The following is a 69,160-nucleotide window of genomic DNA, read 5'->3' as shown; positions in this document are numbered from 1 at the left end:
AATGAATACAGAGCTCCCTAAATTATTTGGAAGAGGCGAGAACACCAGCCTACCAGGCACAGAGCCATCTGACAACTGCACCTCCTGGCACATACTTTTATTTTGATCATTGGTTTGGAAATAACTTTAGCCGCTTAGATCAAAGGTTTTCACAAAGACAATCGGAGCAGGGACCCAAATCCTGAGGGGTGGGGAATTTACATAAACAACCCTTCTGTTAAATGGAAGAGGAAGGGATCTTTCCTCCCAGTGCTCTTGTTTACTGGGCCAGCCCAGCCAAGTGGCAAACAACGCCTAACACAGCGCACCCCCAGGAACCGAGTCAGCTTTGCGCTCCCCTGAGTTCTGTTGGAGATAAACAGACCAGAGAGCTTTATTAAGGATGCACTCTGGGGCGCAGGGCCGCCACAGGCTTCAGGCTCCGACCACAGGCCCGGTAGCCTGTTTCCCGCTTGCTCATGGCAGACAGAGCTATTTCCAAGTCCTTTCTGCTTCTGAAACTGCCCAGACACCCATGGCATTATTTTCATGGGTGGTCCAGACCTCCGTAAGAGAAAACAAAAACTATAAAGCCAGAATAGCAACTCCAATCCCAGCAACCTCAGGAGATGCTCGATAATTTCTATTAGAAAACTTAACAATTGCAACAAGCTGTAGGTCCCAAACTGGGAAATGGTTAAGATAAAAGCTCCTCTTCCTCCTGCTGTCAGTGGGCACGTGGCGGAAGAGCAGAGAAGGGGCACAACGAGGCCTAGGGAAGTCCCGTGGCAGCAGTGTGCTGAGCACTGGGCCGCTCCGCACCGATGGAGAATGCAACAACCCTGATCCCAGCGATCCCCGCCCGCCGGGAGACGGTCACTTCCAAGGCACTCAGGAAAGACTGGGGCTTAGTCATTCACAAACTGATACATTTTCTTGTGACTTTATTATTATAAGAGGCCTAGATTCCAGGGAGAGAAGAATAGGAAATTCCTTTTTTTGTTTTGTTTTTTTGTAAAATGAGCTCCCATGTATAATGTTGCACCCACATTCTGAGTGCATTATACATGGGATGATTATACCTATTATTATACCCCTGGTACGTAATCATTACACCCAACCTTATTTTTCCCTCAAAAATTTGGGCACAAAAAGTGCTTGTTATACATGGCAAAATACAGTACCTACCACTTGCCAGCACTTGAGCACCAGCACTTAAGCCTTGAGTTGAATCAATCCGCACAACAGCTCCGTGAAGTGGGTACCATGATCCCCTCTGCCATGAGGAAGTTCAATAACTTGTGGTAGTTCCCCAGCTAAAAGGAAGAGGAGTCAGGATTGAAACCCAAGTCCCCCTACTCCTCCTCTTTACTAACAGCAAATAAAGGTTCAAAGGAGTGTTTAAATGAGCAGCTACTACCCTTAGCCACAAGGGGAGGGGTAGAGAAATACACCTGAAGAGGAGAATATGCTTTTACCTTAAGTTCTACTCCTAATGACCAAAGGGCTCTCCGTGGCCCAGTTCTAGCTGGGATTCCTAGGAGAAAGCTTAACAAAAAGCTTCATTCTGTGAGCGCTTTGCCTCCCTGAGCCTCCACGGTCCACGGTGACTGGCCGTGAGCTTTACATGGTGGTGAGCTTTTCTGCTTTCCTCTCCAAACAGGGAGCATGGCTTCCCTGCTGTCCAACGCTCTTTTCTAGTGTCCAGGAAATGCCACGTTGCCTTCTTTGTTCACTGTCTTTTCTAGAGAAGTTCTCCAGCGCTGGACACGTGGCACTTGTCTGAGCCACCCAAACAAGAATGCACGACTTCCATTACCATCTATCGTGTGCTTTGGGGTCTTCCTGATAATAGCAGGTTGGAGCACCCTCGTCTGGTTTGCCCTTATTAAACTGTGGGGGTCACTTCTCTGCCAGGGACTGTATTCGGGGAGCCCTGGTTTCTGCTCCACAAGTGCGTCTCCTCCAGAGCCTTTTGCAATTATGGCTCGTTTCTCTAGGTTTCACATGGCAGGCGTCTGAACAGAATTAAAAGCACAAGCACGTGCAAAAATAATCCGCTTCCCAAGATAGCAAGTGCTGAGCAGTTCTATATTGGAACACACTGGGAGCGCTGACTGGCTGGGGCCTGATTAACCTAACAGGCTTAAAGTTCCACTTGCCGTCCACATCTGTCAGGAGGCAGACGACACGGGCCCCTGATCCGTGAGCCTGAGGTCCTTCGCCTTTGCGCCGTGGCCCGCTGACGGCAGAGGGTCCGAAGTCAGGGCGGCGGAGGACGGCGGGCACCACCCACCGCCCCTGCACGGCGGGGCCAGGGAAGTCAGAAAGCTCATGCGGTGCACAGGACGCAGCACCACGGACTTCAAAGGGCTCTGGCCTGGAAATGCCTGGATGGACTAGTAAGACCGCTTTTTGCTGCTCTTTCAAACACGATTCTGTGGAAATGATGAAGGTCGCGGGTGGGAGATGACTGCAGGCTGACGCCATGGGGTGTGCACCGTCCCACAGCGACATTGTTAACAGCGTGGCTAAGAGCAGTCTCCAGTTTTTTAAAAAGCCCAAAGCAGTTCTGCCAGGGGCAAGTCAGGGGGACAGGGAAACATGTTCCGTCCCTTTGCTGGCTCAAAGCTCCACCTGCTATGACTCTGGGGGCGACTTGTGCCAGGGACAAAAGCCAACAGAGGTGCAGCCGGGTCCCAGATGGACCCACACCATGGCTGAGGATACCACTGCAGGCAAAAAGAAAGATCTGGAAGGACTGATCTCAGAAACCAAAACTTCCCCATCCCAGCTGAACAAATCCCAAAGCCACATGGCTAGGGACATTCCATTCAAGACACAGAGCTCCCACAAGTCACAAGGGGCAGCCTTTTCTGAAGAAGAAAAGGCAGAAAGTGTTACCTGTGAGACCTCCCTACGGGAGGGGGAGCCAAAATGCCACAGGTCGGGGCCGCAGGGTCTTAGTTGCCAGGCCACCCCCCTTGCTCAGGGGTCGGAAGGCAAAGTGGACTTTCCTGAGCCCCTGGTGATGGCCCACCAGCACGCTTACGCCTATCTGCACTCCTGCCTCTCCAAGTACGAAGCCGTTCTGAGCCTCACCCGTCAGGCCACGCAGACCCAGGAGCTGCTGCAGCCCATGGTAAGCTTCCTGCTGCTGTGCTGCGATGAGGCCAACCAGCTCTTGGGGGAGATCTCCAAGGACGGAGAAGTGCTCCTCCGGGAGGTGAGGGGGGATCTGGCTTGGCCGTGGAAGAAAGGGGAGCCCTGGGAGCAGCCAGATCTCCTGCCGCAGCTTCTGCAGTACACAGTCAGCAGGCTGCAGGGGCTCGGCGGCACAGTGGCCTCACTCACCAGCGGCTTCCTGGAGGGCTCTGGCAGCTACCTGCAAGCCGCTGCAAGCCACTTGGGAAACACGCTGAGCACGAAGAAGGGGGTGGATGCGCACCTCCTGCAGGCTCTGGGGCAGCTGGAGAGCTTGGCGAGCGGCCACAGTGACCCTGGGGTGCAGGGTCTACCCCTGTGCTCTGAGGACAGTGGCATCGGTGCGGACAGTGAGTCTGTGCACCTGGTGGACAAGCTGGACAAGCAAGCCAGCTGGGACCTAACGCCGGAGCCTGCAGACTGGAAGTCAGGGACTTCACCCCCAGGGGAGGCCAGGCTGTTGGGACGTACCTGGCAGCAGAGCCCAGTCTGGATGGGCTTGGACAGACCCCAGGACTGCCCACTCTCAAGGCCTCTTCCGGCAAAGGTTCGGCCAGCAGCAGAGGGTGGAGCAGGGAGTCTAGGCCCCTCCTGCCCAGGCCCAGAAAATGCTGCCTCCAGGCCTCTGGGGGTAGGCAAAAGCAATTCCTGTGAGTCCTCTGGGGCCAGGACCTCGGTGGAAGCACGCCTTTCTAAAGGTTCCAGGTCACTGGGTGCTCCACCCTCCAGTGAAGAGGAAGGCGGGAGCACAGAGGAGGAGGAAGATGATTTCCATGCAAGGCCTCGGTCTTCTCCTCCTGGCCCATTTCAGCCGTACCCCAGGGGGCTTAGGAGCCTCCAAGCCCAGGAAATGGTTCTGAAGATGAAGGAAGCAATCAGTGAAAGGATCAAGTTTGTCCCTGTGTCCGCTGGGCACCAGGAGTGGGCTGAGGAGGAGGAGAGGACTGTGGTCCCACCGAGACCTAGCACAGTCAGTGGCAGCCGGAGAGCCCCTGTGAGACAGAGGAGGTCCCAGTCAGAGGGGAGTCTTAAGGGCCACGTGGAGGAGCCCACCCTCCAGGAGCTGCAGCGGGTCCAGAGAGACCTCAGCCAGAGGCTGGAGGTGTTCTCCTCCCTGGGCACCCGACGGCAGGGGCTGCGCAGGGAGCAGGTTCCGCAGCCCAGAGCAGCTTCTCTGAAGCCCGACAGCCACCGCAGGGCCACCCCGAGCAGCCCCATCAACAAACTGAAAGCATCCCTGACCAAGAACTTCAGCATTTTGCCAAGTCAGGACAAGAGCATTTTGCAGAAATGCAGTCCCCGCCCTGAGGGGGAACGGCCCTGGCAGGGGGGAGCTGAGGCGTTTCCAAATGCCGCCCCATCGGGACAGAGGGCCAGGGAGGCTCCCAGGGCTGAGGTCTGGGATGTCAGGGGCCATCCCCCCAGGACATCAGTCAAGAAACTCATTGAAACTTTCAGTTCCAGTGAGAATCTGCAGACACTGGCAGGGTCCAAAGACTCTGGGCCGAGCCCCTGCCTCAGGAAGTGGGGGGTCCCCATGATGCCCCCCAGATTTCCCATTTACAGGGGGCTTGCCCCTTTGTATCCAAAGCCCCGAATCTCTCCTGCGGTATGCAGAGGGGATCTCAGAGGGGGCCCAGGCTGCAGGCCCGGAGTCCCTGCCTCTCCCCCTCTGCAGGCAGCGGCCACGAGTGAGGAGCTCCATGGTGTAACACAGGGGGAGGACCCAGCGCACCTCCCTCCGCCACCTCTAGAAGTCCTGATGGACACATCATTCACCACTCTGGAGCCCCAAGAAGGCAGCAAGCCAGCAGGGAGCTCTCCTGACGGGCCCCACGTGCCTGGGCTGGCAGAGGCTGGCCCTGCCGGGAGAACATGGATGTCCCCAAAGCTAAGAGCCTCCGTGAGCCCCACTGACCTGCTGCCCAGCAGGAGCACTGCCACCCCCACCGGGCCCTGCGGCACAGGGCTGGGGAGCAGTGAGAGCGGCTGCAGTCCTGGAAAGCTGGCCTTGGACCTCAACCACCCCCCGGCAATGAGCCCAAACCCAGAGGAGGAGGCCAGGGAGGCTCAGAGCCGGGCACACGTGACCAGACCCGCAAGCCTCTCCAGGCAGCCCCGGAGGGCAGGTACCAGGCACCACCCCAGCCACATCGCTGGGCAGCACAGGGCCTGGGAGCCCAGCCTGCCCAGACCAACTCGGGGGCCACATTCATCTGAGGCCACAAGGAAGAGCCAAGAGAGAAGCTCGGCGCTGGTCAGGAAGGCCTCTCCTGTGAGGGCGCCCAGAGCAGACAAGAGGCACCCGAGCCTGCCCTCCTCTCACAGACCTGCTCAGCCAAGCGTCCCCTCTGTGCATGGGTCCCCCAGCCCAACAGTCAGCCCTCTGGCGAGCCCCAGGGCACTGAGCCCCCCAACAGTAAGGGAAGGGTCGTCCCCACCACCCCAGCACGACCTGCCCAGCCCTCCCGCTGAGAGCTCACCTGCTGGGCACAAGATCCCCAACCCCCCTGCCCAGCACACAGAAGCAAGCTCCCCTGCCTCTGGCCCCTCCCCATCCCCTCCGCTGTCCCCCACACAGGGCCAAAAGGAAGCAAGAGAGTCTGAGAATAGCTGGGCAGCCACAGCCAGAGCATCTCGGAACACACGGGCCCTTTTCTGCCCAGCCACCTCCCCTCTGTTTGAAGCCAAATCTCCACTCTCAACAGCCCACCCAGTCACCCCATTCCTGCCACCTGAAGCTGGGGGTCCTCGGGGGACCCCCACAGGGTGCTGGAGAGGCAGCTCAGGGCCACAGCCGAGGTGGGGCTCGCAGCGGGGAATGGCCCTGTGTGCCCTCAACCCTCAGCCCTTCATCAGACGGACCGCTTCTGACTGCCAGCCAGGTGCCCGCCTTCTCCTGCCTGTCCCAGGCGCCACCGGCAACGCTCGTGAACCCCAGCCGGGCCAGAGCAGGTAAGGGGAGTGTCCGGGCCCCCGCCTTCAGGTACTGGAACAGAGCCGATGGGCCCTTAGGACCATCTGGGTCTGCAGCTTTCACACTGTCCTCCAAGAGGAGAGGCCATTAGGGAAAAGGGTCTGGGAATGTCCAGCCTCCGCCCCCCCAGCCCCCCAAAACTCTGAGCCACTGGGCTTTCATTTGTCATTCATTTCAGGTTCTTAAGATTCTAGTTGAAAAGAGGTTCTGCTAGATGAAAAGTCTAAAATAATGAATTCCATCCAGCCCCACGCAGGTCTTTCTTGAATGGGCAGGGGCATTGGAGGGGGGGGCCTGAGATGAAGCTTTTGGCCTCCTGGTGGAGTCGTCACCATCACTCTGCCCAGAACCAGCAGCCTGATCGCTGCCATTTCTATCGTCTGCTTCTAGGTGGGGCGTTCTCAAACGTGCAGTCCGGGAACCCCTGGAGACTCTGAAAAATGGCTGAGAACCCAAGAGCCTTTGGGGGGTGGGGGGGCCTGGACCCATCTCTTTTTACTGTGCTAGAAACTGAAATGAAGAAATATCAGAAACGTTTATTAATTAATTTTTGGAAACCAACACGACCCCATTATGTGTTAGCATGAATAATACATTCTTATGAGAATTAACCGTATTCTCCACAACATAAAAACTCAGCGAGGCGTGGCCCTGTCCTACATTTTTGCAAATCTCCTGAGCGTGAGGCTTCACAGAAAGACGGCCAGATTCTCAGATCGGGTCCCGTGGTCACTCTGCTATGATATCACACATCATGTAGACAGGAAAACTCCACACGACACCCGTGGAAGAATGAGTGGAAAAGGCAAATAATGTCTCAGTATTACTACTGAAGTAGTGTTGACCTCATGGACCCCCTTACCAAGTGTCTCGGGGACACCCTGGGGACATGCCTTGAGGGGGCTGGTCCTGGAGACGTGCCATATAAAAGTTTAGCTTCCACCGCCCCCCAAAGACCTGCCCTCACTTCTCTTCCAATCCAGCCTCGTCTCCACACCCCCCTGCAGAAGTTTGGAGAGTAGGAACAAGACCCTTCTTTAGCCCTGAGCACCAGCACCCAGGAGAAGGGTCCCCATCCTTACCCTGGGCAGACTGAGTTTGTTTGTTTTTTTAATTGAATGATTTTGAGAGAGAGATGTTGATTTGTTTTTGCACTTATTTATGCATTCATTGGTTGCTTCTTGCATGTGCCCTGACCAGGGATTGAACCCTCAGCCTTGGTATATTGGGTAGATGCTCTAACCAACTGAGCTACCCGGCCGGGGCCTGTCACGGGCCAGGAGTCAGAGTATAGTCTGCCAGAGCATTGAACAGACTGGATGCTCAAATGGCGGTTTTGCAGACTATATGGAGAAATGTACCTCTTCAGACCTGTGGCGTGGTGGGGAACATGTAAATCTGAGGCCTGTTAGAGATGAACTCTTATCAGTGTGTCTGGAAAACAGATCAGACAAAGCTCCACCAGCACCAGCCCTCGCTATCTGCTCATTGCCCGCGAGTGTGTAAATCAGCAGTGAACTCCTGCCACGGTGGTACGTGCTAGAGACGTCACCATCTGTCAGGACATAAATGGTAATTTCTTATTTTTTTTTTACAAAGTACTCAGCAGTCAACTTTAAATAAAGATATTATCTAGGGAAAGTTGCACATTATTATAGTTATATACACCTCCCCAGCCACTTGAAAGAAATGAAGTATTGATTATATTTGCAAGAATCTTAATGCAACATTGCTCTTTTCTTAAATCTACAATGAGCTCCCGACAGCACAGCGCCTTCCATCCGAGAACCCCCGTAAATGTTAATGCGTTATCCCTCGCACTAGCCACTCATTCAGCTATTGGATTTCTAAAATGGCGCCCTTCAGGGGAAAAACTGGAAAAAGCATGGACAATAAAATGGCATTAATTAAAAATACTAACATTGTAAAGCACTGGGAGCAATAACAAAACAATGTAAAATTGTTCAGGAAGACAATAATGCCCTTGTCTCGGATTCTCCTCGGAAAAGGGCAGCCTGCACGGTTGTTTTATGTCCTGAGTCTCAGGACTTGGAGACGGCGGAGGGGTGCAGGGTGCAGTGCTTGTAGCTGGAAAGAGCGAGGAGGTGCATAAACAGGCACCTTCCCAGGCCACGTGGAAGGTCTCACAGTGGCTCACACCCACCCCCCTGTCTCCTGGTAAGACCACACCTCTGAGCTGTTCCCAGCTGTGCAGCTGCGCTGGGTGTGAAGGGAAAGTGCTCATTCCCCAGCCCCCGCCCCTGCTGAACCCCGGGGAGTTGGCATCTGGAGCAGAAGCACACCGGCTGCAAGAACACTGAGCGTTCTCCACTGCGTGGGGGACTAGCATTTGTTTTCCTGCCCTCCCGCCTGAGAGAACCTGTACCAGGAAACGGATCGTGCCGCAAGCCTGTGCCAGAGAGGCAGAAACCGCTCAGACCCGGCTGCTTCCCCCAGCGGGACGTGCAGGGACAGACACGGCCACACCTATGAGATCCCGCCGCCAAGGCAGGCTCGCCGGATGGACCAGCCCGCGGCTGGTGCTGACCGCTCTCAAGTCATCCCGTGCCAGGCGCCAGCCCCTCTTGTAGAAAAATGATGACATTCATATCTGCCCGACCGTGGGGCTCGGGCTTGGGAAGAGGCCCTGGAGGCGTACCCAGGCACCTCAGTTACTGAGCTCCAGCCGTCATTCATGGGTTGAATCCCCCAGTGGCGGTGCCAGTCCCTTGGTCTCTGCGCACTGGGGCACTGTGAACATCCAAGAAGGGTCCAGACGTTTTCCCCTCAAGGCGGTGCTCTTGGTCTTTGCCAAGACTGGACCCTCCAGGCAAGGTCTCTCTGCAGAAACCCCTGCCCCCGCCCTTCCTGGGCCAGGCTTCCTGGGCGGCCTGCCTAATAGAGCTCATGGGGGAGTCCAGAGCGAGCTGACAGGCAGAGAGAAGGGCCTTCTGCTCTGTGCGTGTGGGGAGCCAGGTCTGACCCTGGCCCCAAGGTGACTGATCGGGAGGCTCGGACCCTCAGGTGGTGCGACAGGGTGGTCCCAAGCATTCTAGGTGCGACTTCCCATTCATGCTACAAAGCAGCCCCAGGCTGACAGCTGGCCATTTACTGAGCACTTGTCACGGGCTGGTTAACATTCTAGGAGCTCTACACGCTTCACCCAACATTGACACCTTCGAGCGCCCTGTGAGATGGGCACTACTATCACCTTCACTTTACAAAGGAGAGAATCGAAGAGATTAATTAACACGCCACAGGTCGCACAGCTAGTCAGTGGAAGAGCCGGGACTTCAGCCCGGACAGCCAGCTTCCAGCCCCCACGCAGTGATGGGGAGGCCAGCGTGTCAGCACACGGTCCCTGTGGCTTTCTGAGCTGGCACCCTCCCGGCCCCAGCATGCTCCGTGCTTGTGACTACCCTCCATTCTGTGTCCCCAACACACGCTGGGTGTCCTTCCCCACTCAGAGCCCCTCTCACCGTAGCACTCAGCAGCCGGGAGGGTCTGTTCTAGCCACAGGCCAGCCCTGGTTACTCCAGTCAGGAAGCAGGGTGGGTTCGGGGTGGAGGGCTGGCTGTTATTGTTGGTATTGTTTGTTTTTTTCTTAATTGATTTTCCAGGGGGAAAGTGAGACATAGATTTGTTGTTCCACTTATTTATGCATTCATTGGTGGCTTCTTGTATTTGCCCTGATCAGGGATCAAACCCGAAACCTTGGCATATTGAGACAATGCTCCAACCAACTAAGCTACGCAGCCAGGGCGTAGGTGTTGTTTTTACCTCAACTAGCTGAGCCTAGCCCTTTACTAAGTTAGAAACGCTTCAAAAACAAACACAAAATAGAGGCCCGCTTCCAGAGCTCCTGTGGGAGTGGCTCTGCTCGGAGCAGCAGGATCCTGGGCGAGAGGAACAACAGGCCTCAGCCTGTCCGTCAAAACACCCCAGGGCCAGAGCCTGGCTTCCACGCTGCCCTGCCCGGCTGCAGTGGGCCGGCACCAGGCCGGCACCAGCCGGGCAGGCCTGACCCGGAGAGGCAGAAGCCAGGCACCAGGGCGCCCCCGGGCCTGTGGGAGGGACAGACAGACGGGGAGGGATAGAGAGGCAGAGTGGAGGGCAGGGGTGGGGACCAGAGGAACAACGGAGGACTCTCTGATCCACACCCGTCCTTTCTCTCGGCAGCAGCAGTGAGGCGAGCCCCAAGAGGGACACAGAGCCGTGGAGCAGCAGCCCCTGCGCCCTGGAACTGAGGGGCAGTGGCAGGGCCGCGTCTGTCCAGGAACTGTGTGTGCTGGGCCACGGGCTGCAGCGGGACACCAGCGCCGGCCACACCCAGGACAAGCCCCAGCAGAAGGAAGTGGCCTGACTGGCTAAGCATGACCGCCAAGTGTCAGCCTGCCCCACGGATGGCGGGCCAACCACCCTCCTCCTAAGGGGTCCTGGAAGGGCCTGGACAGTGCATTGCCCAGAGGTCTGCTGAACTATAAACATTCGCTGTTTTGGGTCCCAGCTCCTGGTTTGCCTTGAGGTCCAAAGGTTAACTATAACTTTGAATCCCACGGTGGCACCCTTAATCCTTCAAGTACTGGCCTTACTTTAGAGGAAACTTGAGTTTCTCGGATGCTTGATGGGCCGGGTGTTTTACCTGCGTCAGCCCCCTGAAATCCCTTCATCCCCACCACAATATGGGAGGCAGACAGCATTCTGTAACCAAAGCGCCCCCACCCAGTGACTTGTCTGAGGTTGCACTGCAAACATTTGAACCGGTGCAGGGGTGTAGAATCTGTTGTCTTCCATCATGTCTCACTACCCTTGAACATCCCATCACTCCATCTGCCTAAAACATACTGTTGTGCAAACGGTGGGAACGCTTTGTTTTTTTAAGGTTAAATATGGGCACAGCACACCAGTCCCCAAGATGAGCTTTGCTCAGAAGCTGGTTGCTCCAGCGATGAGAGCCCACCCACTTTCCTGCTTCTCCTCCTTCCACAGCCGAGCACCACAGCCCAAAAGGCCAAGTTCCCAGCCCACTCAAGCAGCCACGTCGCCACTCAAGCTGAGTGCATCTCACATGCCCTGCCCTGCGCGTCCACATGCCTTTCAGACTGAGTGGGTGCAGCCAAGCCTCCCGAACAAGGCAGCCGATTCTCCAAGTGCCTTGGGGGCTGGGGCTCAGAGGGTGTGTGTGGGTAAGGTCCCTTGTACACGGGCCATCTCCCCCAGAGGCTTCTGAGCCACGCTCATCTGGGCCACCTGCAGAACTTCTGCTGGAGTTGAAATTCAAGTGAAGAACGGTCGTTTGTGCCAAAAAAAAAAAATTGCTTCTGCCAACAATCTAGATATTTGCTGTAGATCTGGAAGTTTTCCATTGGAGGCTGTGGAGCACTTTCTATTCAGAAAAGAATTTGCAGTAATTGGGTGATTCAATGGGTTGTCACAAGACGAGAATTCTCGCTCATGGGCTAGAGCTAAGAGGCAACCCTCCAGATGCTGCAAAGCTGATTTTTCTCAGTTTGCAAAAATTATAGACATCAGGTCCTTTTTTGTGAAATAGGTCCTGACTCAAGAGCACATTAAACTGGGTCCTGGGGCCTAAGCGGCCCCCTCCGGGGTAAGCATGAGTCCAAGGGAATGAATCCCACCTCGATGTGTCCAGTTCTTAAAGCAGGGGCGACAGGGATCACTTTTCAAAGGCACCCAAGGAGGAGGGACTGAACTACCCGGAGGGGCCATGACTGACCCCCGTTGGGAAGTGTCTGTGTGCACCCCGCTGTGTGCTCCGTTTGCTTGGAGCCGCACTAATCCGCAGAGCAGAGCAGGGCTGGCTCTGGGGCCTGGCCACACCCGTCGGCCCGTGGGTGGGCCCTGGGAACCACCGGGGCTGCAGGAAATGGGAGGCGGTCCAGCTGCCCGGGCAGGGCAGGGCTGAGGGAGTTGTGTGAGAACATCTGGTTCAGGAAACCTGCTTGGTACAGAGCCGGGCAGCCTATCCACAGGGTTAGGCCTGTAGCGTGGGCAACGGGGCAGGGTTGGGGGCTGGGCGGGCTGGGCACGCAGGAAGCAAGCAGTGGGGAGCCAGCCTGGGGCTAGAGTTTAGGGGTGGGGTTCCGGGAGGTCCGAGGAAACGAAGCAGAGCCCCAGCTGCAGGGAGACTGGACAGGGACATGGTCAACAGACTGGGACACGACCCAGAGGTATAACCACAGGGCCAATAAAAACTCTAGTGACTAGAACCAGGATAGAAGTGGGAGCCAGATCCGCACACAGGCAAGGTGAGTCTCAGTGTCCAGCCCAGGCCCCCCGAATGGGCCTCGTCTTAGAGGTTGGGGCTGGCCCGAGTGCACAGGCGGGGGCCGAGTGCACCCGGCTGCAACAACGGGAGCTGTGGACGGGCAGCTGGGAGCCGGGCGGCGCATTGCATCGCGGAGGGTTCCGTGTCTGACAAACACCCCGGGAGAGTCTGGGGTGAGCCCCTGCTGGCCTCCCTGAGTGTGCCTGCCTGGTGGGACGCTCTCTGAGGTGAAGAGCAGCCCCACCCCCAGGCTGGACTGGTCGGCAGCGGCCAACACCCACACTCCGGAGCTGCAGGCTGGGGGCCTGCCATTGGCCGGAAGCAGTTCTCGCCTCCGAATCCCTCCACAGCGCTAAGCACCTACCTGTGCCAGGACAGTGCTGGGCCCTGCCATGTCTCCCCACGTGTGCTGTACCGAGAGCTCCCAGCAGCCCCCAGCAGCCCCCAGCCCCAGTCCCAGGAGCCCGCAGGCTCAGGCAACAGGGATGACAAGCTCCTGTGGACATCCTGTTGCCAAAGGACCCAAGGGCTTCAGGAATCCCAACTCGGCTTCCCTGGGGCAGATAGGGAGGGGTTGTGAAGGCTAAGGAGCTGGGAGGCAGTAAAGGTCAAAGGTGAACCAGGGCCAGGCGGGCCTTGAGCTGATGAGTCCAAGCTGTGCATTTTTGGCTACCATCCTAACTACCAGATTTGGCCCAAATTATTTGCAAATTAGGCTCTGTACAAAAGAAATTAAGTTTACCGCCATGGACCCCTTGGGTGGCATCAGCCCAATTTCAGGCCATCTGGAGACCTGGCCTTTCTTTCCTCTGACACTTGCCTTGGGGGGTGCACTGCCAGTGGCCATGGGGACAAGCCCAATTCCACAGCTTCTCAGCTGGGTCACTCGGACCCTCCCCTCAAGAACCTCGTCCCTGCCCAACCCAATCTGCTTCCGTGCTCAGGGGAGAAGGGAGGGCAGGTTTTTTGCTTTGTTTTGTCTCTTTAAATGAATTGAACCATGGACCCAACCCATGGAGCACTCAAGACCCTGTGCTTTTTCTCCACAGGGTCAGAACCCAAGGAGGAGTGTGGGGTAGAAAGACAGAAGGGAGCCCAGCACAGGAGATCCATTTAAAGGGCACCTAAAACACCCATATTTTTATTTGGGCCAACTCCCCTGGGGGCAGGCCTCCCTGCCTTCTTCCTCCACACCTACAGAGGACCCCCAACTGCAGGGTCGGGGGGGGGGGGGCTCAGCCAGCTCTTCCTCCAACACTTCAGCCACTTAGCAAAGAGTTCAGCCCCGGGGGAAACACAATTCTCCAGTTTCATCAAAAGGATTCGTGAAGGAAAAAAGCAACTATAATATTCTGGTGGAATAGTGATAGCTTTTTGCAAGTATAAATACAACCTCGAAGCTGAACTGTAACTTCCGTCCCAGCGTGGGTCTGGGCGCTTGTTTACTATAAACAGCATCTATTTTCCTTCCCCGCATCACATTCCCAGTTCGGAACCTAAAATAATCCCTGTGGAGACAGAACGCAGAGCAGACAGACCAAAGGACATTCCTTTCATTGTGAGCAGTGTCTCACCTGTGTTTGACAAGACTTGCCTCATAAACCCAATAACGGGAATGAGGGGGATTTTGAGAAATATATCCTTTTTTTGTAAAATAAACCCGTGATTTGCGTGTATCCGGGAGCCAGTGCAGTGAATTGTCTCAGCGTGTTTGTCAACTGATCATCCTGTTGATGGTTTCCAGGCTGCCAACGCCCACCCCATCTTCCCAAGGCCAAGTTTTCGAAGAGAATCTGTCCCTTAAGTAGCTCCACCACAAAGGCAGCGTGCTGAGCCTGTGTTGACAGAACAGGTCAGACTGCGCTGTGCGTTACTCCCTGCGCCCACCTGGAGCTGAAGTAGAGCTCCATCAATGCATCCAGACGGTTTGATGAACTGTCATTAAAGACACGTGACCCACGCAGAGGAGCGAACAGCTAATTTGCTCAGCACTCTAATTTTATGAAGGACCCTGGGCACTGCTGGCCTGATGACAGACACTCATGGACTTCAGAAAGTAGCTTGGCTGATAGTCTGTGGGCCCCGAGTCAGGTGACTGTAGAATCCAACGGATCTGGCAGCCCAGGTGTAGAATGCTGTGGCCCCGGCCACCCTGATGTCCAGCGCACCGCCAGCCATCTTCATCAGCTGGCGTACCAGCACTAGCAGGTCTTGGGGGTACCCCCAGACAGACTGGGTGAGCCTACACTGGAGGGGGGAGAAAGAAGCAAGGAGGAGGGGACAGAAGGAGTGCGGTGAATGGGACAGTCACCCTCAGGAGCCAAAGCTGACCACATCCCTCACGGTTGGAACAAGGACACCTTCATCACCCACTTGGGGACCCGACTTCATTCCCAAACCATCTTCCGAGACACCTCGGGGATCTGAACTCAGAGTCTCCCTGCCGTCGTTGTTTGCGACGTGCATCTCTGGCACTTGAAGATGGTGATCGAGAGAAGAACCCAGGGCCATTTTCTGCTCCTTCTAGATCTTTGCGTTGATCGTCGCCAGAAGTGAGAGGAAGCCCTGAAACTCAGCTAGCGTTGACTTCCATCTCCGAAGGGTGGAAAGACTCTAAAACATTTTGCTTCCATTCACAACTTGCATTACGTCAAATATACCAAACAGGGAGAAAATAAATTAAGCTTAAGAAGCTCCAATTCCTTGCCACACTGAGTCGCAGGTGATGCACCAATCAGACGGAAGAGATGACCTCAGTGCCTCTGACCAGCAGGTTTTACTGGGATGGGGCTGCGGCTAATAACCACAGCTTTGCTCTGTGGCAACACTACTTTTTCAAGACACAATTATCTACATTATTTTATTAGATCAGTTAAAAATCCCATGCTAAGAAAAGGCAAGTGTTTTTCAACACCTTTTACAAATTAAAACAGGCAAGAAAGGTCCCATGTCTTGCTCCCAGGACACAGTCCCAGCTCCTGGGAGCACAGGTCCCCCAGCCCAGGGGTGTCCAAGCTTCTGGCGTCTCTGAGCCACACTTGAAGAAGAGTTGTCTCGGGTGACACATTAAATACACTGTGACATGTAATCACAAAAAGTTCTCATGATGTTTTAAGTTAATCGATGATTTTGTGTCAGGCCACATTCACAGCCATCCTGGGCCGCATGCAGCCCACGGGCCGCTACCCCTGGCCAGTCGGGGCTCTCACACCCACTGCCGGCAGCGTTTCGTTACCCTCAGGGGTCCGCCCACAGACTTCATGGGGAGACGTTCTCAGTTTTCTGCAACATTTACAAATAGGGTATTATTTTTCACATCCAGCCCAAGTCCAGCTGTCCTTGCAGCCATTGCTACGAAAGCAGTTTGCGTGGAAGCTCACAACATAAAATATCCAAGAGAATTTAAGAAAACAATAATTCCCCTTCACACCAGACAGAATGGCCATCATAAACAAAGCTGCAAACAACAAGTGTTGGAGAGGTTGTGGAGAAAAGGGGACCCTAGTGCACTGCTGGTGGGACTGCAGACTGGTACAGCCACTATGGAAAGCAGTATGGAACTTCCTCAGAAAACTAAAAATGGATCTGCCTTTTGACCCTGCAATTCCACTGCTGGGACTCTATCCTAAGAACACTAAAACACCAATACAAAAGAACCTATGCATCCCAATGTTCATAGCAGCACAATTTACAATAGCTAGGTGCTGGAAGCAACCTAGATGCCCATCAGTAAATGAATGGATCAAAAAACTATGGTACATTTACACAATGGAATTCTATGCAGCAGAAAGAAAGAAGGAGCTCCTACCCTTTGCAACAGCGTGGATGGAGCTGGAAAACATTATGCTTAGCGAAACAAGCCAGGCAGTGAAAGACAAATACCACATGATCTCACCTTTAACAGGAACCTAAACAACAAAACAAAGAAACAAGCAAAATATAACCAAAGACACTGAAATAGAGGACAGGCTGACGGTGACTGGAGGGGAGAGAAGAGGGAATTTAAGGGGACAGTGGGAAGGGTTCATGGGAACAAACTTAAAGGACACATGGTCATAAACTAAGGGGAGGGTGGTAATGGGAGGGAAGTGGGGAGGGTGGGAGAGGGGACTGGATTGGGAGTAAAAAGGAGAAAACTGTATTTGAACAATGATTAAAATAAAAAATAATAAAATAAAAATAAAAAAATAATTAAAAAAAGAAAACAATAATTCCCTTTACACACTTGAACCACTCCCCATCCCTCCCACACACGTACATGTATAACATTTTTAAGAAAAAAAGTCAAGTCTTTTCCAAAAATATCTTTGTTTCTCATTGCCATGGACCCCAAAGTGGGCTTGCAGGTGGGATTCCCATGGGAGCAGATGGCGCAGGACACAGGGCTAACCCCTTCCTGCCGGGCCCCAAGGAGGTAACACCCAGTGGGTGAGACCAAAGGAGACACAGACCCGGGGAGACAAATCGCCTCCACAAAAATCATTTATCTATCTTATTTTATTTTTTCTCCTTTGGAAGGAGACAGGATTGCCTGTGTTTGTAACACCTGGTAACTTTTTAAAGCTATTGTTTAGTTAACAGCTTCTGACATCAGCCCAGGAGGGGCTGATCACTTTCCAGATATAAAAATTCTCAAGGAGAACCCAAGGACACGCTAATAACAGCTGTCAACCCACGCACAGGCAATTATAAAGCCATGATTAAAACAAAACAAAACCGTCCTCACTGAAATGCCAGGCGACAGGATACGGAGAAGCCATAACGCCCCCAGAACAAGCCTCAGAAATGATGAGGACCATACTGGGACCCCTGCCTGTCCCTGCCGCGGAAACACCCGCCCGTGAGCAACTCTGTGCACGGTGAGGCCGCTCTGCCTGCGAGCCCAGCTGGGACGGGCCGGGCACACGCCGCTTCTGCAGCCTGCCTGAGCTCCAGAATCACCGCCCCCACCTGCTTCATCACTGGCAGACTCCCGCGCACGTTGCTCCAGGGATGGATCTGCAGCTCAGACTAGGAATCTGGATTTGTAACCAGCACTTCTATCCCAGTCCCTCTCCCTCCTCCCCAAGCAATTGTTCTCATCAACCACACTGGGGCCACACTGGCTCGGGGACACTGGCTCCCAGTGGGGGCAGCCTGGGAGCCTAACCGCCACTGAGAGCACCGAGATCATGGCCAAGGCTCTCGACCTTGAGGGGAGGAAAGGCTGAGGGTGCCATTCCCGAGGTCCGCAGTGTGACCCAGGGCTGGGCTGCTGTCATCAGCAGCACACTGTGCCTGCACCTTCCCACCCGAACAGCCCCCATCACAGCTCACCTGCACCCCGCTCCCCTTCCCCACCGCGAAGCTTTTCTGCTCCGCTGCCTGCCCATGAGCCTCTGCCAACATGCAAGTGTCCACGGCCGACTCCTCTGCTGTGCACCACAAGCTCTGAATGAAGGCTTGGCTTTCCCTTCCCATGTGGCCGCTCTTCATTTATCCCCACAAATCCTATCTTGTCCAAACGTCCACGGCGTGCTCTGGTGACCAGCACAGACCAAGGCAACACTTTCTGCCCTCAGGTTTTATGGGTGAGACTCTGGGGCAAGACTAACTTCAGGAGACCATGAGGTTTCAACTGGTCCCCTCAAAGGGCTCAGACTGGCACCGTTTAAGGAGGTAAATATCCTGGAAGAACTTTGGAGTAAGACAGCCCTGAGTGCAGATCCAAGTCACTTCCTAGCTGTGTCTTAGGGCCTGGTCCCCATAATGCAGTCCCCACCAGACCAGTAGAATCAACGTCATCACCTGGGGCTTCTTGGAAATGCCAAAGCTTGCACCCCACACGAGACCTGCTGAATCAGAATCTGCATTTTCACAAGATGCCCAGACGTTCCCACTCACTGGCTGAGGTTGCCAAGCAAGCATCTGAGGCCCAGCTTCCTTCCCGGGAAATGGGGAAAACAGTGTCCTCCTCATGGGCGGCCCAGAAGGGTGACAGGCTGGGAGCATTGCAGCACCCAGCTGAGAGGTTGGCTCCTCCCCTCGTCTTTCCCTCCTGGGGCTCTGTTTCCTCCCTCTGTTACCAGGAGAACAGATCGTCCTCTTCACCCTCACCATTTCTCCCTTTCTGTCCTGAATAGCGGCTATAATAAAGGAAAATGCTGTCAGCAAGAAAGTGCTGTGCGATCCTCCAAACCATTCTGCCCCCAGCTGGGGAGGGGAGGGAGGGCACCTGCCTGGACAATAGCTACAGGATTTCACAGCTGAGGGTGGCTGTGCGGGGCATGCCAAGTGAGGCGCCAAGGATGGCAGCTGAGAGATGACGAGCCCCAACTCCAAGGGCAGCAGAAGCCACAAGACCCTGATCCTAGCTGCTCCCAAAGCTATGACCATCCCCCCCAAAAAACATAATAGCCTCCCAGGCTAGGATCAAACCAAGCTGTTCTCAAACCAAGTCTTTGGTCCTTGCTTCTCACACTGGAGAGAGAGAAAAAGGAAGGGGAGGGGAAGAGAGAGAGAGAGAGAGAGAGGTTTTCTGCTGTACTCCCACCCCAAAGAGCATCTTAGGTAAGTAGAGTTTCTGGCCACACACACTAGCAAGCAGAGAAGGGTGGCTCAGCTCAAAGCCACCTGGCTCCCAGGCCAGTCCTTAGTCCGCGCGGCCGGCCTCCATTAGGCCCGTTCTTGCCTGTACACCCTGCCAGGTTACTCGTGCCCTGACCTGGCCAGAACCCCCAGCCTGTCGCCCAGAGCCCAGGGTGCCTGGAACCAGATTAAAACCTGAAATAGTGAAGGAAAACAGAATCAGACAACGATGTATTCTTTGCTTTTCAGCTGTTTCCAGCTATTTAAAACACCTCCACCGTGGGGGTGAGTACAGACCCCAGGGGACGAGAAGCTTCCGGTTTGAAAATGGACTTGGAAGACAGGACAGGAACGCAGGGAGAGAAGACAATGACACAGAGCTTAATTTCAGCCTTCAAAATCCCTGCCAGACATCCCTGGGCTCCTGCAGTTCTAAAAAGGCCCTGAAATGTTCTGGTATGTTCTAGAATCTTGACAAGCAGAAAATTCAATCTCCTGACCAAACCCCAAAAGTTCGCTCGGACTCACAGCAAACAAAACCAACTCAATTGTGCAAAACTTAGCAAACATTGGAAATCAGCCTCTTGAGCATCTTCATGGCCCCCTGTCCAGCAGGCCTTCAACCTGGCTCAGACCGAATCAACAAGGGGCAGGGAGGCAGCCAGGAAGCAGCAGCTGCTGGGTCAGAGTCAGGTGAGAAGTGCTCACGCTGCGGCTAGAATTACCCAAAGTCACACTTAAGCTGCCTCTTAAAACCCAAATCCCAGGATGGCTGCGTGGTGCCCAAGCTCACCCCGGGGGCATCTGGGGGAGGGGGTGGCCTAGTTGCACCTGGCAACATGGGCAACATGGAAAAGGGGCCTCCCCTGTCGGGGGCACCCACGGGGTTTGGAAACACAGGGGTGAGTCAGCTCCAGGCTTCCTGGCCTGCTCTGGGCTAACTCCCCAGAAGAGGCCAGGACAGTGGCGCTGTGCTCTGGGGAAGTGACAGTGGAGAGAGAACTTGCTGTTCTTGCGAGGGGTGCAGGCGGGGGTGGAGCCCTCAGTACTTCGCCCTCGGGATCTGCCCCAGTGTGTTGCTGTGGCCTTGGGCTCCTTGGCTGGGACTGGGACTCAATCCCTCAGCCTTTACTTTACCCATGTGTCGGAGGCAATGACCTGCCCTCTAATTCTTCCTGGTCACACCAGTGTCAAGGCAGAGCCCTGGTCAAAGCAGGGCCGCTCCTACTGTGTGTGGAGCCCGGGCCCCAGCAGTCCCCCCTCGCTGCCAGGGGGCCGCTTCTCTGGCTGCCCCGCCCGTGGGCGGCACCTCCTCTCAGCTTCCTCGTGTCCCGGCCCAGCTGTGGTTGTCTGAGCAATCTCAGAGCTTCCGCGGAACGTCTGCATGCCATGCAGAGCTGTGTGCACCCCGGGTGCCTTCCGTCGTGGTGCTTCAAGTGCAACACCATCCAGTCCTCCTCAGAACTGGCCTGAGTGTCAGGAGGCTTTGTGGCCGGCGTGCACACAGACAGGAGTAGAGCCAGGACGGAGGGCCAGGTACGGAAGGTCACCAGGGCGGAAAGCCCCGGGTGCCTAGCAACGGGCAGAACTGGGAAAACAAGGACCTTGCCCCCAGGGTGACCGTTCCTCCCCAGCGTGCCTCAGGTCAGGTGGTTTAGACCCTCTGACCTTTCACATCGCTGGCCACGTGGTTCAGACCCTCCGCTGACCTTTCCTCCCTAAAGGGTAACATCTAGGCCTCAGCTGTGTGTCAGCTCTGGGCCCAGAAAAGAAGCAAAACCGGGCGGGTGATGCCAGGACCAGCTGCGTTGACCAATGACCGCCACCACCACCCACCCCGCACTGACCAATCAGCAGAGACCACGACCCTGAAAGAGCACACCTGGAAAACTGGTGCATATTCTGAATCCCTCCCCTGAGACCTCCCCTAAGACTCCCCCATGCAAGAGAGAGATGGAACCCCTCAAGATAAAGGATCCCCGGCTCGTTCTCCCTCTGGGAAGCACGCCCATGACTTCCGCGCCCCCCGTCTTCCCCCACAGGCGCACATCTCCTAAACTCTAAGGGGCCCCACGAGACTTGCAGACAGGGAAGCAAGAAGCGTCAGCATCTCATCCTGGGCCAACCCCCCGACCCTGTCTTAAGGCCCCCTTTTCTCTGACCTCCCAGTGAGCTAACACAGCCCCCTAGGCTCACTTCTCTCCTGTAACGTTTCTAGAGAACCAAAGCAGCCCAGCGTGGGCTCTCCTGTTGCTTCTGTTCTAAGCTCTTCCTGGTTTCACTGTCCCAGCTTCAGTCAACATACCCTCAGAGTCACCAGGACTCATGCTGTGACATCTCTCCCACAAGAAGTCAAGAACCCACACACTACCGGTTGGCCCTGGGCAGACCCGCTCAGGGCCAAGTCCCCAGTCCGGTAACGGCTTTCAGTAACACAGATGCCACCCTCCCCTTGCCTTTGGATACGCTGGGTAGATCTCATCAGAAGGTTTGCATGGGGCCAGTCGACACTGCACAGGAGACTAAGGCAGAAGCACAATGCCCCCAGAGTTGTTTGTGACACTTACCTCCAGTCGGACCAATGGCAAATGGCCCGGCCCAGAATGACCAACTCAGGGTCCCTAGGCTTTCGGGGTGGGGTTACAGCTGCTCAAAACGGGGAGCTTTACCTAAAACACGGCCTGCAGCATGTGAGTCCGTGCTACGCCTGTTCTCCCTGAGTCTTGGTCTCAGTATCACCTACAGCTGCTTTTGCTGAAGTTAAAGAAGTGGAAGATAAGGAAACCTTGGAAAAATAAGTCACTCTTTTATTTCTACTTCAAAATATATTATATACATCTGGAACTCTAAGGAAAAGGAGACCTGGAGATGAGGCCAATATAAAAATAAAATAAGATGAAAAAATAATGATTGCGCATTTCAGATCTGTCTCTAATCCAGCGGAAAGGGGCGTGGGCCGCCAGAGGCCTCGCTGCTGGGCGCCGTCGCTCTGCGGGCCACCCCGGGGCTGCCTCACCGGGATTCTGAGTCTAAGAGCTCCTGGAGCGCTCGGAGGACCTGCTTCGGCTGGCTGGCGGCCGCGTCCTGCAGCCGGGGGCCCATGTGCTCCTGGAGGCACCGGGACAGCCGGCACACCGCCGCGCGGAGGCTCCCGCTGCCGCCGCTGTGTCCAGGCAGGACGCTGCCGCTCCCCATCGTCGCGTTGCTCAGGAAGTGCCAGAGGACTGGGAGGACGTGGCGCTCCACGGCCTGGGGCCTCCGGGGGTACACCGAGGCCACCAGCGCTGCGGGGCGGGAAGAAGGAGGAAGAGTTACTTGAGTCAGGCTCTCTCTTCCTGGCTCACTGCTGTCGGCGGGACACCAACTCCGTCCCCAAAGGGCAGGCCCAGTACCTGGGTCTCGTGACCTGTTAGGGGGCCCACAGACATGTTTTAATTTCTTTTAAAATCAGAAGAAAATAGGAAGATAGGCAGCCTGGTTGATGTTTGTGTTTATGGTGACCAATCACAAAATACAATTTTTGATATTTTTTTAATGGAGGAAGGGGTAGGCAAAGGCAAAGCGCTCGGGGCCCAGGACAGACACACAGACACAGTGGGCCCTTCCCAGCGGCCCAGTGGAGGGGGAGGGGCAGACATAACCAGGCGGCAACCCCGCCTCTGCCACTCACCAGCTGCAGGAGCTCGAGAAAACCGCCCAACCTTTCTAAGCCTGTTCCCTAATCTGTGAAGATCGTAATCCTGAACCAAACACTGCAATCGTTAGAAATTAGACAATAAATGTCTGAGAAGCACCTAAGCAGGTAGGCAGGGACAAAGAGTAGCTAGCACTGGTGTTGCTTAAATCCACGTTACCACCGATGAGCCCTCACGCAAAGACAGGGAAAGCTTGTCCTGGAGAGGGAACTCAACCCTCTTTCCAAAGACATTCTGGAAAATGAGACAGCCAGCGGGTCGGACCGGCATGGCCTTCCCAACATCTGGAGGCCCAACCTCACCATAGACCAGCAACAATTCGGGAGGCCTGAACACGTGACCCCATTCACCCTAACCGCGTCCCGGGAAGCAGCATGCCGGTCCATTCACAGAGAAGGGGACCAGGACTCGGGGTTCAGACCTGGCCCAGTGCCATGCAGCTGACCAGGGCAGAGTGGAGACGGGAGGCCAGGCCTGCCTTGACTCCACAGTTCACGCTCTTTCCAGCCCTCATGCCCCCGAACCTCTGCAGGTTCTGTACTTCAGAGGCTGATCTGGAGTTTTATTTGCAATGAAACCACAATTCATCCTTTCTTCGTCAGCTTACCATCCCCCTACCCCCCAGATTGCCTTCCAGAAGGAGTCCCTCGGGGCCTGCTGACCTCGGAGCCAGCCTGGGACGAGGGGGAGCCAGGGGTGACCTGGGCCCCCTCAGCCCTGCCTCCACGCTTGCAGGGCCATTTCCCCTGGACTGTGGACACTGACTTTCAGGCCATGCACATCGGGGGGCTCCCAGGGCCTCCCCAGTGTCACAGAGCCCCCCGAAGTAAAGGTGATCTTCATTCCTGGGAAAGGCAGGCCCGCACCCAGTGAGTCCCCCGGCCGTGTCGGACTTCGCTAGGAAAGCCTCCCAGAGGGGCGGAGCCTCGAGCAGCTTCGTAAAGTGGGGTGAGTGGGAGCGTGGAACAGGCAGGGAAGGGAGGGCGCAGTTAACAGGAAAGCCACCCCAGTCAGCCGCAAGGGTCAGGGAGCAAGGGGGAAAGCCGAGCGGGGCATCACAAGGAACCAAAAGAAAATGCCCCTGGTTAGCTAGCTACTCTGAACACCTGTAACTCAAAGGTTTCCTGATCCTCTGCCTGCAAATGAAGGCGAGAACTTTCCCAAGAACCAGGCCCAGGCAGGGCTCCCTGCTTCCACCAAAGGGTGAGGGGCACATGTGCCCCCCATACAGCTCCCTTCCCTGTCCTGCCACAGCGGCCACACACACAGCGTGTGTGGACCCTCTGCCTCCCATAGTGGGGCATCAGCCCTGCCCACCTGTGAGCCACACGCCCCCGCGACAGGCAGGGGGAGGTTGCCTGGCTGATGGGTGGGTCTCTCAGGCTGGCACACACTGGCAGCAGCCCTTCTGGGCGTCGTCGTGAGGAAGAAAACCCATTAAACTTAAGCTTAAAAGGCAGCTGAAGTGTTTAGCCAAAGATTTACTCCTGGTAAGCCGTGCTATTATTAGTCCGCACCTTGTGTCAGTTGAAATTTTTTCTGTGTTCCTGGCTGACTGCTAGTTAACAGAAGAGCTACGCAGAAACAAACTCTTGCTTTAGGAGTCTCTTGGAAATAGGTGGAAATTACATACAGTACGTAGATACGCAGTCTAAAGTGAGGTACCCGCCCACCTTGGGCCTCACAAAGGACCTTCAGAAGCACAGGTAGGCTTTCCCCCAGAAAGTACTGATTGTGAGCAACAGAAAAGGCTCCTTGCCTGGTCCCCGGGTGGTCTCAGTTACTCAGCCCCCATCTCCCCGCAGTGCACTCACGGCGTGGCACCATGGCTGCATCGTGGCTCCAGCCTTGCCTCGCTTGCCTCACCTGCTTGGGGAAGGCCCGGCACCTGGACGGGAGGTGAGGGGCCACTCCAAGGTCACTGGGAGAACTGAACCGGGACAAGCGGCAAGGCCAGGAGCATGGGAAAGAGCAACGGAGGAGCTGGGATGATGCTCCCATCGGGCAGCAGGTGCTGGGCCCCCCCGAGGGCCCAGTGCTGTGGGCACCGGCTGGGCCAGCGCCATGGGGGATGTGCTCTTCAGAGGCACACAGAACCAGGCAGGAGGGTTGGGGAGGACGGAGGCAGAGGACGTGGCACCAGAACCAAGTGGGCATTGCCCAGAGGAAGGAGGAAGGGTGGAGAAGGGCCCTGCAGGCCAGGAGCCACACGTGGGCAGGCCGCAGGGGGGCACGGGAGGCCGGCCTCTGTGCGGAGGGCAGCGTGCCAGCACCTAGGAGGCACAGGCTGGGGCCGCCCGGGGACAGGGGGCAGAGCACTGAGGTTGAGGGCTTGGCTCTGCAGCCAGGTTCCTGGGGACAAAGACAGGATCACTCGCCCAGGGACCTTGGGCACTTAACCTTTCTTCTGAGCTCCACTTTCCTTATTTCTACTAAAGGGGTAATCATGGAACCCATGCTGTCCTTCTGGGGTCGTTGTGAGGGATTTGATCCAGGACCTATAATTGGGGCCTGAGGAAGGGGACAGAGTCTCAAAGGCCAGGCAGAGACAGGCGCTGTGGACCACTCCAGGGAGCCCCACAGACTGCTGGGGGGCCATGAAGGCCTCAAGAAGGGGGATGGCATGATCCATCCGCAGTTTAGGGGCCTCCGGAGTCCAGGGGACAGACTGCATTCCACCTCCTTTCTAGCTGGGACCTTCCTAGACGGGACCTTCCTAGATGGGACCTTCCTAGATGGGGCAGGAGGCTTTCGGCAGGCAAGACAGATGATAAAGCCAATGTGAGTAACCCGCCCTTAGGGCAGAGTTGGCAGGTGGCAAATGGGTCTGTCCCCCCCAACCGTGTTCTTTCCATGCTGCCATCTCAAGGACCATGGGTGAAGGTTTCAGCGCTGGAATGAAATCCCTAGAGGCCAGAGCTGCAAACTCAAAGCAGACATGAGTTCAGAGCCAGCTTTCCTCAGCTGAAGCTAGAACAGGGCAGAGCAGATCCAGGCTGAAGCCCCTCCTACAAGGAACACTGTCCCGGGCACCTGGCCAAGGGCTCTAGTGGGGCTGAAACCCAGCCCAGGCTCCGCTTGCCAGGACGCATGTGCCAAAGAGGCAGCTTCGTGGAACCGACACAGTGCTGCTGCTGACCGAGCTGTGGGACCCACAGGCGGTGTCTGCCCCGGAGGGGGAGGGCCGGGCGGAGCAGTGGCAGAGAGGAAGAAAGGCATCGGGTTTCTCAGGAATCACTTTGGTTTTGTACGAACCTACTTCGTCTGGAACAAAACCAAAGATCGTCTTCTGGCAGTGTGGGGATTTTGTCTTTGAAACCCAGAGTGTGAAAACTTCTCCGTGGTCTGGAACTACTGGCCAGTGGGGAAGAATAGAGGGGGCCCAGGGGGTGGGGGGAGGATGTAGTGCGGGGCACTCACCTGGCAGGCGGTCTGTGATGTCCAGCACCGCGCGGCCACTCAGGAAATGCACCCGCCCAGCGAACACGGGCAGGAGGCACAGGTTGTCTGAAAGAGACAGAATGTCCACGGCCGTGACGCTGTGGCCGCACAGTGATGCCAGCTCAGCTCCGGGCTCCCACAACGCCCATGCGGAGGGGAGAGGGCCTCTGGGGAGCCCCGGATCAGTGTCCCAGCTCACGGGGGGGCCACTTTGAAAAGCAAAGGTGCGGGGGTAGCGTGGGGCAGAGTGATGTAGCTGGGCGGCCCCAGACAGGCCTCACTTCCTCCCACAGACCTCCTTCAGCTTGCCAGTGCCCCCCCTGAAACTGCTGTGAGCTGTGGGGGCAGAGGGCACAGAGGTGGAGACTGAGATAAAGAGACAGACAGACAGACAGACAATAGGTTGGTAGACAGATGATACTCGACTGATGACAGGTGGATGACTGATTGAGAGATAACAGACAGATGATAAATAGGTAATTGATAGATGATTGATGACAGACAGATGCTAGATGATAGGTGATGGATGATAGAGACAGACAGACAGATGGACATAGATGTGGGCACATAGATATAGTTTTAGGGGAAACTGAGGCACTGAGCTGTGGTCACACCTAAGGGTAGATAGAGATAGATGATAGATAGATAATTGATAGATTGGCAGACTGTCATTTTGACTGTCATGGTCAAAGTGCATTTCTCAGGGCTACAGCTGTGGAGGCTGGGACATGAGGGGCGTCACCAGAGCGGCCCCAGCAAGTGCATCCTGGGGTCCCAGGAGCTGAGCCTCTCAAGGCCAGATTTCTCTCTGCAGGGCACAGCAACCAGGGGCCGGCCTGAGGGATCGTTTCTGGTGAGCTGCACCCTCGCCAAGTTCCTGCGCTCCTCAGCCTCCCCACGGCTGTGCCATCAAACTTTCTTTCACCACCAGGCAGTCATTCTAGCTCAGAGCTAATTCTGCCGCCCTTGCTCCCTCCCTGAGACCTGCAAGGTACACAGAGGAGAAAACATTCATCTCTGCCGCTTACAGAAGCTCCGTCCAGAAGGCAAGAGCCTTGAAAATAATTTGTGCTGGGAGATAAAGGAGACACCAGCCTCTAGAATATTGCAGTTTGCAAGAAGTGGTCTCCGGGTGTCTTGGTAACGCTGTAATTGTATAAAAATGGGGTTTTTCTGTTACCACCTGCACTATTGTGTGCCGGTGCTTCTGTTCTTCCCCCCACCGCACCCCCATCATCAGCCAGGAGCTCACCTCTGAAGACAAGGACTTCGCCCCCTGGAGCAGGAAAGAAGGAAAGACTTGGGGAACACTAAAAAAGGCACAGGCAGCAGACACCTATGCCACGCCATGCTCCCAGGGCGCTCGGTACACAACAGGTGCTCAGTAAATGCTCGCAGAGCACAGGGCAGCGTTACACAGCAAAGACACCAAGCTTGCCCAAGCACCATGCCCCCAGGTAGCTGGCCCCTCTTCCTCTGGCTACTTTTACAGGGAAGCGAGCCCACCTTCCCAGCCACACCCAGGTTTCGTGAGTGGCAGGAAAGCCTAGAGGATGAGAGCGTGGGCCCGGAGTTCAGGGTTTGCCTGGCTTTGGGTCCTGGCCCTTCCACATTTTACTGTGTGATGTTGGACAAGTTGCTCAACCCCTCCAAGCCTCAGTTTACCCATCTATAAAGTGGGGGTAATACCACCTTCCTCGTAGAACTGCTGTGAGGATTACATGAGTTAATATAATGCTTAGGACAGTGACTAGAGCATATATTACCTTGTGAGTATCAGCTATTATTGTTGCTATGACTACTGTTACCCTAAAACGCTCTGAAAACCCAGAAAACTTCATGGTGGAGAGATCAATTAAGAGGCTGGAATCTAACTTTTGCAACCTTCAGATCCATGCTCCGCTGGCCTAGCCCCGGGGGGCTCAGAGGCTCCGGAGTCTGCACCACAGGGAAGCCATGGCAGGTCTTGGCGCTGCCCACACCAACGGGCAGGCGGAGCCACGCAATGCGGAGCACAGCCACGGGCTGGCAGATCGGACACCCTGCCTTCCCCGGGCCTCGCCTCCCTGTCTGCACGGGGGCGGTGGAGTCCAGAGGCCTGGCACCCGCCCCCTCCAGCCGGCCCCTGAGGCCGCAGGCCCACATCCTCCTCCGGCTCCTGGGAGACCAGAGTGGAGCTTTGAAAAAAGTGTAGAAAACGTGGTAGCACGTGGACACTGGCAGCAAAGAAACTGGAATCACACTGGACTCCTGACAGCAAGCTTAAGATACCGTATGATCTCACCTATCGGTGGGACCTAATCAACAAACAAACAAGCGAGCAAAACAGAACCAGAGACGTGGAGATAAAGAACAAACTGGCAGTAACCAGAGGGAAGGGATAATGGGGGATAACAGAGGAAAGGAGGTAAAGGGTCATCAAGGAACATGCATAAAGGACCCACGGACAGAGCCAAAGGGGGTAGGATTGAGGGTGAGCAGTGGAGGGGCAGGTATGGGATGGGGTGGGGGAAGTGGTGGCGGGAAGATGAAAACAACTGTACTTGAACTACAATAAAAATTTTTAAAAAACCAATAAGCTTAAGAGTTGTGATGTGACAATGCAGTGAGCAGGGTACGTTGTGATGTCACATAGCTGAAGGCTCTGTGGCCACCAAAACAAGGTCTGTTCATCACAAGAAGAAACTGGGAGTGATCCCCCTAAACGGAAAATGTAAGCTATGGCATCGGCGGTGATGGAGCCATGTAAAGTGGCTCGAGTGTATAATTACACGTGAATGCTCGAGCTTTGCCTTTAAAAAAATCGGGATGCAAATTCAAATGTCTAATATAATCACAGCCATGTATACAAACAGGGACTGAAAATATCTGCAATGAAAGTGCCAAATTTTGCCAATATAATAATGGTTTATTTTAGGAGTTCGGACTGTGAGGGGTTTTTTTCCCTCCAGACGTTTTGCATTTTTTATTTTCTCAGTAATTAATCAGTCTACTTTTACAGTGGTGGAAAGTGCCCTTCCTGTTTATACATGAACCGGAAAGACTGCACACTCGCCTGGGACACAGGGTCGTGCTGAACAAGAGACGCCAAGTCCACACCACACTCACATCACGGCGTTTGGCCGGGAGACCTGAGTGTGCGTAGACCAGCAACAAACAACGGAAGAGTTGTTTTTAAGCAGCTGGTGTGTTCGAGGGGCACCGTGGGTGAATCTGTAAATCCCGTTAACATACCATGCTGGGCATATGATTTATACAGTGTAATATGCTCAAAGTCAAAGAGAAGGATAGCCCACGTAGATGGGAAGTCACCCATTTCTGAGCGTGTCCGCTCCCTCCAGCCCTGGCCAGGGGCTGTGATGATGAAGAGGGCGCCTGGCGCTCGGAAGCCTGCACGTGGCGGTCCACCCCGCAGCAGGTGAGCTGCCTGCAGCCTGACGTTCTCACTGGTGGAGTTTCTTCTGTGACCCACCCACTCATGGAGCCCAGAGAACCAGCCAGGCAGCTCCCGAACTGCCTGGACACCTGGACCAATGCCCCGAAAACCAGAAGGTCTCAGCGCTGAATAGAGAAGGTGCCACTCCAGCCTCTCCCCTGGAGAGGTGCCAAGGCAGGCAGGGACAAAGGGCAGAGGTCAGGGAGCAAGGTGTCCAACACGTCTCCTTCCTTACTATCCCCCCAAAAGGGGACAGGGCAGAAATCCCTCCTGCTCTGTCAACCAACATACCACCTGTCCCTAAAAAACCCAAAAAGTCTAGAAGAGATGTGATAGCTGATGAGTCGACTTCATTTCTGACTTCCAGAATGAAGAGGGATCTTAAGAAGTCACCTGAGAAGCCAGCCTCCCAGTTTGGCTGTGCCGTCTGGACTTGGTGCCAGAAGACGGTCTAGCCTGGCTCTGCTCTTGACCCCCCGGCCCCCACAGAGCAGGAAATGACACGGCATGCCGAGCTGTTGCTCTGTGACTTTTCACATTTAAGTATCTCATGGCATTTCACAGACTCTGCAGCTCCGAGCCCGGAATCTCTCTCGCGGGGCATGGCGGACCAGGCTTGGGAGAAAGCTCCCCCTGCTCAGAGGGCTCCAAGCCACTTCCAGGAGGGGCTGCGGGGTGCCAAGGGTCCCCCAGGAACCACTAGGGCCACCGGGCTCAGCCTGGGTGACATGGGAAGGAAAATTTGCACCCCCTTTTTTTCCATCCCACCTATCTCACTTCCCCTTCTACCACCCGATCCCCCGGGACAGGGGGAAGTTTGGTTACTTGCATCCATTTCACCCTCTAAATGCAGACCAGGTTCAGAGCACTCCAGACATGAGAACCATTCCTGCAAAGAGTTTGTGTCTACCACTGGCACACCCTGGCAGTGGTGAATTCTCCTCGTTGGCAACTTAAGTCCCTTCAGTTCTGACCTACGTAGATATAGAAACTGGCTCATCGCTTCACAGTTAAGAATGTCTCCAAAACCACCCTGCCTGGTGTGGCTCAGTGGATTGAGCATCAGCCTGTGAATCGAAAGGTTGCTGGTTCAATTCCCAGTCAGGGCACAGCCTGGGTTACGGGCCAGGTCCCCAGCTGGGGATGCGTGAGAGGCAATCGATCGATGTATCTCCCGTGCATTGACGCTTCTCCTCCTCTTTTCTCCTCCCTTCCCCTTCTCTAAAACTAAATCAACAAAATCCTTAAAGAGAACAAGAAGAAGAACAGGAAGAGAAGGAGAAGGAAGAAGAACAAGAACAAGAACAAGAAAAACAACAACAACAACAACAAGGCCAGCCCACTGGCAAAAAACGGAAAGGAAAATGCCTGGAAGGGAAGAGTTAACTAACAGCTCCTCTCCCCAGACAAAGGTGCTTATCCTCTCCGAATAGCTAAACCCTATTTGGCTGGTGTAGGTTTTCCCAATAAATCCAGGTCCTGTGGTGATTTACCAAGAGCCTTGGTTATTGGCAACAGAAATCTCACTTACCCACAGCAGCACTAAGAACAAGCCATAATTTAGAGCTGGATTTATATTGTTTGTTCTACAACAACAAACCCAGCAAATCATAAATTCCCTCCAAGATGAAGAGAGGAAATTGACAATATTTATGAACTCGAGGGGCGGAGGAGGACCTGGCCGGGCTTTTGATTTATGACCGAAACTTCTCCTGGAGGCTCCAGCCAAGGACACGGTGCCGTCCCAGTCCCGGGGAGCTGGGCTCAGGCCGAGGTGTAGGGATGAGGGGGGGGAGGTGTGGGTGCCAGGCCAGGTTCTAGCCTCCCCGCGGGGATGCTGCGTGGCTGCCAAAGACAGGACATTGCTCTGTGCTCACCAGAACACGCAGCAAGCCAGGAGGCAAACAAAGAGGATCCTCAGATCAGAAGCTTTCTTGCATTGAGTCAAGACTGGTGTGCAAAACCTCCTGGTTCTACTGGTTGGGACATAACTCGACTCATGAACTCCATTCTCACATGTACTGGGGGATGTGAACTTGCACTTCAGCCTGTGTACTCAATACACTAAATATTACCATAAAGAACCACAATGTGATGTTGCAAAGCCCATAGGGAACCGGGGAGTTCTCCCCTTTCCTGCTGTCTCTCCCATAGTTCCCTCCTGTTTTTCTTTTCATTCCTCCCCACCCCACTCCAATATCACTCCCACCCCTCACACCGAATCCCTCCCACCTGAAGCTCTGGCCCCAAACAATTCTCCCAAGAGGCAACTCTCATCCACTTCACACTCAGAAAGCCAACGGCACCCCAGCCTGACTCCCGTGCCAGCCACGCAAGGTGGCCCGTCATCCAGGCCCACCTATCAGTCAGCTTTGTCCTCTGCAACAGTCTTGTCCTGTGGTCTCACCGGCACCCTGCCTGGTCCCCATACATGCCACATGCACTGCTACCACCTCTACAACTAAGAAAACTGTTGACAACTCTTCCCAACTCCTTCCTGGCAATCCTGACCTGTCCTCCTTCAATACCTTACAGGTGCTGTGCGACCTCAGGCGAGTCGTTTACATCACCTGTACTAAAGGAGGCGAGACTACCTCATCCCCACATCTCCTCTGCTTCCCACCATCTATGACACACAGGTGGATGTGACGTGGAAACGTTGCCAACCAAGAACCTCAGAGGCGCTGGGCTGCCCACGCCGCCCTACACAGCCTGCGGGAGAACGCTGAACCAGAGCCTTGCACCACTCTGCGGGTTCCCAGGCAGGAAAGGTGGGTCCAGCCCAGGGCGGCACTGGGGAGGGGGCCAGCTGCCCAGCAGAGACAAGCAGGGGCCACGGCAGGAGGCTCACCCAGACTCTCAACCATGGCATCCAGCGCGGTCACGGCGGCAGCATAGATCCCCGCGTTCTTGGAGTTGAGGTTGTCTGCAACGGCGATGAAGATGGAGAGCAGCATGGGGTGTAAGCTCCCTCTGAGGAGGGGGATCATCTTGGCGAGGGCCTCCAGTGCCCACTGGTTCACTTTCTTGTTGGAATCCTGAAGCCTTGGGGTGAAAGCATCAAAGACCTATTGAGGGAACAGAAGCCAAGAGCCCGTGGGAACCCAGGCTGGGCAGGAGTCCCACAGCCCAGCCGACCACCCTCAGCAGGGCTCCTCCTGCATCCGGACAGGGGTCGTCCAACCTGTGCCAGAGTATTCCCAATGATAAAGAGCCCGCCTCCTCAAAGAGGCATGGGGAGGGGGTGCAAGAGGGGAGAACGACCGTATGCTGAGCACTCGTTGTGTGCCAAGTTTGAGAGCACCTTGTTGGCACTCGGCCGGCACTCTCCCCTCCCCGGAATGATCTTACCACCCGTGAGGCACGTGTTCTCATCCTCACTTTACCATTAAAATCAAAACAAAAACTGAGGCTGAAATGGTTTAAACCATTTGCCCAGATCACACAGCTCGTAAGAAACGTGAATGGAAACCCAGGTCTGCTGACTTCATGCCTGTGTCTCTGCACTGTAGCTTGCCTGTTGGCAGCCTTGCCCCTGCAAGAGGCGTCTGTCCTGGTTTCCAGCCCGTGAAAGGGCCGCACCTGCTCCTCACCCATCCTGGCCCCATCGCCTGGCCAGCTCCACGCTCTGTCCCCAAAACACCACGCACATACTAGACCAGTGGTGGCCCTTGGCCACAGCAGCCTTCACTTCTGCCCTCTTCTCCATAGATCTACAAGAAGGGCAGGAGACGCCCAGGACACCTCCGAGCAGTCCCAAGGTGCCTGGTAGGAGGCAGTGCCCTCACCCCTTCAGCAGCTTCCAAGTAGTCTTAGAGTGTTACCATGGCAACGGGGTAGCAAATGCTTGTTGGGCTCCCTTTGCCCTGAAGGGTCTGGCACAATGTCTCACCCTGTTCAGAGCTTCCCAAATTGAAGTTGCGCCCATGGGGAGAGACAGGTGGCAGGGCAGGGGTGGGGCGGAGCTCACCTGGACCAGGTTGGCAGTGATGAGCTCTGGCTTGGCCCTGCAGTACTCCAGGAGCTGCCCCACGCCGTCCCTGCGAGACTGGTAGTCCTTGGCCTCCAGCAGCCGCATCAGCTCTCGCAGCTGCTCCGCCATCTCCGAGCCACCCCGCTTGGAAAAGCGCAGTCCCGCCAGCCTCGGGCCATTGGGGCGGAGCCTAAGAGAAAGAGGCCTCTGACCTGGGCAGCCCAGGGGATGGACACACGTCTTATCCCAGGCCTCCTTCCACAGACAGGTGGGGCTGGGGAACTCTGGAAGTCCCTTTCCCTCGGGGGACAATGTGGTTTATGGAGCCCCAGCGGGCAGAGGTTTCTCTTCCTGCCTATCTTTCTCTTTTCAGAAGACAAGTGAAGCTTGGAGTGATGGGCTGGGAACGCACCACAGGATAACTGGGGCACGTTTCATCTAGGAGTCGGGGAAGATCTTGCTGGGTGCCTGAATCCTGACCCCTGGTTGTTGAGGTCCTGTTAAGGGTCCTCCAGTAACTAGGGAAGTGTTCAGAAGCCCTTTTGTCCTAGGCTGGAATCACATGTACACAGCAGTCCGGGCCAGTTCTATCTAGCCAGCACGAGAGCGGCTCCCCTGGGAACCGCTAGCCCCACCCCAGCTCAGAGCCCTACACCCCAGGCCCACCCCGCGGAGCCCAGCATCACTCACTCTGTCACTCATCCCCACACTCCCCACTCTTTGCCTGCTGAGTGCCAGGACCGTGCTGGGCACTGAGGACAAGGCGGTGAGAGAGACGTCTTTGCCCGAAGGGCTCACAGGCAGGACAGCTAAGTCAATGGGCCTGACCGAAGACTGAAGAACGGGGATGACCTGTCCACCCAGAGGACACGGGAGCACAGAGTGTCAAAGAGAGCTTCTGGGAGAGGGTGGCAGGGGAGCTGAATCTCGTGGCATCTTGGAGAATCAATAGGCACGTTCTAGGTACAGACGGCCCAGTGTAAGGCAAAGAACCAGCAGAAGCAAAGGCACAGTAGGGAGAGAACGTGGAGGGGCCGTGCCCACGGCCACTGGGTCCGGTGGAGAGGAGTGTGGGAGGGAGAGAGAGCAGGAGGTTACGCCTGGAGAGGTGGGCAGGGGCTACCCTGGGCCCTTGCTAAGGAGTTCGGAGGTGGAGCTGAGGAGTTTACATTTTAGGCACAGGAGTGACCTTTAGTTTCCTGCTTGGTCCCTAACTCCTCCTACCAGCTGCCCTCCAGCGTCTCAGCCCATTCCTTGTCACTTGCCTTTGTCCCAGCTCTGCCTCTGAGCTAGTCCCAGGCCGACTGCTTTTCTGGCGAAAGGATCTGCTGATCCAAGGGAACAGAGAAACGCTGAGTTCCCACAGGGAGCGTGACCAACAACACGTCCCACCAACACCGGTGGGCCAGCACCCCCTTGGCCCCAAGTGCCGGGCCGCACTTCCGCCAACACAGGCTCTGAGCCCAGGACGTGGTCTCCCCAGGGTCTGGGTGGGGGAACTCATCCTACAAATTCTCCCACTAGTGCTGCAGGCCCAGCCGGGTCTTGGCTGTAGCCCAGGTCCGCCCTCCCGCCCAGGACCACTCCAGGCCGCTTTCAGCGACAGGGTCGGCCGTGGAGCCCCGGAGAGACGAGAGTGGCCGTACCCGTCCTCACCAGGTAGCCCGTTCTCACACACCACCAGGCTCCTCGACACCTTGCGGCCTCTGGCAGATGGCAGTTCATCGCTATCTTCCAGGCCCTTGAAAAATACACACAGAGCTTAAACCAGAAGAAGTAGCCTCTGGGGCACTGCCAGACAGTCCAGCCTAAGACCATACCCCCTCCCCCCTGGGAGGGCCTCCGAGGGTGCAGGGAGCTAGTCCAAGGCGTCAAGACCCCCGTTGCACAGATGAGGATGTGGAGGCACGGGGAGCCTCCAGGCACACGGGTGGTGAGAGGCAGAACCAGGCTGAGCAAGGGGCAAGCGAGTGCATGACCTCGGCCGGCGGGAGTCAGGGGTGACATAAAAGCCTCTGGAGTGCAGTCCCCGCCCCCCTACCAGCATGAGGCCGCCAGCTGAGCGCTGGGCCCCACCCATGGCCCGCGCCCACCCACCGACTCACCCGCTGTTTAATGGCCGCCATGACCTTCCGCAAGTCGTGGGACGGGAGGGACTGCTTCAGAAATGCATCAAACTTCGTGTTGGACATCAGGGTGTTCACCATCCTCCGGCCGTAAAACCTGCCACCAAGGGAAGAGCGAGATGAAGGCGCAGCCACAGAGACGCATCACAAACGTGCTGCACAAGCGCACACAAGTTCCTAATCACAGTGAGAGTTTTTAATGCTTTTTCTAATTATGACAAGAATCTTTACCCAGTTGAAACCAAGATTCACAAGAAGTTAAACACCACTCACACTCCCATTACCAAGAGAAAAATCACTAGTACGTTTTTACATGTTTTCTTATCGCCTTTTCCCCATGTGTATACATTTAATTAATATCAGAATGCATATTCAACTTGTACCTAGCTTTTTTCACTTTATCACTAACCATCTTCCCATGTCACCCTTTTTAGTGGGTACATAATATTCCATTGGGTGGCCAAATCCAAAATGTGCATAATTTTTTTTGTGTGGGACACTTAGAAGTCTGAGGAAGGGTGCAAGTAGGGCAATATAGAAGGGAGTGGTAAATTCTATCTGGTGAATAGCAGTAGGTGGGGAAAGGAATCAAGGAGGGCTTCATGGAAGAGGTGACCCTTGGGTTGGGACTCAAAACATAAGTAGGAGCTCACAAGTGGGACAGGACTGGGAAGTAAATTGGAGGAGGGAGACAGTCTAGCGTCCATACGACAGCCTGACACATCAGCAGGTGTGTGCTTGCAGAAAGGCAGGCAGGGCCTGGACTCAGGGACAGGGTAGGCTGGAGGAGAAGGTAGGAGCAGTTTAAGCCTGGGGCAACGTTCACTGCCCTCAGTGACGCCGCCTCATGTGCGGAGACAGCCCCTTTACCTGTCACCTCAGGGACAGACGGTAACATTACTCATGAGTAGGGTTCTTCTTTTGGTCAGGCAAAGTACTTGGTGGTGTTTTTGCAAGAAAATGTGGAATTTTGGTCATTCCTTCAATGATGAATGTTTGCGTTAACATCCAATTTATACCCTGTCACTCTATTTCCATGCCTTTTCTCGTCGGCAATAACTTTTTATGCTTTCAATGCTGAGTAATGGTGTAATATTTCTAAGACATTTTAAACAGCAATTAAGGTCAGCAATTCCTCACAGAGCATCCATGGTGACTTATTAAAATAAATATGAAAAGCTAACCAGTAAACAAAGGCTCGCAGTGTAGTTCCTGCAGTGAAATTTTAATTCAAAGGTTTATACCATGAGCGTTTGCGAATGTGCAGATAGTAAAACCTGAGTCATAACAGCTCCCTGGTCAATAACGGTGGCTTGCCTCTGGTTGTAAGATATTAAAACGTGGGGAGGAAACGTGTGTCCTAGAATCAATGAAGTGTGAAATTCCCCATTCTGCATCTTAGATGGCTCCGTAAATAACAGTGACTTTTAACAATGGAGGGAACACAGCCGAAGGAGTAGGCTTGGGAGCAGACAATGAGCTCATTTCGGGACACTTGGCGCTGAAGATGGCAGGTGGAGGTCCTGGTACCCGGTCCTCAGACCGTCAGAGGTGTGGGACTGAGAAGGTGTGGGCTGCAGCCACAGGCGGGGAAGCGTCGGAGTTTGCTGGGGCGGGAGCCACCGAAAGTGAAGACACGATTCGGGGGAAGGTTGCAAGAGGGGGACAAGGAGTAAAGGCACGCCTGTGGCCACCTGCCTTCAGAGGACAGGTAGGGGGGAGAAATGGCCCCAGGGGGACAACGAGAACCAGGGACTCCAGTGCCATGGGAACGAGAAGCATAGGTTCCAGGAAGGAAAACGATGTGTGGTCAACACCGTCCAGTGTCAAACAAAGGTCAGAGCAGAGAGCAGGGTTGGATCTGGAGATACTGGACTCAGACTTCCACCCCCCACCGACAGTGAAAGTGAACCGACCAATATTGCGCATTTCAGTAACGGCAAAACCATTCACCCAGTCGTTCAGTTTGCAAACCTAAACGCCACCTTTGCTCCCTCTTTGAAGGCCTTCCCACCCACCTCCTGTGGGCTCTGCCTTCCAAATACACCATGATCCACCCTCCTCTCTCTGCAGCCAGCCTTCCGCACCTCTTACACAATGGGGTAGCCATCAATCATCCCAGTGTCCCTCCTCCATCCTGCCCCGCCCCCTGCCAACCCTCTAATGAGCAGCCAGAGAAGTTTGGGGATTTTTTTTTTTTTTGTCATCAATTTTTTTAAACTTTTTTTGTTGTTTAGTGTGGGGAGTTTTGTTTGTTTTTGATGGGGTTTTGTTTTGTTTTGTTTTGTTTTGCTTTGTCTTGTTTTGGTAAAAGGCTAGCAAGCATATAAAGAAATGCTCAAACGAGTAGTGGGAAACCAAAGAACTCCGAAACAGGAGCTGGCGCATCTACCCACCGGATCAGTGGAAGTCGGAGCGCCCAGCGCAGAGCAGCGCTGGGCACTGCCGTGAGGAGGCAGACGCACCTTGGGCCCTGCGGAGGGAGCCGCTTGCCGGAGGGGGCATATCTTGTCTTTTCCTCTATATCCCCTAGCTGTATCAAAATTATTATCATAATTATTTATTCACTTATTGTTCATCTGCCCCACTAGGAGGTAAATTCCCAGAGAGCAGAGGCCTGGTTTTTCTTACGCACCGTCACATCCACAAGAACAAAAAGGGTGTTCCTTACATATCTCCTGAAAAAGCCGCCTTTGCAGAGAATAGCGCTGAGACGGGGCAGGACAGGGGCAGGCACGGTCACGGTCACGGTGGCCGCAGGGAGAAGGAAGGCGGAACATGGGGGTGAGGAGTGCCAGCCATCCCCTGGGGTGGCCTGGCAGTCACCACGGGGACACGTGGGCCAACAGTCAGGAAAGGGCACAGGTCTGCCCTTCCAACTGTCCGTCCACGTGATCAGGGGAGGCTGCGCTGTGCGGGCCACGGCTGGCTGCTCGCCGTACCTGCCCTGGCCCGGCCCGGCCAGCAGCCCCAGCTCCCTGGCCCCCATTACCTGGTGTCCTGGTTGGAGTCCTGCGCCAGTCTCACCAGGTTGTGCACCAGCATGTCCGTGCTGTCCCTGCTGCCCGAGAGAAGCTTCTCGGCGCCTATCTGCTCCAGGACGGCCGAGAGGTGCTCGGCGGTGCATTTCCGGACTAAGGGGTTTCTGTGGCTGAACGAAACGAAACAACCACCACAGTCAAGGGCTTGGTCGGGGAGTAGGGCGCAGGGTCCCCAGCCTGGCACACCTGGACCTACTATTATGCGTCCACGTTTCACGCTGAGATGGGCTCCAAACTCTGTCCCCTGCGGGCTATGGGCACTCTTTGAGGAAAGAGCCGAGCCTCCCGGACAATGGAACACAGAGTGATGGCAGCCGCAGTGGGACAGGGAGGAAAAGAGAAGCCACCGGGCGTTCCCCGGATACACTGGGGCCCACCGTTCTCCGAGCCTTCCTGAGCTCCCCGTCTGCCTTTGCGTAACTGCCCATTCCCATCTTTTCTTCCACCCGAGCGGCAGCTCCTCTGCCTTCCCGAGCCCCCAGGTGGACCTAGATGCTCCCTGGGGTAGCACTGCCCCTGTCCCCTGGGAAGCTCAGGTGCAGCCCTGTGGCTCCCCAGTGGGGCTGGAGCTCCGGGAGAGGACAACTAGTCTCCCTCCCAGTTGAATCCCCAGCACCCACTGGTGCCTGGCACATGCTGACACATAGTAGGAGCTTACTGTTAAGCTGAAGAAGTGGGAGAGGAGAAAGGGACAGGAGGCTGACGGTGACTTGGAAGTCCTAACAGCAGGAACCTCAAATCTTACAAGAAACTCCATTAGGATGTCCCCTCTTTCTTTTTCATCCTTATCAAGCAGGCTCTCTCTGTCCACGGTCCATTCGGTGCCACTAGCCCCTCCCTCACCCCTACCGGGCCCTTCCCTCTACCAAGGAGCACTCCCACTCTCCCTAGCCAGTGTGGGCCAGGCACCTGGGAATCAGCACCTGCCCTTGAGAGGGTCCCCAGGGACTCAGGGCTCCCCTGAGGACACCTGACCCTGGTTCCTGCAACACTGATCAATGATCTCAGGTGGCAGTGAGGGCGCCCTTGGTGCCCGGCACCCTGCTGAGCACCTTCAACCATCGTCTCCTCAACTCCACAAGCCGCTGCTCTCCTCATGGTGCAGGTGAGCTGAGGCAGTGGGAGGAACCCAGGACGAAGTACAATTAATTTCCCCTGCATCACAGCAGCCACAATAGGCAGGTGATACATGTTGGCGGGGGGTGGGGGGGAGGCCCTGCTCTAAGTGCTCTTTCCTAGATCAACTGCTTTACTCCTCACAACAAGTTTATTACTATTCCCATTTTACAGATGAGAGAACGGAGGCACAGGGAAGTTAAATAACCAGGACGTGGTCCAGGCAACGTGGCTCTGAGCCCCTCACCCTTGGCACGGGCTGAGGTCCAGGGGCCTGCTGGCGGCTCCCCACACCCCGGGACCCTCTGAGCAGCCTCCCGGCAGGAGTGAGAACTATCTGACCCACTTGTGGTTGGCAGTGTTCTGCTGTCTGGGAGGAAGGGCTTGAGGAATGCTTTTGCTTTTTACCTACAGGGAAAGCAAACCTGGCAGTCACTAGCCCCCCTCTCCTACCCAGCAGAGGGCTGAGTGCACCCACTAAAGAATGACATTGTAAGCCCTGGCTGGCATAGCTCAGTAGATTGAGCGCAGGCTGCAAACCAAAGTATCACAGGTTCAATTCCCAGCCAGGGCACATGCTTGGGTTGCAGGCCACAGGCCCCAGCAACAGCACATTGATGTTTCTCTCTCTCTCTTTCTTTCTCCCTCCCTTCCCTCTCTAAAAATAAATAAATAAATCTTTAAAAAAAAAAAAGACATTTTGTGCCTTGCTCTGCTGACGGCCCAGGTTTGATCAGAAATGTCCCTCCCCACGCAGGCAGGCCCGTCCCTGGGGATGTTACCACCGCCACTGTGAGCTCCTCAGTTCTGAACACAACAAAGCTCTCCCTTTCCAGCCAGGACCTCAGGGCTGCCCTGAGCTCATCCCACCACCTGGCTTGAGAAAGGTGGGGCAGAAGCCCACCAGAAGCACCCCCAGCTAAATGGGGGAAGCACTTGCTCCATCCCCTCCCTCCTCCCCCATCCCAGGGCTGCCGCCCTCCCTCCCCTCCCTGGACCGCCCCCACCCCTCACACAACCGGCTGCCACATACTAGATGCCCGCTGAGGTGAGGGCCACCAGGGATCTCGCGGGGGTCACATGCTCCACCATGGCCCCCAGGGACCGGTTGGCCGCCCTCTGGATGAACTCGCTGGCGTTCCCCATCTTCTGCAGCAGGCAGCAGGCAATCTCTTCAGCCTCCGGGTCCATATTCTTCTTCAAGGCCCGGAAGAGGTCTCCCAGAGTGCTGATGGCCAAGCGGGACACCTTGGAGCGGAGGTTGGTGACCTTGGAGAGAGATGGGAGAGGGGCCCTCCAGCACTGCTGGACGCGGTCAAGGGCTCCAGAACAGGGCCTGGAGCCACCCCTCCCACCCCCTCCCCTTAGCCCTGGCCCAGGCCTGGCCAGGCTGGAAAGAAAACCCTGCAGCAGCTCTGGGCAAAATAGTTCCATGTTTAAAATATTGCTGTTGTTATCATCATAGTTACTAATTCCATCATCATCTGAAATTTTTACAACCGCCTTTAAAGCTCTTTTACAAATAATGTTCAATTCGATCTGCACAAGGCCCTCAGGGAGCAACCTGTTCCCGGGGGGTGGGGGGTGGCCTCCGTCTGTGATGAGGGGCATCTTACTGCCCGTCTGGGCCCAGACCCCTGGGAGAAAGGGCCTGGGGAATGCTACAGCCACCCTAAAGCTGGAGATCTGGCCCAGGACACTCCACCCCCCTCTGGCATGCTAAGCACAGGGGACAATGCAGGGCTGTGACACAGAAGTAAGGAAACCCCAGCCTCAGTTTTCCAACCTGAGAAATGGGTGGCTACCTCCCACCTCCATGGCTGAGGGCTGAGAAATAAGTGGGGGTGCTCCTGTTCCAAGGAGCCATGGGCCCCTCCGTGGTTGTTATATGACCCACTTCGGACCGCAGCCCCAGGGAAGGGGGGCTGGCTGGGGGCAGGCAGGGTGCACAGCACACGGGCGGTCTGGGAGGCCTCACCTCCCCAGTCACGGCCAAGGACACTTCGTGCAGCCTCCCAGCGAGCACCTCTGAGTGACAGGCGGCCAGGCACTGGATGCTCACCAGGCCCTTCTCCTTCACGTGCCTGAGAAGCAAGTCCAGGCCCCATCATGGGCAGGTGGGGCTGGAGGAGCCCCACCCCTCCACAAGCCAGGGGCACCCACACGGCCGCCCTCTTCTCACAGAGCAGGGTGGGAGTTGGTGGCCCCTAAGGCAGGTGGCCTGGTGTAACACCCAGGCCGAAACCTTAATAGTCCAGTAAAAGCCATTTTAGGGGGCCCCTGGCTCAGCCTCCCCTATAGGAGAAGCCCACCCCCAGGCCCTGGGAGCACACCCGACACAAGCCGCCAGTGCCCTCCAGAGAAGGTACCGGGACATGAGGACTGAGACAGGGAGGGCTTCCCACAAATGTTCTGGACCCCAAGCCCTGGCTCTGCTCCCGACTCAGACCGAGTGTCCCCCAGCGCAGTGGCAGGGACTCAGGGGGCAGACCGAATGTGATGTGGAGAAACAAAGGGCTGTGACCTTTCTAAGGAAGGTCACCCCTAGGGAAGTGTGGAGCCACGTGTCTACTGGCCACGCCTGACACCCACTGGTGTGCCACAGCGCAGTGTGCTGGGCTGTGGGGGTCACAAGGCAGACACAGGAGGCTGGGCTCACATACACACACACACACACACACACACACACACACCCCTCCTTCCCCGGGACCAGGCCCTTGCAGGGTGGGGGAAGGCGGAGAGGAGGGCAGCCAGGGGGCAGGAGCGATTCTGCAGCCCTCCCCTGGCCACAGCGCACGGAGGGGAAGGTGTCACCTCACCAGTCGCTGCTGTCGAGGCACTGGAGGGCATCCATCAACGCTAGCTCCGGGTTCGAGAAAGGCCTCGGCTCCTTAAAGGCCCGAGGATCCATCTCGTCCTCCTCGTCTTCCCACTCGGGCCACCCCAACGTCAGCGCCGCGGGAAGTGAGTTCGCTGCGCTCACGGAGAAGAAGAGGAACACGGGAGCTTTCACCAGGAGGACCCGAGGCTCGGCCCGCAGTGCTCAGCCCACCTCTAGGGGGCGCTGACGGGCATCCGAGGGGAGGGACTGGGGAGGGCTAAGAAGCGAGCACCTGGGCTCCGCCCCCTGGGCAGCCAGGCAGACCACCTGTCCACCTGTTATCGTCTCCCTCCACTCCTGCCTCCGCCAACCTGAATAATGCTGTAGAAGCTCACTGGCCTGCGATGTGCTGCAATGCCCCCATGTGCTACCATCATCTGTGGTAATGCCGTGTGATTAAACCCACACAGCCAGCGACGACGCACCCCCAGCCCTGCCCTATCTGTGGCCGGGTGAGCACAGTGGGCGTGTCCAGCAATGGCTCCCTACTGGCGTGTTCTACCCTCGCGCCCAGCCAGGAGCCGAGGTCATCAGCTTCTGTCCCCACCCCCACCCCACTCTCCGTCCTTCCGTGAAGCTGCCGGAGGGCAGGGAGGTGATCGGAGGCAGGTGGCCCGAGGGAGCAGGGGACAGGAAAGCCTCGAGGCGCCTGCGGCCGAGATGCGGCCCCACGTGCAGGACTGACCGCACCAAAATCCTTGTAGGCGTTTTTCTTCAACTTAAACCACTTTCCAAGTCCCACACCCACTCATTTTAAAGAGAAATTTATGTTACTACCGTCATTGGTAAACTGACATTGTTTGTCATAAAATACGGTAAATAGTCACAGAAAGAGTAGAAGAGTGTCATAAACGCCCCTATAAAATTGCAGCCAGCCTCTGAAGTCTCGAGTCGGAAGGGAGGTCTCTGTTTGGAAAGGACGCAGGGTTTGCCAGTCTCACGGGCAGGCCGAAGCAGACCCAACAGGCCTGGGGGCAGGGAGAACGGGAGGGGAGGCGGGCCGGTGCATCTCTGCCCCAGGAACGGTGCCTGCTCCCCCATGGGCGCCCCACCACACCCCACATGTAAAGGAACTCTCAGCCAGGCTGGCGGTTTTCAATGTGTCTTTGCAGCAGAACCTCTTTAAGTGAAATCTCACATGGAGGCCCCGGGCAGAAAAAGAGAGGCAAAAAGGACATTCCTCTGGCAGAAGGGGGGCGGGGCCTCCCTCGGCCCCTTCCTGATCATCTCACAGGATCTTTGGGTCCTCAGGTCCAGTCTGTGCCCAGCACCGTCTGGCCCTGACGTCTCGTGAGGCCACAGGCAGGAACCCATGGTCTTCCCAGAAGCCTCTCCCTTCCTCCTCCTGGTGTTTCCAGCTACTTTTGTGGGTGCTGTTTCCTAGCATCTCGGTCCTGGTGCTCTGGCGAGTCCTCCAGGACATGATGCACAGGCTGGGTATACCTGTCCACCCACCACATAAGTCCAGCGGGGGATACCCTGGGTCCCCAGCCTGGCCCACAGATGCTTTGACTCCCAGACTCTGTTCCTGTCTCTGGTGAGGGGAACCACCACCCTCACTCTAACCCGGGCAGAGCAGAGCAGCCACGTTCACCCACGCCGTGCCCACCACATCCAAAGACAGCCCAGCAAGAGGGACACGCGCACCCCCCGCCGGCCGGTCTGGGCCCCACCTGAGGCGTGGCGGGCGAAGCTGGGCTCCTGCCTGCTGACGGGGATGCTGGGCAGGGAGGCCCGGCTGGCGCGAGTCCTCGGGATGACACCGACGTTGTTTCTGCGTGGGCTGCTTATCCCCGTGGGCACAGACAGGGCCCCCCTGCTCCGGAGGGGAAGCAGGCCTGTGGAGGCAGAGAAAGCCCTAGGACAGAGCCGGTTCCGTCCGACCCGCGGCCCCGTGCCCTCCTTTGGAAACGGGCCGGAGAGCAGGCTTCAAGGCAGCTGGTGCGGCTCCCTGCCCGCACCTTGTGGGGAGCTGCGGCCGCCGCTCTTTGGGCCCAGGCGTTGGCCAAGAAGCCTCCCCGGCCCGAGGGACTCCTGCCCCAGGTTCCCAGTACCTTCCTTCGCCGAGGTCCTGCGGGCGCCCAGGCTCTGGGTCATGAGCTCCCGCTCCCTCTCCGGCTCCCTCGCCCTCTGGAGCACGGCCAGCCCCTTCATCTGCTTTGACCGCATCTTCTCCTGGGCGGACTTGGAGATGGTGACCTGGATCTGGCACAAGGTCAAGGCAAACTCCATTAGCCCTGGGGACCCAGCTGTGCATTCCATACCTTCATCCATTGAATCATGTGCCGGTCACTGTTCTGAAAAGAAAATGACAAAGTCCTTGCTCCCAATGAGCTGCCATGGAGGGAGGAGCCCAAGGGACAAAGAACAGACAGACCGGTCTGTAAGGACAGGCAATGCTCGCTGGCAGGAAGTAAGGCCCAGAGGGGGACGGGCTTCTGTTTCAGGTGGGAGGGCCCAGGGGGGCTAACTGAGGAGGTGAAGTGCAGGGGGAGAGGGAACTGAAGCCAGGCAGCAGGGCATGCAGAATTTGAGAAGTGTTCTTTGCAGAGGGAACAGCCAATGCGGACACCCTGAGGCTGGAATGCGTGGGGTGTGCAGGGAGCAGTGAGGGGGACACTGGTTGGAGCACCCGAGGCAGAGGACGTCAGGCCACAGGCTGGCGGGGCAGGAGGGAGTGCACGCTGGGCTCGGTGGCCCAGGCTGAGCACTTGGGCTTTTTCTCTGAGGGACACAGCGAGCCACTGGGGGTTCTGCGCAGAGGAGTGACGTGATCTGACTTGCACTGGCAGAGGGGTTCTCAGTGTTGTTTTTTATAACCGATTTTGAAATAACTGAAGACTCAGGAGAAGCCGCAAAAATAGAACCAACAGTCCCCAGGCGACGGGGTGACGGGCTTGTGCGGGGGCAGCAGGACCAGGGCTGGCAGCCTGGCCGGGGCTGGACCGTTGCAGAGCAGAGCCCACCTTTGCAGAGCACAGCCCGCTGCCCTGGCTGACGTGCGAGGTGTGTGAGGGGAGGGCCGGGAAGGCAAGGACGGGCCGAGGCTTTTGGCTGGAGCAGCCAGACGGACGGCTGGGATTGCCTGTTATTGCCACTCACTGAGAGGGGACACTGAGAAAGAGAGGTTTTGGGGGGGTAATGTTTCAACAGTTGAGTTTTGAAAAAGGTAAGTTTCAAAGATAATTAGATACTAAACAGGATGGTGAGTATCCATCCATACACACACACACACACACGTATATATACACATGCATATACACACGCATATACATATATAATATATCTATAATTTACACAATAATTATGTATGATAACTTAGGGTTATATATGTAAGTGAACTGCTACTTGATGTCCGGGGAGGTCCTGGCTGGAGGGACATTCAGAAGTCCTCAGCAGACAGACGGTACTTGATGCCGCCCAGTGGGTCAGGCCACAGGGCTCAGCATAAACGCACAAGAGGCCCGAAGCCTGAGCTCTGGAGGCCCGCGGCGTGCACAGGCCGGGAACAAGATGAGGACTGGCCAGGAAGGGGCTGCCTTCGATGTAGGCAGAGGACCAGGGAGGAAGAAGCCTCCGTCCCTAGGTGGGGAATTCAAATTCCCTCGTCCCTAGAATGTGCCAGAAAGGCTGCCGAAGGGCGGAGCTAGAAGAGGGCTGTGATATTCCACCCCTGGGTCAGCGGCGGTCATCAGTGGCCTTGACGGGAGCTGCTTCAGGGCGGCAGTGGGGGCTCGGGCCTGGCTGCGGTGGGCTCAGGAGAGAACGGGTTCTGGTTTTGTTCTGCTGTGTTACGGTGAAAGAAACAACAGAGAGCTAAGATCCTATCAAGGAAGGATCCAAGTTCTAGGAGAATACTGTCTTTGCAAGAGAAGGGGCACAAGGCTGGAGGCGGGATATCAGACAGAGGGAGTAGAACAGCAGGAGACAGCGGTGAGCTTGAACTTGAGATGCCGGCGGGAGGTGAAGTCATTCTCAATGCTGAGGTCTCCGGTGTGAGTCTCCGGTGTGACCATGGGAGTGAGTGACTAGGGTTCGGCGGGAGCACTGTGGGCCCTCACCTTGCTGTCTCACCACTGCACTGAGTCCTAACACCTCGAGTGCGCACGGCCGGCAGGCGAGGCGTGTGTGGTGCACTTCCACGTCTCTGTGCCAAAGGGGGAGCAGGGGACCCCTCACAGTGACTCTCCCAGCTTCACTAAACTCATTCAGACCAGGGAAGAGAACCATCTGGGCCAAGGTCACCTCAGAAGTGCAAGCTATTTGTCAGCCTGTCCAGCACAGCCTCTGGCCAATACCGGTCTCAGTCAGCTGCCTCTGGGTTGCTATCTTGGGTGTTGGCTCAGATTACTCGGCTTGGTTCACCTAAGCCCCTCTGCGCTCCCCTCCACATCCTGCCCCCTTGTGAACCTCGAGTGACCTCCTTCCGCCCTCCCTCGCTCCCTCATTGCTGCCATGGCTCCCCCCACCCTGTGCTCTCCCCTGCACCTAGTCCCCTCACCCCTCCTCCTCTTCTCTCGTCTTCCCCTTTCCTCAGCCTTCTCTCCCAAAGGCTGTCTGCAGGTTCTCGCTTTAAGTACTGGGGCAGCTGCCTCAAGGCTCTGTCTTGCATTTCTCAAGCTGGACCCACACTGGTGTATTTCAGAAACACGCTTGCGTGCAGCCAGTGGTCCGCTCTGACCCCGACTCCCTCCCCCTCTGGATTTCCAGGTACCTTGGTGCTGCTCTCCTTCTGGTCCTCTTCCTTTAGCAGGGGATGGGCTTCCTCGTTGTGGCCGGAGGAGCAGGCTGTCTGTGCGGGAGCAGACGGAGATGAAGGCACAGCGGGCTTCTCAGGGGCGGCAGACCTGTCTCCAATGGGCGGGGCCAAAGGTTTGGGCTCTGAGGGGTCAAGAACGAGAAGGGAACTGAGGACACCCAGCACCCCGACCAGCAGCTGTCCCGCTGGGAAGCCCCGAGGCTCTATGACCCTGTGACAGATGTGTCACTTTAGTGCCTGAGCCCCCACTCTCAATTCTGCTGCCCAGCACTGCCTGGGTGGAAAAAGACCCCAGTTAAATCACCGGACAGAGAAGGCATGGCACAGGCTGCCCAGAGACCAGCACCCTCCTCCAGTCACACATCCATGCGTCCCTTCACTCACTGGCTCAGTGACGACCGCACACCTCACCCTAATACAGGGAAGGCAGGGAGGAAGCACAGACAGGGCCGTCCAACCTGTTCCCATGAGGTTTAAGATTCTTCCTGAGAATATAAACCCGTCTCACCTGGGAGGTCAGCACCTCAGGAGGAAATAAAAGGAGCCCGCTGGCCGTCTCACACCAGCGTGCACCAGTCTGAGACTGTGACCAGCACGGAGGGACAGGGAGCTGCTCCAGTCCCCCCATGCTGTAGACGGGAAAGCTGGGGCCAGCGACCCTCAGAAGCTCTTGTGACACAGACGCATCTCGAAATGACATAAATCCACACTATTCCTTCATCACTCCTTATTTCCCCACTCGAGTGATTTTAAAAGTACATTTCTTATCACGGAAGCAGGGCAAGGGTCGTTAGTCTCCTTTCAATGACAGAAATGCTAACCAGTTTCTCCCGCTCACAGAATTTGGAGCTCCTTGCCCTTGGGTGCACCTGCAAACCAGGGGTCTGCTGGGATGGGGGACTCCCTCTGGGGCTGCCTGAGGCTGGAAAGGGCGTCTGAGTCTGGGGCCCCAAGGAGCCCCCAGGTCACCCTGGTCTTCTGCCCGGCCCGTGCCTTCTGGGAAGGTTCCCTCTGCTTGGTGCCAGGAGCACCCAGGGCCCCGGAGGAGGATCAATGGCAAGCAGGGCAGGGGCTGGCCAGCCTTCCATCTGCCCGGAAGTAAGGGGCGGGGCCGAGGGCACGGGTGCCCTGGTGCCGGCTGACCAGGGCTAGGACTGCAGGAAGCCACGAGGCCTGGGGCAGCCCTCAGCTCCAGACAATACCACGTGAGCCCCTCTGGGCCAGGGGCATTACAGGTATTGGGCAATATTACCCCCAGCTGACCACTGGAGACTCAAGGAGCCCTTTAAGGACGTTGCTGCTTTGAATCCCCCCTCCTCACCTACACCTGCAGGGGACACCCGGGAAAGCCTTGTCCGAGCCTCCTGCCCCCACTGGCCGGCCGCGGGGGCCCGGCTCCTCAAGCAGCAGGTGGTCGGGCAGACGAGGGACTGGTCACGGACCGGGGTCTCCTGCCCCAAGCCCCCACCCCAGCACTCTCAGGGTTGGCTCTGGGGGACCCTGGGGGTGCCGGGATGCGTCACACCAGGCTGCTGAGCTCAACCGCCACAGCCCAGCCCAGGAAGGGGGGACGCAGCTGCCACAGGGGTTTCTGTGCCAGGCCTGCCTCTCGGGCCCAGCGGCTCATCCTGCCCCTGGGGCCTCTTGGGCCACAGCCTGCACCCTGCCAGCTGACCCGCCTGCCGAGCTGATTATGAGAGTGGCCTGCCGGGAAGCTGGACTAGGAGTCCACCCCTCTCGCTGGTGAGGCCAGGCTCAGGGTGCCCTGCCAAGGTCCCCTCACCTAACCTGCCCAGGGCTCAGCTCCAGACCACCTTGCCTGCCTCTCCCCAGCTGGGTCACCAAGGTGGAGAGCCTCCTTCTCCCTCGTCTCAGCCTATCTCCCTGCCTCCCTCCCAGCCCCGTTGGCCCTCTTCCCCTGACACCGAAACCGCCTGGCTGACTTGGGGGTTTGTGGGCTGTGGCTGAACTTCCGTCTCCATCTGGAGAGGAATACCCTCCTCCTCCCCTGGCCTAACACGGTGCCAGCCAGCCGCGTGGTGTGCAGCACCAGAGCCGCGGACCCGCGTGCTGACGTGACAGGCTGGCCCTCCACACTCCAGGACCAGGGCCAGGGCCGGCTCCCTGAGCTTCAGCCGTCCCTTCTCCAGCCGAACAGGGACAGCACCTCCTCTCCCAGCTGGGTCCTTGTGAAGCTCCTCACGCTGGTGCCCGTCAACACTCGGGCACGGCCGGGGCCCCCAGGGTGGCACGACAGCCGACATCAGCGCCCCCATCCGAGAAGTGAGGGCCGTGGGTCCGACAGCTCCTGGGTCTCTCCTGGCCCTAATTCTGACCCCATGACCCAGCACAGGAACCCGAGAGTTGAATGACAAGTGGGGGTGCGCATGGAGAGTACATACCCAGAGACTTAGGGGTCTTCTCCCGAGGCCCACTCTCCCGAGCCAATCTTAAAAGAACGGGGGAGAGAAAAGCACCGTGAGCACAGGCAAGGGGAAGCTGCTGCCGTGAGGAGCACTGGGCGGTAGGTGGCCCGAGAACGGGGTGACAGCTGAGGTGGGGGACACTGTGCAGGGGGCCCTGTAAAGAGGTTCTTGGGCAGAGGTTCAGAGCTACAGTAATGCAGCTCCTTCCGCAAACTCAAGGTCAGGCGGGGTGTCCAGACACAGCTCTGAGCCCCGTTTCCTGGCTGCATGGACCCTCAGTTCCCCGAGAAGCCAATCAGTAAGCGGAAACTGCTCCGTCTTAAAGGAAGCCCACCCCTGTTGTGAACTGAGTCAGGTCAGGGCTAAGTCTCCTCCCAGCTCAGAGCAGGCTGAGCTCAAGTCCTCCAAACTGCCCCCCACTCATGAGAGCCTGACCCCTACGTTCCCCCCAATGTACCCCAAGAGGCACTGACCCCCTTCACAGCTGATGGGCAATCCCTACTGTTTGTCTTTGACCTTCAGCCCCAAACTGCCCACGGGAGGGAGTGGATGAACATTCCTGTGCTGGTTTTAATTGCTAGTATTTGCAACAGGCAGCACCGTTTACTTATTCAACAGATACTTGGTTGTTGTTTTTTTAAAGATTTTATTTGTTTATTTTTAGAGAGGGGAAGGGAGGGAGAAAAGGAGGGAGAGAAACATGAATGAGTGGTTGCCTCTTGCATGCCCCCTACTGGCAACCTTGCCTGAAACCCAGGCATGTGCCCTGACTGGGAATCGAACCAGGGACTTTTTGATTCACAGGTCAGGGCTCAACCCACTGAGCCACACCAGCCAGGGCTCATTCAACAGGTATTTGTTGAATGAGCCCCGTGCTGAGCACCACACTGAGCATCGCATTGAGCACGTAACTCTGTGCTGAGCACTGTTCTAGACCCTGGGAGGACAGAGCATCAATACAACAAAAGACGATCCCTGCCTCCCCACCCCCAGAGCTTCCACTCCACGAGGACCAGGTCCATGTCATCCAACGTGGCTTTTCTCATCTCGTGGGAACTGCATGGACACCAGGACCCCCTAGGGTTTGACAGGGTAACAACCACAACAAAAGGGCTGGGACATGACACCCTGCATGCTGACCTCAGAGGACACACTCAGCAGAATGACCCAGGCTGGGGTGACCGGAGGACAGGCGGGAGGAGAGCCTACTCCAGTGCCTGCCCAGACCCACGGGACCCCTGTCCCAGGAGACCATGGCAGTCAGGGGAGGCTTGCAGCTCCCGAAATGCCTCAGTCACTTCTCTGTCACATCTCTCTCCCTTCTCCTTCTTGAAAACTCTCCCACAGCCTTCACAACTCAGCTTGGGCCTCACCTCCTCCAGGAAGCCTTCCCAGCCTGATTGAGGTCGCCTGCCCCTGGGATCCCCAGAGTGGCAAGCAGACATCTGTCTTAGCACTTAGCACTTCTAGGCAATGGTTTAGTTGTCAATCTCCCTCGTGAGCGACTAGAATAGAGATGCCACGGGGCCTGGCTTGGCTGTGTTTCTACAGTACTTGGCAGATAATAGGGACTCACTAGTTTTAAAGTGCATCGGTGGAAGGATGGATGGAAGGACAGACGGAGGAACGGATGGACGGGTGAAAGAAGTAACTGGGCTCCTCCCCACCCATTTGCTAGAGTGTCTCGCAGAGCCAGTGCAGGGCAGGCCGTGCCCCACCCCCACAGCAGGTGGGCGGGTCTTCACGATGTGACGACCCACGTCAGGTGCTGAGCCTGGCAGCGCAGGAGCCGCAGGGATTTCGAGACACGACCCCTGCCCTGCAGTGCTCCAGGTTAGAGAACAGAATGGGCCCAAATGAAAGTTGAGCAAATCCATGCAAGGCTGGGGTCAGGTCCCCCAGGGGCTACATACCTTGAAGACCCTGCATAGAAGATGCCTCCCTCCTTACTACCCCAAGGAGGGCAGGGAAGGCCTTAGAGCGAGGGCCGGACTGGAGCTGGGGCTTGAAGAACAGTAGGAACTGAATGGCGGGGCCAAGGGTTAAAAGCTCAGACTGGAGCTTCAGGGATGGAGAGAGGGAGGTGCAGTTCAGGGCTCGGCCAGTCCCCCGGGGGTCCGGTGGGTGGGAGGTTCCTGCAGAGCGGCACAGGAGGAGGAGTGTGGAGCCGTGAGCTGCGGCACCTCTAAGGGCAGACCAGCGAGGCTCATCTTTAAGCGGCTGGCCCCAGAAAGTCAATACAGGTGAAGCATGTGAGCAAGGTGTGTGGGGTGAGGGGTGAACACAAAAAATTAGAATGCAGGGCCAAAGGGCTGGGAGAAGACAGGGTCAGAGCTATGGGGGAGGGGGAGGAGATCAGTAAGTGAGAACTGACAGGAAAGGCAGGGTCAAGGGAGAGGTGGGAACTCTCATCTTTTTCTTGTTGTTCAAGAAAGACCTGGTGGATGGGGTGACCTGTTAGGAACGGCAGTCAGTAGAGGCGAGAGTCAAAGATGGCGCCAAAGAAGACGAAGGAGCGTGCCTGCCCGCGGTGGAAGTCCGGAGGTCGGAGGCCGTGGGAGGGAGGAGGTTGGGGGAGACAGGAGGTGCTCGGGGTGCTGCCCTGATGGTGGCCCATGCTCCCTTCCCCTCCCCTCCCCCCAACACTGGATCCGCATCAGCCATGAGGACTTGGGGATGCCCAGCAGGAGGGTAGAGCAGGGAGCTTGACTCCGGGGAGGCCTTAGGGCACAGCAGGGGCGTGGAAGCCACCCACACAGAGAAGGTCCCAGGGAGAGACAGGCAGATTGGAGACAGGGCCCTGGCACGAATTTCAGAAACGGCCGCCTTTGAGAGATGCATGAGGAGGACACTCGGGAGGATGCCCGGAAGCTGGAGGAGCAGACGTAAGGAAGCAGGAGATGGAGGAGAGTTCAAAGGCATCAGCAGCTCGGAGCGGTGTGTCAGCCACTGGTCTGGAGCCAGAGTCATTCTAGCCCCGAGAATGCCTCTCAGGGGAGAAGGGGCAGACACCCGAGCAGGAAAGGAGGAGGGAGCATCTGACACGGGGAAGCAGAGGTGGGGGAGCAGGCCCCGGTGAGGGCCACGCAGAGAGCTCAAATCCGGGAGCAGGTCTGCGGGCAGCTTCCCACACTCCAGCTGGGAAGAGACGGGGGCCCAGGGACAGAGGGAAGGCGGCAGGAGAGATGCAGAGAGTAACGAGTGAAGGAGATGGAAGGAGTCAGTACATCACAGTGACACGGGAGAGGGGTCACAGCGGGAAAGTGACCATGGCCTGTGCTGGGCCAGCGAGGCTGTGAGCCCTCCCCTCTCTCCATCATACCCACACACTGCGACTTTGGTCGGGACTGGCCACAGGCCTACGCCTGTCCATCCGCAGAGCACCGTCTGTCCCGCTTACACTCCATCAACCCAAGTTCATTATGACACAGGATCCTCTTCCCTACTGGTACCCAACCTTTTGGGGGTATGAAGACCTTTCAAACTTTTGTGGACTGTCCCCTGCCTGCAGCCTCAAACATGTGATAATGCTTGTATTTTTGGTATCCGTTCATTAAGAGAATACATAATAATAACAAAGGGCTGCCATGAATTCCATTGAACTTTCAAGTAACTTGCGTTTTACCCAGCACTGTGGCAACCACACTTGCCAGGAAGAGAGAGGCCAGAGACTGAAGGGTCAGAGCCCCCCAGCTCGTGGGTGAAGGCTCTGCCCTTCACACACCTGGTGCCCAGACCTGTGCCCCGGCATGGAGGGTCAGCCATGGGGACCCCAAGCAGGTCTCGAGGGGATACAAGGGGAGAGGATGTCAAGGTGGTTTTGACTAAGAGCTGCTTACCTTGTGGGGCGGGCCCTCGGGCCCACGAGGGCATCCCGGCCTGGAGGCAAGAGGCTGGGGAGGGAGCCAGGTGTGCAGGAGGCGGTCCCTGAGGGCACCCCCGCCATGGGGATGGGCGGGATCACGGTGCCCCCCTGGGACTGGGGCATCTCCTGGTCACTGCGGTGCAGGTACTGCCAGGAGGTCTGCACCTGGGGACAGGGGTGGGAGAGGCTCTGGTCCACAGAGGAGTCCCCCTCGGACACCCACCTCCTGGGCCCCTCACACAGGGAGGCCACTTCTATCAGGAGCCCCCTGGGCAGTGGTGCTGGGAAGTGTCCTCTTGTTTCCACGTCACCCCGAGACCCCCGGAGAGCTGCTCGCCTCCTGACCTCTCCAGGGACAAGACGGAAGGGCCCCCTCACCCCTGTCTACCGTTACTAATGTTCTCTTGTTCCCCTCATTTCAGAAAACCCCTAGAACATCAGAGCAGCAAGGGGTCTTCAAAAGCATTGGGCCCACCCCCTCTTTTTATAGATGCGCAAACTGGGGCCCAGAGAGGGCGCTGACGTGGCCAAGGTCACACAGCCAGTAAGGAGCAGAGCAGAAACCGGAGCTCACACTCCTGAGGCCTCCCCCAGCATTCCCTCCCTTCTGCCACGCTCCCTTGCCTAAAACGGGAAGGCTTGAAGCATGAGGGATTCTGGGGCATTTAAACCCTAGAAGGCCTGGGGCCAACCAAGTGAAGGACAGACGGTCACATAGCCTCAGGAACTTGGGGGCAGCCCCCTGGAACTCCCAGGCCAGCAACAACGGTGTTGGCTGCTGTGAGGAAGATGAGATGGGGGCCCCGAGTCCCTCCAATGCATCCGCACCCCTGAGATACCTCTGGAGAGGCTCGGGGCTCAGGAGCAGGGGCTGATAAAGGATGGGAGGAAGGACAGAGGGACAGAGAGGCAAGACTCAGAATAGCCGAGTTTCCTTACCTCCTGGACACTGGGTCTCCGCTCCTGGGGCCCCTGGCTGCTCCCAGGCTGGTCTGGGCTCCTCCCTTTGGTTCCGCTGGCCTCGGGGGTGGTCGGGATGCTCTGGATGGGAGGCATCGGCCTGGGCACCCTCAGCAGCCTCTGAGGGGTGGCCCGGGGGATGGCACTCCTCGGGGGAGCTCCCTTGGGGCCTCCCCCAGGATCCAGAGAGGCTGTGTGGGGTGGGGATGGGGGAGAAGTCAGTCGCAGGAGCTCAGAGAGTGGGGAGTAATTCAGAGGCTGGCCTGGGGCCGGTGGGAGGTGGGTGGGCAGGGCCCAAGGCTCACCTTGGGTGGAGGCTGCCAAGCCCCCTGAGAGCTTCCTTTTCTTGAGCTTGTCCTTGATCTGAGTGGTGTCGCGGGCCACACTGCTGGCCTCTGGCTCCAGTGAGGGGAGGGGCGCCAGGGAGCGGTGCCCCTGAGACAGGGCCCCGAGGTTCCTGGGGTGGCCATTCCTGGCCTGCCAGCCTTTCAGGGGGGCATCCAGCATGAGGCCGCCCTGGTCCCCACGCCCACTCGAGAGCGGTGACGGCTTCTCCGGGAGGACGCCGGACATGGGCTGGAGGGACGCTGAGGTGAACAGGGTGAGAGGGTCTCGGCACACGGAGCCCAGGGTGGCACAGGGCACCGGGAAACTCTTGGGCGCCGCCTCACTGGAACCACCAGCCCATGAATCCATCACTCGGTGCCCCAGCCACTCCTGGGGGCGATTCTTTCATTCATTCACCAGCGTCTAGGAAGCCCCTACCCTGACCAAGAGCTGTGTCGTGAGTGACTGGAGGGTGAAAAGGGGAGTCGGCATGGAGCCTGTCACAGCACCTAGTCTAGGGGCCAGAAAGCCTTCGGGGAGGCCTTCTGCCCGTGGGCCACCGCCCACCAGCCTCCAGGACCCAGCCCCCTCCCTCTGGATTCCGGAGCGCCCCACATGCCCCAGACACAGACGGGGGAGGGTCCTTCATGCAAAGAGAACAAATCTCACTCCTACACAGACACCAGCTTCTCCCATCGCTCCTCCAACAAACACTCGGTGAGCACCTACTGTGTGCCGGCGGTTAGAGACACAGAGACGTGAGGACACGCTCTTTTTATTATTATTATTAATGGATGTTCTTTTCTTACTATGTTACCACAGAACAAACTATTTGAAGATAATGTATGCTATTATCATGAGAACACACAGGCAAGATACAGCAGAACCTTTGTGAGATGTTAAAATCTTCTGAATCTTTCTCTTTCTTCAGTATTAAAACATTTTAACAATATTATTCTAAAACATAATTGCTACCTAGTAACTCCCCAGAGTTTCCGCTTTTCTTTAGGATCTTAGAGTGCCTATTATCCCATTTTAGGATTCCATCCAGCACGTCCCTTTTGACAGCTTGTGCAGCAACAACACGCTACGTAGAATTGCATCTAATTTATATTCCTCTTGCGTGAACCACAGCCTCTATCACTGAAGGGCTTTCCATCTATTAGAGAAATAAGGTGTGTTCCTAAGTGGCTTCATTACAGGGTGAGATGGGGGACGCGCCGTGGAGAGACAGCGACCAGAAGCCTGGTGCAGGTGGAGGAAGAGGAGGGTCTGGAAAAGCTTCAGGGAGCAAAGTGTTTGAACTAGACCTTGAAGGAGCCCGGACCCCGGCGGGGTGGGGGAGGGGGAGGGGGCACACAAACAGACCCCCTTGCAGAATCTCTGTCACACCTGCGGCTCTTCTCGGAGCACCTTGATGTGAACTGTGAGACCCTGAGGCCCAGACCACCACCCACGCCGGCCTGGTGCTGGCAGCAGACCCGAGGGGAGCTGAACTTGGTGCCAGCCGCAGGCCTGCAGGGGGACAAGTCACAGACCAGGTTCTCCGTCCCACACTGGAGCTGCAGGGACAGAAGACGCTGTCTTCCTGGGGGCTCTTGGGGCTTCCCCCGGGTTTCTAGGAGAGCCAGGTGCAGGCTGAGATCCCCATGTCCCTGTTCTGAGGGTCCCCCTCTGCACACCTCCATCCCCTGAGGCCCAGAATGGAAAGAGCCCCCCTAAAACCGAAGGGCGTTTTCCGCAGGGATGAGCCCCACACCTGCTCTGCAGGCACCGGCCTGACGGGGCACCTGCCAGGTGGAGTCCCCTGTCCTCTCCCCAAGGGCCCCAGAGCGGCCGCCCAGGGCACCTGGAAGCCACCTGGTGAGATACCAGGCCGAGTCCTGCGATCTCACCTTCTCCATCGGCCTGCAGACCGGAGTCGAGGCTCCCACCTGGGAGCACACCGGGTCCCAAGCTGGTCCGAGGGACACTCCCACAGTACACCGCCACCGGAGCCAGCACCTTGGCTGGGGACAGAACCACAAGGAACGTGGCATCTTAGAGACCGGCCCTGGGGAACAGGCTGCCCCGATCACTCTGCACCTCCGTCTCTGCGGCCCATCCCCCCAAACCAGAGCCTAGCCCTGCCACCCCCCCCACCCAGCTGGCCAGGGCACCATGTTTCCCCCCAAAGCCCACGACCCCACCCCACTCTTCCCAGCCTCTCGCCTGGCTGCTCCCTCTCCGCACGCCTGGCCTGCCTTCTCCCTCCTAGCTTGGCTCCAAACCCACCTCCACCGCACCCTTCACGGCCTCCTCATGGGCCCCCTTCCCCCACCTCGGCCCCGGCACATCGCACAGTAGCTGCTCTCATGGGGCCACCTCTTCATTGTCATGCCTTTAATGGTCGCCCTCACACCGTAACCCCCTAAGCGGTGTGTTTGGCTCTGACCCCGGACCCCAGTGGCAGAGCAGAGAGACCCATTACCTGCTCCACTGCCCTCTCCCAGGAGGCCCGAGCACCTCCCCGGGGGTCCTACACTGACCCTTCCCCTTCCCTCCTAACCCCCCCCGCTCAGCAGCCGGCACCATGGACCCCCACTGCACATGCTGGTTAGCAGCTTCTCCGCCAGGCCCTCAGCCCCTCACAGTCCCTGGGGATACCGCACAGGCAAGGCTGACTCCGTCCTCAGTGGCACTGGATGTCTGGAACGGGGACAATAGTAACCAGCAGTAACAGTGTGGGGGCTGGGAGCCCCCTGGGACAGGGCCCCTGAGCTAAGAGTCAGATCCACAGGAGAGGAGACTCAGCTAAGCGCAGGCTCCTTTAAGAAGCCCTGTGTCTCCTCCGAGCTCCCACAGCATCCAGGACCCCCTCTGTCTTGGATTCTTCCATCCTTGCCGCTCCCCGCCTGGCCCTGTGGCATCCTCACTCATCTCTGTAGTGCCTGAGCCCAGTGGGCACCCAAATATCTGCAAACTGAACTGATGGTGCTCCCCCTTTGTGACTCAGCCCCTCCCACACACACCTCGGGACCACACATCAGGACCATCACCCGGAGAAGCCCCCCAACAAAGGCGAAAACCCAGCACACCCACCCCCAAGGTGCAAGCTCCCTACACCAGGAGTCAGGGGTCTGGGCTCCCGTCCTGTGTCTGTCCCCTGCGTGCCCCCGGGGAAATAGCTTTACCTCTGTGAGCCGTGGTTCCCAGATCAGTAAAACAAGAGCACTGAACAGGACCAGGGGTTCTTACAATCACACCTTCATTCTATTTCTAGACTTCTAGAGTTTTCCGAAGCCTTCAGCACCTCCCACCTCCCTACAACAAACTAGTGCCAGCCGGACCTGGGGACCTGGGTACTACTACGTTAAGCGGTTGTTTTCGCTCTGATGTGTCGAAGCCCCAGGGCATTCTGCCCTGAGCTCAGTGAGCCCTTCGTGCCCTGAACCCACTGCAGGAGTCAGGGTCCCCTGCACTCCCCCCAGGTGGGCACCCGGCCTCTGCTCCAGCCTCTCCAGGCAACAGCGGCTCTTCACCTCACAAGCACCCACTCCATCAGGGCAGGACCATTGGCCCCTCACTCCCCAGGGGAAACTGAGGCTCCCACAGCCGGCTCCCAGAGTCAGCGCCAGGCCTGGAACCCGTCTCCTGACGCCGAGCCGGCCACACAGTCCCCACTGTCCTATCTCGTCATCTGAGGAAACGGTGGGGGACACACAGCCCCCCGCCAAGGGCCCCGCCCCGTGTCCTCTGCCCACCCTCATTCTCCCACCAGAGAAGGGGCAGCCCCTCGGCTGGCCCACCAGCTCAGAGAGAAGACAGAGCTCTGGGCGCCTCCCCAGAACATTCCGAGGCCCTCCCCAGGCCTGGGAGCCCTCAGCAGAGAGCCGAGCTGAGCCAGAGGGCCTGTGTTAGCCCACGGAGAGCCCGGCCCCGCCCCCCCGTTGCATCTCCCCGACAGAGCTGGGTCCCCAGGAGAGTCTGAGGAAGACCCTGACCCATGGCCTCCGCTGATCCTCTCACCTGGGGGCGCGGCGTCACGGTTGCCCATGCCCTGCGTGGAGGCGGTGCCTGGGCGGCTGTCGGTCCAGAGGCAGCAGCTGCTTCCTGGCCGTGAGCACCGCTCTCAAGGGCCCCGACCCGCAGACATCCAGGGACTGCTGGTGGGGAGGGGCGGGGAGAAGTCAGCGCGCAGGTAACAGGTGCTTTTTAAACCCTTCCAGGAGCGCCTGTCAGGAACTAAACAAAGCATTCTATGGTAAAATCTGCCCCTGGGCCAAAGGACACCTCTTTTCTGACACTTGGCCTCTCTGAACACTTCAAAATTTCTGACTGTCAAGGCCGCGTGCCCGTGGGCAGACGCCTTCACGAAGAGTGTCAAGGAGACCCGCACACCTGGCTCTGTCGCAGTTGCGCTGGGGCCGCAGGGACGGAGGAGTCTGCCAGGGGGTGGCAGAGACGTCGGTTCTCTGTCAGTTTCTGTTTCCTGCAGAAACCGTTACTCTGCCGGATGCCCCGGGAGCCCACGAAGAACGTCGGCCTCTGCAACCCCCATGACCACCCGGGTATCTGGTGGCACCCCCAGCACCCGGCTCTCTAGCCTTCTTTCAGGGCGTGCCCGTCTCCACCCGCCTGAAGTCCTTGGCCCTCCTTCTCACCTCGCTGCCCAGCCCAGCCCAGACCCCTCTGAGCCTCCTCCCAGCCTCCCCCAAACCTCTGGGGCTGGCCATCAGCTCCCCCTTCAACCTAACTGCACTCTCCACGTGACAAGGGTCTCACCGCCAACCCTGTGCAATTTCATAAATGTCATCAATTCTTTGCAGAGATGATGGTGAGCACTTTTCCCCTGACAGCTAGGGAGATGGGTGGCCAGGGCCGATCTGTGACAAAATCAGGGGTAAAGGCCACGCCTACACCTAAAAGGCCACCAATTTCCACTCCAGGGTAGCTCCCTCGAGTATCCTCAGGGGACAGGGCAGGATGCAGGGCCAACGCCCTCTGGCTGAGCAAGAAATCCCAACTCAGGAGCTGAGAGAGCCTGCCCTCTGGCTGGGAACCCGCCCCTCCCAGGCCCCGGGGGACGGAGCAGCTCCTGGCAACGCTTCTGGCCAAACAGAGGTGCTGGCCCAGCCCGTTCCTGGTCTCAGTGCTTAGGACTTCCAGCCGCTCGGGTTCTCTGTCTGCAGAGTTTTCCCCACACTGAGGGGGGCAGGGGGTGGGGGAGACGCAGCTCCCTGTCTGCCGACCACGGGGAGAAGGAGCTGGTGGAGCAGTAGTGACCATCAGCCAGCAGTGGCTCTTCTCCCAAACAAGGTGGCAGAGATTCTCCTCTGCAGGTTCCAACGCCCCGCCCCTCGCCCCGGGGGGCTGGAAAGAGACGGGAGCTGGGTAAGACAGCTGCTTGTCTCTGGCAGAGGCCAGCAGGAATGTTCCCGAAGAGGACAGACCTTCCACAGCAGCATTTAAGCAAAAGAGCTGCAGTCCCGGCTCTCGGGGCAGAGTTTCTATGCAAATTACACACAGACAAGCGATATTTAGCTACAGCTCTTTTTCCAGCCTCGGCTACAGCTCAGAATCGCCTGGGGACGGATTAAAATGACAAATTCCGAGGCCTAGCCTCGGGCTCCTATTGAATTAGTCTTCCAGGGAGCAGGCCACAGGGGTCTGCTTGCTTGTTTCCCTTAACTCTTGCGTGATCTTGATGTTCAAAGAGCACAGAGAGCCCCCGGGCGGCACAGTTCAGAGTCACGTCATAATACAGCTCCAGCCCTATTTCTCGCCTTCTGCCATCAAAGTCACTATTTCTGCCTCAGTTTCCCCAAAGCGACCACTCTGTAGAAGGCTAAAGAAAAGGGTGGAGCTGCCTGAGAGTACAGAAACACAAGCTTCAGTGCACCCCCACCATGGCAAAGGGCCTTCCGAACCAGACTGTCCCCCACCCCGCCCAGCACAAACGTCTCCGCAGGCAGAATGGCCACCAGCCAGGAGCCCGCACTACCCCATGCCCCGAGGGACACTAGCAGTACAGGGAGGAAACCTGGGTCCCCTCCACAGCCTGCCAGGGCCACCCAGCAGGCAGAGCCACGGGTAGGCCTGCCCCTGCCTGGGTTCATGCCTTTGACCTCTCAGCCCTCGAGGGCTACAGCTCAGGGTCTCCTGGGCACCTGCCCCAGAGGAGGCGGCTGCAGCTGCGTGTGGACAGACCACCGTCTCCGATGTTCCCCGTGAGAGCACCTCCCAGGAAATCACTCAGGCCCAGGCCCTGGTTGGAATGGGAAGATGTGTGTCCAAGCTATAAGAACTAGAATCAGAAATTCCAGCCCGCAGGTGGACAAAGCCCTGGGGTTTAGTGTGCATGGTACCTAATGCCCGAGCCCCAAGGCACCGTTTACCAAGCCCCCATTCGCACCCAGCACCCTCCTGGGCACCCAGGAGCAGTTGTTCCCTATTGGAAGAGCCAGGCGCTGACCCAAAGGGCTAAGAGCAGGGGATCTGGGGACCAGGGTTCTGTCCTCACTCCCCGATGCTCTGGATCACACAAGTTGGGTGGGCCCTCCACCCTCGGCCTCAGTTTCCCAGCTCAGGGTATGGGGTGGCCGGAAGTAACTGAATGTTATCCACTCCTCCCACTAAAGCGACGGCTACAGAGGCCCCTTGGTGACCAAGTGCCACAGGAATGAAGAAAGGTGACAGAAGGGACTCAGGTTTCAAGTGGAAAGGAAACGACAACTAGGACTGGCCCAGTCAAGGGTGTCAGCCCCAAGGACAAAATCCCAACCACCCTGGTGCCTTGCACAGCCCATAGGGAGCACGTCCACCTGCCCCCCAGGGAGCAGGCAGAGACGCCCTGAGAGACCAGGCCTCGGACAGGAGGGCGAAGGCAGGGCTCCGAGGGGGGAGGAAGGGCCAGGGCCCGGAGGGCAGGAGGAGAAAAGGCCCCAGTCCTGAGACGCAGCCCCACCCACCCCCCACCCCCGGGGCTGCTGCCCACCTCCCCTGCAGAGACCCCTGAGCAATGGCAGGCTCCAGAAAGTCAGGGTTCTCCTCTCTCAGACGTGTCTGGTGGAAACCACAGCGCCCACACCAAGGTGAGCAGAGAAAAGGAGGAGGGGAAAGCGAGCAGAACTAGTAAACCTAGTTTCTGAATCCAAAAATACGCCCACCATGGAAACGCCCCCTGAAGGGAGGCTCAGATCCAGGTGCCCTCCCATCCCACACGCCCGGCTCCTGAGTGGCCCCCCCGGGACTCCTGGAACTTTGGCTTTGGGGTCGGACGGCTGGGTTGGACACCCGCCCCTGCCCTTCTTGTGTTAACTTGGGAAATTTATGTAATTCCTCTTTGGTCTCTTCATCTGAAAAAAACAAAAGAGCCCTAATAAAGGGCAATTGTTAGGGTTCCATAAAGCCATGTATAAAAATTATTTAGGACCATCACTGGCACAGAGAAGTTGCTCCTCCATCCCTCACACACATGCTCACACTCGCCCGAGAGCCCCGGTCCCCAGACGGTGAGCCACACCCCGGGGTCAGAGCCATCCACGAGGAGATCCAGCCGCGAGAGTGTGCCCGCAGCAAGGACAAGGACGGCAGGGAGCACGGAGGCCGGGGCCTGGGCGCCGGGAAAGCCAAGGGAGTACAGAGTGGCCAGAAGTATCAGCTCAGCGGAGAGGTTGGGTGGGGTAAGGACGGGGAAGGGCCCATTGACTGTGACCACTAGGGGATCATCCAGAAGGTTAGTGAGAACAATCGCTATGCCCGGGAGGACCCAGAGGTCACAGAAAGTTGCTGTTGGCCGAGTGCGGAAGGACAGGAAGCGGAGACAGCGAGTGTGGACCACCCTGGAAATGCCGGGTGAGAAAGGGAGGAGAGATTGGGTGGTAGCTGGAGGGGAGTGAGGGGCGGATGAAGTTTGTGTTGTGTGTGTGTGTATGTGTGTGTGCACGTGCACGGGCGCGCACACGTGTTTAAGGATAGGAATTACTAGAGCATGTTCACTGGAGGAGAGAAGAGCCAGGAGTAGGGAAAGGCTGCAGATGTGGAAGGAAAGAGGGGCACTGGTGGAGCAGGAATCCCAAAGCTAACTGGTGGAGCAGGAATCCCAGAGCTAATGGGTGGGGTGGAGAAAAGGGCGCAGGCGCAGGCAGAGGGCTGCCCAGCGGGGGAGGGCACCGTCCTCGGGCATGGAGAGGAGGGCAGCCTGGGTGGGGGGGTCCAGAGGGAGCAGGCAGGGAGCGACCAAGGCCAGGCTGGATGGCTGTGATATTGTCCGAGAAGCAGGAGGTGAGACTGCTGGGCTCAGACGGGTGCAGTTCCGAACAAGGTGCATGCTGGCCCCAGAAAGAAAAGACGGCTCTATTCCTTTTCCCAGCTGGCCCCAGCCTCGAGCCTCTATTTTTGTCAGCCTGGGACAGGCCTGATTTCCTCCCTTCTTCCTCCCAAACCCAGGAGACAGGTACCCATTCCACCAAACACTCTGTGGAGGGCATCCCCGGGCCCCCATTCAGCCTCCTGGCTCCAGCCGTGGCCAGCACAGGCCAGCAGGAAGGCAGTGCACAGAAGAGCCTGCCTTCCACCACAACCATGCTTGCCTGGACCCATGGCCAGCCCTGGAGACACACCCATGGTGGCTGCTGCCACCATCTCCCCTGCACCAAGGCCAACAGGATCAGACGGAGAGCCAACCCCCTGCGAGCACTCTGCCCTCCAGACAATGTGGGGGGCAGCCCAGCTCTTGGCTCCAGAGAACTTAAAGGAACGCAGCCCAAGGGCCGACACGGTGCCTGCACACAGCGTCCCTCAACGACCGTGTGCGGCATGAAGGAGCGAAGAAATCGAGATCGAGCCGCATCTCCCAGACTGTCCTGTAGAGAAGAAGCTAAGTAAGGGGGACGGACGTTTCTTAGTTCCGCGGTGCTGTGTGCCAGGCACCGGGCTGGGCACCGCCAACGGTGTGCCATTGAAATACAGAGACAAGGCAGATAGTCTCGCCCTCGTCTTATGGATAAGAAGATTAAGGCTCAGAGAGGTCAAGTAACTAGGTCAAGGCCACAGAGCTACTAAGTGGAGGCCTCCTGGCTGACGGCCTCTGTTCTCAGTGGTAAAACACAATATTTTAGAGTCTGTGCTTAGAAGTCAACAGACTTGGATCAATGGCCATCGCCTGCCAGCCATGTGACTCCACACAGCTGACCTTCTTCGAGCACACAGCACGTTACGAAACTCTCCCAAGCCTTTATTTGACTGCAAAATGGAAATAATGTCTATGTCACAAAGCTGTTGAGAGTATTCCATGAAATATGAAAAGCATTTAACACTATGCCTGACCACTAGCCAGTACTCAATAATCAGTGGCTCTTAGTACAATTGTTTGTTCAATAACTATGTAACCCTGTGTGTTCACATGTCCAAGGAGAGGGAAAACGTCCTTTCTGAAGGCCTTTGGGGAAGAAGCTCCAGGGGCGTGGCTGAGGCTGGGTGGCAGAACGGCGGAGCCGCCCCAGGGGCAGGGCACTTCTCACTGGGCCCATTTCCCGGGGTGAGCGGATGTCGGCGGGCAGGCTGGACCAGGCACAGGGGAGCAGGTCAGGTACCGCCTGTCTGGGGAACACTCCAGGGGATCCCTTTTCATCCTTAGTCCCACATTTCACAGCCCCCAGGACAGGGCGGATCTCGAGGTCAAGGGCTCGGAGCAGTGCTCCTCGACTGTTTTTACGCCGGACACAGCGGAGGCACGCGGCCACCCATTAGTAATAGCTCGGTGTGTGTTTGCGGGGGATGGGCGGGCTAGAGAGAGGAGGGGGGAGCCACATAGGCATCGAGGTCTGTGCAGCCGCTGCACCCCCAGCCCAGGAATTTCGATGTGAGAATCATTGGTCTAGAAGACTTGGAAGCCTGTAGGAAGAAGCCTCAGAGACAGTTCTGTTTAAGCTGCTTTTCTCAGACAGTGAACGCAGGAGACCAGCGGGCTGCCCTGTTTGATTGTCCATATTGGGTAATGCACGAGGACATCATAATTCAAGGGACATCCCCAAATGACAATACTTCAGGGGATATGGGGCACATACGGGAGGCAACCAATCAATGTTTCTCTCTCTCTCCCTCTCCCCTCTCCTTTCCTCTTTCTCTGCCTGGAAAGCTTCCTTCTCCAGCCTCCCCCCAAGACCTCCCAAAAGGGTCACTTCGGAACTGCAGGGCCCGATCAGAGTCACGACAGCACGTTCCCCAGGACTAAGGATCTCGGCGGGCCTGGACACCACTGCATCGTCCTGCCCCAGATGGCTCAGCTGCTGGCCAGGGCTGGGAGGCCTGCTGCCCACGCAGAGGTGTCCACCATCGAGGTCAGAGTGGCCCTGGAGCTTGACCACAACGCCGGAGTCCCGAGCAAAGAGCGGCCGGTGCACTGCCCGGGAGCACCTCCTGGTGGCATGGCCCTTCGTGGAGCCAGGCCCGGTGGCCGGAGCCCCGGCCTTCCCACTGCAGTCTGTGACGCCCACAGGTACCAGAGGTGACTGGGAAGAAAGAAGACATCTTTTCCGGTCAGAGTCTCAGCAAAGTCCTTGGACCACGCCTAGCATCGAAATGTCTGTCACTTCCGGGAGAGGGCTCTTGATTCGGCTCCAACGGCCCCTGGAGAAACCCGACTGACCTTGACCAAGAGCTAGAATTGTTCGTGTGCCTCTCCAGGGCGTGTGCCAGGTTTTGCCTGGGAAGCTGAAATGGCTTCTGTAGAGGGACATTTTTTTTTCTGTCCTGATTTTGTGGAAGGGAAATCCAAGGGCCAGGAAGAGACATGAGCAGAACTGATAACCAGAGATTCTGAAGCAGAGACAAAGTGGAAATCTCGGACTTCCTGACAGCTGCCCTGGAGCCCAGGTCTGCACGCAAGGACCAGTGACAGAGAAATCACATGGATGAGAGACTGGTGTCCCAAGGAGGGGAACAGGAGGGTAGGGACAGTGGGGAGGGGATGCAGAGAGAAAGAGGAAGGTCAGGAAACTGATCACAACAAGGGGGCTGGGAGAGCAGACAGGGGAGAAGGCGCACCCCCAAAAACAAGGGAAAAGGGGGAGGACGAAAGGCGAGCACAGGTACCTGGCCTTGTGAACATCAGGGACATGCAAATTAAGTCAGAATGGAATGCTACCAACCAGCCTGCAGAGACTGGCAAAAGTCAAGATGCGAGCTAATGCCAGGCGCTGGCAACGTGCAGAGAGAACAGCTCGTTCGCGCAGCTGGGGAAGCGCCAGGTGTGCGGCCACTAGGGAAAGCGGCCCGGCTTTGCCGTGAAATGGGAGACGTGCGAACCCTGCGCCGGCAGCTCCACCCCTGGGTCTCCAGCCCAGAGACAGCCTTGCACATGCGAACCAGGAAAGAAGGACGAGAATGCTCGTAGCAGCTCTGTTGGTAACAGTCAAAAGCTAAAAATAGCCCCGATGCCCCACAGGACAATGGAGAAATAAATCACAGTGGACACATGCAGTGGAATATTCCACAGCAAAGAAAACGAACTGCTGCCCTACTCAGTGCCACGGAAGACCCCCCAGCATAACGTTCGGTGAGAGAAGCCGGGCACGAAGACTCGGTGAAGCGCGACTCTGTTTATACAAAGTTCAAAGGAAGACGAGCGTCTGTTTCTAGACCTGGGTGGCGGCGGCTACACAGACATTCACTGTATAATCCTTCCTTAAACTGTGAGTTTTATGGGCTCCTCTGTCTGCAAACCACTGAGTCTAAAGCAAACAATAAACTTCCAAGCATCCATGCTGCTGAGCAGGGTCTGGTGCTCTTGGGGTGTCCCTGGAGGTGACAGGAGACCTTCAGAAGGAGGTCTCCCCAGAGCTCAGCTGGGAGTCGCCCCATTACTTGCTCCCATTACACTCTCCAGTCTTCAGATCTGCTAGGCCAGGGCTCCATGGGTAGGGCCGTGAGCCGGCCAGCCTGGGGTCGGAAGGCTTCGGGGCCCCACTCTGCCAGGGCACGCCGGAGGCCCGCGTGGGGCTTGTCCAGCTCAGGCGCGGTCTGGCGGCTCACACACCCCTGGGGCCAGGCACCACCACACGCTGCGGCCCGCTCAGTGATGCACCAGCAGAGCACAGCCCGTGCAGTCCCCTCATGCCCCTGCAGGAAATACCAGGCCTGCAAGGTCCCCACCCAGGGTGGGCCCTTGTCCCAAGGAAGGGGTTTGTGAAACCCGTGTTTCAGAACCCTGGAATCTGCCGTGGAAAGGAACACGATCGTCTCTGCCACGATAACGGCGCCAACAGCAGTAGCTTCCCTTTGGCACGGGGGCTACCACTCCAGTTGCCCTCCTTCCGGTCTGCCTGCCTCAGGAGCAGCCCCGAGGGAGGGTTGTTCGGCTGCCCCCTTACAGGTCAGGAAACTGAGGCTCAGAAGGAGAAGAGCCTGAGTCCACACAGCCAGTGAGAGGTGGGGCCCCTCCTAAGGCCGGCACTCTCCCCCGGCACCCCAGGCCCCTGAGCGCAGAGCCTCCCCGCTGCACACCCCACCCCACCCGGCACCAGCACGGTCACCCTTGGCACCTCCAGGGAGCATGGGCTGGCCGGGGATCTGGGCTGCCTGTCATTTACCTTCAAGCCAGAGAGCTCTGACAGAGGGCATGGCCGGCGTGGGGGTGGCCTGGGGCAGCCCCTCCTTCCTTGGCTCACAGGCTCGGAGAGCAGCTGTCCCACATCCCCCACCAGAGCTGCGCTGCATGGCCCAGAGAGAGGCAGGGACCTCCCCACGGCCACACAGACTCCTGTCGCTGCATGAGGCCTCTCCTCCCAACGCACCCTGTGTCCTTGCGCCTGAACAGGCCCTTGATGCCCCTCCAAGGACTTCAGGTGCCCTGACCCACCTCCCCTTCCCCTCCCCCACAAATAGCTTGGTGGACACATCACCTCTGACTGCTCCGTCCAGAAGCTAAACCGCTGTCACCAGAGGAGTCCAGGTTCCATGGTCTCTCTGCAGGCGATGCCGCTGGTGTATCCAGGGAGGCAAGGACAGGGTGGCCCCACGCCTGGCCTGTGCTGGCCTGGGCTCAGCCTCACAGCCCCGGGCTAGGGGGCCTCCTGTCTGGGCAGGTGCTGGGGGCAGCCGCCGGCCCTGCTGCCGGAGCTCCAGCTCTCCGCCAGGCTCTCCTTGAATAAACAAGGCTGCATAGCAACCACTGCTCTGAAGGAGCCCACGGCTCCCTGCATGGGGAGAGAGGGAGCCAGGAGACCGTTCCCCTTGGCTTGTTTCCTCTGGGGCTCACCCAGGCACTCAGCACTCCCAAGGGGGCGGCCTGTCCTGGGGGCCACCAGAGAGAGAGCCGGGCCCCACAGCATGGTGGCCGAAGCAAGGGTGTGTTCAGCAGGCTTGGGGCAGGGAGGTTGCCAGCTGTTACCCCCTGGTTTGGCTGCAGGTGGCCCCTGGGCCCAATTCTGAGACGGCTCTCAAGCTGCTTCTAGAGGCAGGAGGGCAGGTGGTGCGAGCATCCAGACTTTGGCAGCAGGCAGAACTAGGTTCGAGTCCTGATCTGGCTTCTTCCAGCTTTGTGTCCTCTGGCTGGTGCTTAGCCTTCCTCAGCCTCAGTTTCCTCATCTATAAAATGGGAATAACAATGGGGCTGACTTGTTGGGTTGCTGTGAGGATTAATAGGGCTTGTTGCGGGCTCGTGATTATGTCTAGCCCACAGCAGGTGCTTCATCACTGCTAGCGCCTTCCCCCCAAACTGCTTAGATGGCAGAAAGCCTGTGGCCTCCTCCCCCACCAGCTCCTGGAAAACACGAAGCCTAGCAGCCCACACGTGCTTCCTCACGGAGCCTGGGCCCTTAGACGGATGTGCCTAGGCTGGCATGTGCCCCCTCACATGATAACTGTTCCCACTCTTACCCTCCCCCCTTCTAACCCTCATCACTCGAGGGGCACAGGGGGAGCCAGAGACCTCACCAACGCTATGCAGTTTTGCAAAGAGCCACTTTCACAAACACTCTACGAAGTTTTCCGGGCAGATCCCCCCATGCTCTTTGCAGAGGAATTGGCAGACATGCGACATGCAGAGCAGGGGAGCTGCTGGGAGGCTCTTCCCACAGGCGGGAGGCCTGGCTGACTGAGTCGCACGCACCCCAGG

General features: G+C 57.2%; 2 protein-coding genes across 3 annotated transcripts; one reads left to right on the top strand and one right to left on the bottom strand.

Moving 5' to 3' along the window:
• The first annotated feature begins 2,110 nt into the window (after positions 1 to 2,110).
• Positions 2,111 to 11,025, top strand: PCARE (photoreceptor cilium actin regulator). The gene is made up of 2 exons (XM_028514499.2): positions 2,111 to 6,138; positions 10,340 to 11,025. Exons 1-2 carry the CDS (start codon positions 2,468 to 2,470, stop codon positions 10,521 to 10,523), a joined length of 3,855 nt encoding a protein of 1,284 aa, XP_028370300.1. The 5' UTR covers positions 2,111 to 2,467; the 3' UTR covers positions 10,524 to 11,025.
• A 10,775-nt stretch (positions 11,026 to 21,800) lies between these two features.
• On the bottom strand, positions 21,801 to 68,176 carry TOGARAM2 (TOG array regulator of axonemal microtubules 2). 2 transcript variants are annotated; one of them, XM_036027792.1, is made up of 20 exons: positions 67,947 to 68,176; positions 59,071 to 59,207; positions 56,958 to 57,083; positions 55,041 to 55,322; positions 54,715 to 54,926; positions 53,750 to 53,940; positions 49,887 to 49,933; positions 47,440 to 47,606; positions 44,780 to 44,930; positions 44,399 to 44,563; positions 42,664 to 42,817; positions 41,823 to 41,928; positions 40,878 to 41,113; positions 38,680 to 38,838; positions 35,667 to 35,784; positions 35,208 to 35,302; positions 33,559 to 33,751; positions 32,440 to 32,656; positions 26,132 to 26,218; positions 21,801 to 22,300 (listed from the first exon to the last, which is right to left on the bottom strand). In XM_036027792.1, the coding sequence occupies exons 2-20, from the start codon at positions 59,096 to 59,098 to the stop codon at positions 22,029 to 22,031; spliced, it is 3,006 nt and encodes a 1,001-aa protein (XP_035883685.1). In that variant the 5' UTR covers positions 59,099 to 59,207; positions 67,947 to 68,176; the 3' UTR covers positions 21,801 to 22,028. The 2 variants fall into 2 exon arrangements, with proteins under 2 accessions (XP_035883685.1, XP_035883686.1); XM_036027793.1 differs by having other exon boundaries at positions 56,958 to 57,071.
• Positions 68,177 to 69,160: the final 984 nt, after the last annotated feature.

This window comes from Phyllostomus discolor, chromosome 6, assembly GCF_004126475.2.
Source record: "Phyllostomus discolor isolate MPI-MPIP mPhyDis1 chromosome 6, mPhyDis1.pri.v3, whole genome shotgun sequence".
NCBI classification, from domain to species: domain Eukaryota; kingdom Metazoa; phylum Chordata; class Mammalia; order Chiroptera; family Phyllostomidae; genus Phyllostomus; species Phyllostomus discolor.
This window is presented reverse-complemented; position numbering and strand designations above follow the sequence as displayed.

What these genes read in the sequence shown, in the direction of transcription:
- PCARE (XM_028514499.2), top strand. Translation starts at nt 2,468, where the DNA reads ATGGGGTGTGCACCGTCCCACAGCGACATTGTTAACAGCGTGGCTAAG. An exon ending in CCCCAGCCGGGCCAGAGCAG is followed by an intron (nt 6,139 to 10,339) that starts GTAAGGGGAGTG and finishes TTCTCTCGGCAG; the next exon opens with CAGCAGTGAGGCGAGCCCCA.
- TOGARAM2 (XM_036027792.1), bottom strand. Translation starts at nt 59,098, where the DNA reads ATGGGCAACCGTGACGCCGCGCCCCCAG. An exon ending in TGGCGGCCATTAAACAGCGG is followed by an intron (nt 35,303 to 35,666) that starts GTGAGTCGGTGG and finishes GTATTTTTCAAG; the next exon opens with GGCCTGGAAGATAGCGATGA. An exon ending in TCACTGCCAACCTGGTCCAG is followed by an intron (nt 32,657 to 33,558) that starts GTGAGCTCCGCC and finishes TTCCCTCAATAG; the next exon opens with GTCTTTGATGCTTTCACCCC.